The 72,089-nt window shown below is 28.6% G+C and overlaps 2 protein-coding genes across 3 annotated transcripts; both read left to right on the top strand.

Annotated features, from left to right (window-relative positions):
* The first annotated feature begins 4,641 nt into the window (after positions 1-4,641).
* On the top strand, positions 4,642-9,970 carry LOC136079011 (uncharacterized). Of its 2 annotated transcripts, XM_065794777.1 has the most exons (5): positions 4,642-4,859; positions 4,989-5,092; positions 8,984-9,179; positions 9,366-9,525; positions 9,776-9,970. In XM_065794777.1, exons 3-5 carry the CDS (start codon positions 9,045-9,047, stop codon positions 9,901-9,903), a joined length of 423 nt encoding a protein of 140 aa, XP_065650849.1. In that variant the 5' UTR covers positions 4,642-4,859; positions 4,989-5,092; positions 8,984-9,044; the 3' UTR covers positions 9,904-9,970. The 2 variants fall into 2 exon arrangements, with proteins under 2 accessions (XP_065650849.1, XP_065650850.1); XM_065794778.1 differs by lacking the exon at positions 8,984-9,179.
* Positions 9,971-40,095: 30,125 nt separating this feature from the next.
* LOC136079010 (uncharacterized) lies at positions 40,096-42,048 on the top strand. Its single transcript, XM_065794776.1, has 5 exons — positions 40,096-40,515; positions 40,990-41,199; positions 41,307-41,466; positions 41,552-41,675; positions 41,856-42,048. Exons 2-4 carry the CDS (start codon positions 41,155-41,157, stop codon positions 41,659-41,661), a joined length of 315 nt encoding a protein of 104 aa, XP_065650848.1. The 5' UTR covers positions 40,096-40,515; positions 40,990-41,154; the 3' UTR covers positions 41,662-41,675; positions 41,856-42,048.
* Positions 42,049-72,089: the final 30,041 nt, after the last annotated feature.

The following is a 72,089-nucleotide window of genomic DNA, read 5'->3' as shown; positions in this document are numbered from 1 at the left end:
TTAAAAGTGATGTATGTGTTGGATTAAGAATCATTTTTTTCCTTCCGCTCTTTCCAAATGCAACAAACTTTAGAATTATATATATATATTTGTATATACATATATATACCTATAATATAATATAATTCAGGTCTATGTTTTTATACGATTCTTAAGCATAAAATTATCATAAGCAATCATAAAAATAGGATGGGAAAAGTAGCGCAATATAAATTATAAATTAAATTGTGTAAGTCGAATCCCTTTTGTACGTTTTTCTGACTAAATTGCTTTCAGTCAATTGTATGCAAATTTAGACTTTCCTTTCATTTTAAATGTTCATTTAATAATTTCTAGTTTTGAATTCTAATTGATATTTAAGGTGATTCGATTGGTAATTTATGTCGGTATCCAAGACTATTAAACTACTGAGAAGTTTGATAGTCTTGGATACCAATTTCATCAAAAAGGGTTCTCCCCTCTTGAAGAATTTAATGCTTCGTTTAACTGTTTTGTATTGGATCACATGCATCTTATTTGTTTGGGAGTTGTCAAACGAATCCTTGTACTTCTTATATATGGCCCCAGAATTTGCAAGTTATCTAATCTTTTATTAGCAAAATGATAGTTTAATTAGATTGAAAAATTCAATTCCAAGTGACTTTGTGCGACAACCGCGTTCTTTATTATTTTTAGAAAGATGGAAAGCAACTGAATTTCGCAAGTTTTTAATGTATACTGGAGTGAATGTATTAAAAGGTGTTGTTAGCAAAGAGTTTTATATACATTTTATTTCTCTCCATGTTGCAACATTAGTTCTATTGAATTCCAATAGAAAAATAAGAGAGCACTATTTAGATTATATTAGACAATTGTTTGCCTATTTTGTAACAAATGCAGAAGATTTTTATGGCAACAGTTTTTCAGTATATAACGTTCACAGTCTACTGTATATTGCTGATGATGTGGAAAAATATAATGTTTCACTTAATGAAATTTCTGCTTTTCCATTTGAAAATTTTTTGCAGACCCTTAAAAAAGATGTTATAAACCATAAAAGTCCAGTTTCCCAATTTGCTAAAAGGTACATAGAATTTGAAAATCGTTATACAAAGTAACCTTTAAGAAAAACCTATCATTATTCTGACAAAGGATTGAAATATTCTTGCTTCGTCACAAAATATCTGTTATGTATTGTCACAAAACTAAATCTAGGTGCCGAAACCAGTTATTTTTGTCATGTGTATAAATTAAAATATTTCGAACCGTTTTATGAAGAACCATTAAATTCTAAAGACTTAAGTATATATTATATCCCCAATCTGCAAAAATATAAAAAGTGATATATTTAAGTTTTGTGTATTTTTTTATCCTAATTAATGATGTTTACTTGCTTAGTGTTAAAAGGTTATATAAACATTTATCTGTATATATCTCTCTCTTTTATCTGTATATCTCTCTTTCTCTCATTCTCTCTCTCTTTATATATATATACATTTATATATATATATATATATATATATATATATATATATATATATATATATATATATATATATATATATATATATATATATACATATATATATATATATATATATATATATATATATATATATATATATATATATATATATATATATATATATATATATATATATATATATATATATATATATATATATTATATATATATATATATATATAAATAATTTTGTTATTATTAGAAAATAATCCAACTGCGGCAGTAATTTTGCCGCAGTTGGATTATTTTCTAAAACATAATGATTTTTATTGAACATCTTAATGGTTTTAATTAAACAACATAAAAATTTAATTGAACAACATTTTTGGTCAATTGAATGTTTGTTTAATATTTGATTAATTAAAATTAGTTTTATTATTTAACATTTTTATTTTATTTATATCATAACTTTTATTTATTTAGCTTACCATCTTATTTTATATTATTTAACTTACCATCTTTAAGTAGTTTATTGTCATTTTTTTCAACTGCATTGTTAACTGCTGAATTTGAATTTGAACTTTCTGTAAAACTTGATAAAGTCTCTAAGAGTATATCAGTTGTATCATTATTTGGAAAGATGGATTTAACTGCTGGATCAAACAAACATGATAATTTGGCTGATTTTTACAGTTTCAAACGCTGTTCTAATTTTGAGCTACAAGCTAATTTAAGCTTTTTTATCACTGGTAAATCGTTAGAAGATACCTGGAGGAGTGATGCAACTTTATGCTTGACCAATGGCAAAATAGAGAGAGAGTTACCCCCACTCACAACTTCTTTCAAGTTTTGAAATGGTTTAAGGAACTTTACAAGTTCGCTTAATAATTCAAAATCAAATTCATCTTGACACAATTCTCTTTTTTCCAATTGTTTTTAAAAGTTTTTTTAAACCATTATATAACTGTTCAATAGATAAAAAGTGCACTGTTCCATCGATTATATACTTGAAGTTTTAAACTTTTATGTTGTTTAGACTTGTATTTTGAGTTCTCTTCAAATAGATTATCATTTTTTTCATATTCATCCTCACTATCTACAATAACCGGATTGTCATTTGGGTTCAATTGATTCTCATTCGATATTAGTTTAATTGGGAATTGTTCATCAAGATTAACAAGTTCTTTTACTTCAGCAATTTTTAGTAATTTACTATAAACATCCACATCATCATTTGTACACAAAAATTCGTTAATTAGAACAGTAGATTTAAAGCTCAAACATGTAACAACATTTCGACATTTCTTGAGCAATTTTAAGACTTCGGAACATTTGTTAAGACCATCAGAAACCAGAAGTAAATTCAGCACATGAGCTAAGCAATGTTGTGGCTCTTCACAACCCAGTAGACTAGAAGTCTTCATCATATTTGCAGCACCATCGTGAACATTATGCAAATGTAACTCTCCATACTGCTTGCTAAACATATCTTTAATAACATTCTTCATAAAATCTGCAATATTTTCTGCTGTGTGGTTTTCCAGTGGTGTACAAGCTAAAGTAAAAATTTTTCTATCCCATTCACTGGTTATTACTGAACACTTTACACCTATATATGACAGTTTTTTGTATTTATCTGCCCAGCCATCAAAGAGTAAAGAAGCAGCAATGGATTATTTTTAAACATCTTTGACACTGCTTTTGACAGCTTTGAACATATCAATTAAAGCTCCGCATGCCAAAGATGAGCGTGATGGAGTGACTATACCTAAATTTTTTTCTAAAAAATTATAAAACCAGTTCTTTCAACAAGATTAAAAGATAGCAAATTGGTACAAAACCAATTTGCTATCTTTTAAGCTTGTTAAAGATTAAAAGATAGCAAATGTCACGAGTAATATCAAATTTTGCTTTCGATAATGAACCGCTAACGCTGCACCAATTTTTCAAGATGTTTTAATTTATTTTTTCAGTAGATACTTTATCAGTAATAGTTTTGTGTACAAAAACAAATGATTTGTCATGTTTCCACTTGACGTAGAACGTTTTACTGAATAAATTTTCGACAAATGGGCAGGCTTTTTATTATCTAATTTGGCCTTTTCAATTTCCAAACATGGTTTGCAATAATAATTGCTTTCATCGAGATTTTGACCATCTTCAGCTACTAATTCTCCATAATAATTCCAAACAAGTGAAGCACATTTTTTTTTAAAGGTGCTGCACAATCTTATCTTCAAATATTTTATTGATGAATTTTCATTTTGTTCGCCACAACATAATGATGTATTATTTATTGATCTTTTCATATTAAATCTCTATTTACCAAAAAGTAAAAGTACCTGAAAGAAAAGGAAATTTCTTTTAAATGCAGTTTTCTCCTAATGCGACGGTAAATAATAAATATTTGTTATCAAATTATAAACCGAGTCAAACCATGGAAGTAAAAATTTTTATATTGTCATGGTCAAACGAAAAATAAGCGCAAAAATGAAGTAAGCACAACAAAATTCATAAAAATCAGAGAAAAACAAAAAAGGATTGAGCGTAACATTATAGTTTTAAAAAACAAAAACTAACCATTTTAGCTGTATTTCAGTAGTGGCTGCATTTTGAATAAAACAGCGGCTATTAGTGGCTATTAATAAAAAACTGGCGGTAGTTGGATATTAACTAAATTGGTGGCAGCATATGAATAGAGGCGGCGGCTACCAAGTCTATATATGTATATATATATATATATATATATATATATATATATATATATATATATATATATATATATATATATAGAGAGAGAGAGAGAGAGAGAGAGAGAGAGAGAGAGAGAGAGAGAGAGAGAGAGAGAGAGAGAGAGAGACGCACACAGAAACATATATGTTTGTATATATATATATATATATATATATATATAATATATATATATATATATATATATATATATATATATGCTTCTGTGTGCGTCTCTCTCTCTCTCTCTCTCTCTCTCTCTCTCTCTCTCTCTCTCTCTATATATATATATATATATATATATATATATATATATATATATATATATATATATATATATATATATATATATATATATATATATATATATATGTATATATATATATATATATATATAATATATATATATATATATATATATATATATATATATATATATATATATATATATATATATATATATTTACATATGTATATACATTTCCTTCCCTCCATACAGTCGAGAGCTGTATGGAGGGAAGGAAAAAAAGTTCATGAGGAAGTGATTCTATCTAAATGGATAAATGATTCACAACAAAAGATTTTTTGGCAGTTAAAATTAATGCTAGTCGTGCAGAAAAGGAAGAAATGGATCCTGGTCCTCACTGGAAAGTTTTTTAACTGATTAAAATAAAGGTTTGTCATGGTATGTTGTTCCTCTTTTTATTTTTAATACTTAATGTAAAAAAAATGATTTCAATTTTTAGCTTTTTCATTTATTACAGATTCTTTAATCTGAAAAACAATCAAATTAAAAGTTAGTTTAATCTTTTAGATAATGTTGAAGTTTGTAAAGGGTATGATCTGACGTCAGCTTCAGATCAAGATATGGAACACATTAAAAAAGAACAAACCATTTTATTTATAACAGAAAAAAAGGTATTTATGACATGCACACAAAGGTGGTTCAAAAAACAACTTTTTCGAAAGTAGTTAGCTGCTCTCAACTGAATGTGTTACATATAATGAAATAATACTGGATTTAAAATTCTTTTGAATTAACTATATTTTTATGTGTCTCAAAACTCCTAAAAATTTCAATTTCAAAAAGAGGAAAAATTATAAAACAATTTCAAATGTTAAAAATTCAAGAAGCAAAATACTTATAAACATTAACTTATGTTGCAATTTCATCTTTTTTTTAGTACCGAGTTGAAAAGCCGCTCAAATGCACTTTGATGTGCATTTTGGTGATTTTTTGAACCACCTGAATGCACACAAACATAAGTGGAAATTTTTTAATGGTAAAGTGTCATTGAATAGTAAAATGTAACGATAGAAATATTATATCATTACATTTTACCATTCAACAACAATTTACCATTAAAAAATTGTATATATTTTATATATTATTAATACATTAGGGTGACCTCAAAACAAAGTTTTTATATAACTATCTGTTGGGACCCCGAAAATGTGTTCTATATAATAGATTTTAAATTGTGTTATATAGAGTTTAGAAAATATTTTAATAAAAATTTATTAACATTTTTAAAAAGCTAGACCCTTGACTATTTAACAGGTCACTAATATATTAAAATATGAATATTAAAAAAAAATTGTTCTTTTAAAGTAAGTCAAGCTAGTACTTATAGTAGTAAAACTTTATAAATAATTCAAAAATAGTAATCTTATTGCATAAAATAAATTTAAAAAAATATTAATAAAAAAACTGTTTAAAAAACCAAACTTTATATTATGTATAAAAACAGATTTTATCCAATAAAATCTGAAAAAATAAGTTTTTTATAAATTCACTATTATTTATAAAATACGCTTTTTTTTAGTATTTATATATATATATATATATATATATATAAATATATATATACATATGTATATATATATATATATATATATATATATATATATATATATATATATATATATATATATACATATATATATATATATATATATATATATATATATATATATATATATATATATATATATATATATATATATATATATATATATACAGTATCGGACAAAACGAGTGCAACCAAATAATGCTAACTTAGTTTCTTTATATAAAAGTGCTGCATTTTTTCAATTTAGAGAAATAACTATGTAACTGTTTAGAGACAAAGTTCTTCAAGTTTTATTCATCACAAAATTCATAATTTGAACACGAAAATTAATAAACTAATCAAAAGTATTAAAAAAAGTTGATTTCCTTCTGGACAAAACAAGTGCAACTCGACAAAATGTTGACCAAGCTGTATTTCGCTATCAATATTTCGTAGCAAATCTTTTGTTGTCGATCACAACCTTCCGTCTTCGAGGCGTAGATTCAATCAGGTGATCAATGAAACTTTGTGGAATTGCTGCCCAGGCCTTTTGGATTTGTTCAAACAGTTGGTCCTTATTACGAACACCTTCACGATTAATTCTGCGGTTGACGATCTCCCACAGGTTCTTGATACGGTTGAGATCCGGAGATTGAGGCGGCCAATCCATCACCGATAGGTGGTTGTCTTGAAACTACTGCTTGACTACTTTTGCAGTGTGTTTCGGATCGTTGTCTTGCTGAAAAACCCATTTTATTGGCATATTCCATTCAGCATGAGGTAACATAACATTTTTCAGGATATTTTTATACATGAAACGGTCCTTTTTTCCGTCGTTTTGATGTATTGGACCTAGACCATTAGCAGAAAAACACCCCAAGACCATTACATTGCCTCTACCATGCTTCACGGCGTTTTCCGTCCGGTCGACGTACACGGCAAATGTCATTGCTCCCAATGATGTTGAACTTCGATTCATCACTGAACAGGACAGTTCGCCATTTCTGCGCATTCCAGTCAATATGAGATGTAGCAAACAGGAGTCTTTTCTTCTGGTTTTTTAGTGATATCAGCGGTTTCTTTGCAGGGCGTCGAGAAAACAATCCGTCTTCAACAGAACGTCGTCTGATAGTTCGGTTCGATACAGGCAGCTCTAATTGCTTTTGTATCTCGACTGATGATATCCAGGAATCCTTCTTGACGGATCTGACGATCATAGAATCCTCTCTAGAAGTGGTGGAACGTGGTCTTCCATCTTTGTTATCTGCTGCCAACTGTCCCGTAGAACGACATATGGAACATAGTCTTGATACGGTCCATTTTTTCACGCGATATTTATCACAAATACTTTTTTGTGACATTCCACTTACGTAATCGCCAATAATTTTCTTTCTTAGTTCCAATCCAAGACTATCGGGAGCCATTTTTGCACTTGAAGTCATAAAAATAATAAAAATAATTAATCATGCTTCTCAAGGCTTACCGTGTTACATTTACCTTGAGATGATACAATAATGGTCTGTGGAACACAACGTCTTGGTTGGATGTGGACTGTATTGATGCAATGAAACACTTGTTGTATTTCACTTCTTGTATTGATGTTCTTCGATAAAACACTTTAATAAAACTCACTTTGATAAACTGTCTTGATAATACTGACTGATTGACTTCCATATACTGACTGAATTACATGTTGATTTACATGTCTCTTATATAGTAAAATGAACCTGTGTGAACCTGTTCTGGAAGATGCATTTTTTCGATGCTTCTGTAAGTTTCTGGATGCGTCTGGATGCTTCTGAATGTTTCTGGATATTTCTGGATGCTACTAGATGCTTCCAGATGCTACTTCTGGAAACTTTTGGAAGCTTCTGCATGCTTCTGGAAACTTCTGGATACTTCCTTTAATTATTAAAAAACTTCCGTGACGTTGACACGGACCAGACTTAAGAAAATGAAGCAAACCAAAAAAGTTGCACTTGTTTTGTCCGCTGCAAAATGGCACTTCTCAACGAAATTCTGCCTGTGTGCTGTCACCTGTCAGCTGATTGCTAATGTCATGCTATGACTCCAGACTCCTGAACTGTTTGCTGTGGTAGTATAGTTCGTTTCGTTTTTAAGACATGTAAAATTAGGAACACTTTTTAGCATTGTATATATATATATATAGCATTGAATATATATATATATATATATATATATATATATATATATATATATATATATATATATATATATATATATATATATATATATATAAGTGAGCGCTCTACCACTACACCCCTACCGCGTAATATATATATATATATATATATATATATATATATATATATATATATATATATATATATATATATATATATATATATATATAAACTTGGGTTAAAGTTTGGACAACACAAAAATTGTACCAAATGTTTTTTTTACAAAAAAATAATTGTCTTCATAATAGTAATTAAAAAAAAAAAAACTTAATAGATTTAATATGCTTTAAATTTTTTTTTTTTTTTTTTTTTTTTTTATAATTAAAAAAAAAGAATACAATGCCGTTTTATATAAATAAAATTTACATGACCTGGGTTAAAAGAAGACAAAATTTGCCTTATCACTACGCCCCGAAATAATAAATTCAATTATTATTTAAAATGGCAACAACATTTTAAATAATAATTAAATTTTACTAAAGCAGCCACATATGTGTGATGCACACTCGAGCAGAAAATCCGAATTCACCTTGATTTTAAAAATAGTGGATGTTCTAAAAGTACTGTACTATTAGAACTTTCAGAAGTATTTAACATTTGATACAATAAATAGAACGTCTGGAGGAGGAAATAACTAAGACATCATAAATTTTAATTAAAAAAATATTAACTTTGTAGCTCATTCCAAACCTTTTAAGTTCAAGCAATAACAATTGTCATTTTTACTTAACCCAAGCTTTATGCATCTATGTATATATATTTTCTTTATTAAGAGTTCCAAAAAGGAGTGATGAAATTTATGGCAGAAGTGAAGCTTTTCATGAATGATATTTGATGAACATATTTATGGGAATAGAGATAAATATACGAGTTGAAAATAATCGAGAAGAATTAAAACAATTACTTGATATAGATGAATTTTTCCAGTTTGAAGAGAAGCTTGTTGATCCCGTATTCCAGGCCAAAATAGTATTGTTTAACATATTTTATCCCATAATTATTTTATTAAATAAGAAGATCACGTTTAAAGATAAAATACTAAATAATTTGGTGAAACCATTTTATCTATGTTTTCTATATAATCATTTTTTTTAATTATCTATTTTATTTCTTCGCAAAACTAAACTAATGATCATTTTTCTGGGTGTATTTTAGATTGAGCATCTTAAACAAGTTGGGGGCGTTGATGGTAAAGATGCAATTCGAAGAATAATAGATCGAGTTTTTTCTGTCCAACTTCAATCGAAACTTAACATGAAAGGGACAGGTCGTAAGATTGGTATTGAAGATAAGTTTATATGGAAAGTAATAAAAGGTAATTTAATTATCCAAGTAATGAAAATTTAATTGATAAAGAAAATAATAAGCTGATTAAATTGTTTTTTAATTATTTATGACTAAAGGTTATGTGTATTTTTATGATTTTTATGAAAAAATACTATTAACTTTTTTATTTATTTTCATTCTGTGTTTGGGTAATATTTTGACTTTAAAAAATTCAAATTTATGGTAAAAATGGATTTTTTTTTTTTAATATTTACCGTTTTAATAAATCTTGTTTTTAGAAAGCGTATTTGCCATCTTTCCACTAAATAAAGAAGCAGAAGTTCGTGAAAAAGCGAGTGTAAAATTAAAGAATGCTCCTGGCAGAAAAAGTGGTGATGGACGAAAGACTCAAAATACTGAAAAATAGTTAATAACTAAAAATTATATGCATTAAATCTACTTTTGGCCATTTGACTTCTTTTTGAAAAAATGTAACTGTGTTTAATTACGTATTTCTATTAAGAAATCAAACTTAATTATCGATTGATTTTTTACCTTGTTTCTAAGCAAATACTTTTAACTGTAAATATGTATGTTCACTTTTAATAAGATATTTTATTCAGTTATAAAGACTTAAGTCATCCTCTACTTAGTTGATACATCTACTAGTTGATAGATGCATCAACTTCATGATCTAGATATTATTGCATATGTTGTTTTAATATTTAAAAATACATCTGCAATAATACGTCTTTTATACCTTTTTTCCGACGTTTAAAAGACACGCTAATTTTAAAGTTTAATTTTAACTTTAAAATTTAAACTTTTTTAAACTTTAAAATTAGCGTGTCTGTAAAACGTCGGAAAAACGTATAAAAAACGTTTAAAAAGCGCATTTTTGAACAGTCTAAAAGGCGTATTTGGAGACGTCTAGATCATAAGGCTAAAAGACGTCTTTACAAAGACGTTTAAAAGATGTTTTTAAAACGATGTCTTAATGATGTCTTTACAAAGACGTATTCTAGCCTTATGATCTAGACGTCCACAAATGCGCCTTTTAGACCTCTTAAAAGACATCTTATAGAGGTCTTCTAGACGTCTATGTGTTTACTGGGTATGATACGCATTTTTTAATAGTATGATTTGCTGTTACGAAACAAACTACTGTAGTGCAAGCTATTTTTAATTTAATTTAATTTAAAAACTTTATTTTTTGTTGATGGTTACAATAGTTTTAACAAGAATAAACTAATTAAAATCAACACATTTAACAATTATAGACAATACACACTCACATGAAAATCGTTAAAAATAACATTAAAAATATTCAAATTCAAATTCAAATTACAACCGTTTCATTACAGAAAAATGAGTAAATATTGTATTACAATGTCAGGATAAATAAAAATAGTAATTAAAAATGACAGATTTTACAATAACAATTTTTTGCATACCAATTTTTAATATGTTTTTTGAACACCTCAGAACGTTTAGAGGACATGGTCTTGTTATCTAGAGTGTTCCATAACGAGATGGCTCTAAATATAGTACAACATGTATCTTTATATTTGGAGCCATTTGAAGGTAGAATCATATTTTTGCTACAACGAAGTTTAAAAGGAAGGTTTTTTGTATTGAATAAATCCTTTATAAATTGTGGATTTAGACAATTAATTGATTTAAAAAACTTCTATCATAAGAAAGCGGAAATTTCTTAAGTGGATCCTCGGACTGTTATCAAAACTTAACTATTCATCAAGAGATAAGTCAAACCTTTTATGGACAATACAAAGAGCTTTTTTATGAATTTTTTTTATAAGGTTGTCATAGTATTTAGAACAAAACATCCATATTAGGGGACAATAAGAAAAATTTGACATATATGTTTTATACTATAAATTTATAAACTGTACCATTAGCTATATTTTCAGACAATGGCTTCAGGAAAAAAATGCAACAATACAATACTAGAGCCAGCTGAAAATTTGAGACAGTCTGCAAGAAAGCGTAGACATTTTAAGATACTTTGAATGTAGCCTTCAACAAATTACAATGTGTTTTTCCATAGTCTATTCTTTCTAAAGAGTCCTATGGCAACTCAAGCTCCTTCAAATAACCTAAGAGCTTTTAAGCTTTTAATAAATCCTATGCAGAGATTGGAAAAGTTCTCAACAAAAGCCTTCTACGGTACACTTGGTATCTAGTTCCCCAGCTTGTAGTTTTGTCTCTTGCTCACTGGGATATAGATACCGACGTTAAGAACAACATCCTCAACAACTTGCTGTATTTTGCCGTTCCAGTAAAAGAATATATGGTACTTGAGAAACCTGAAATCCGGCCAGATATTGTTCCAATGTCATCTCTTGATGATTTTGTCACTGAGCAAAGTTATCTTCTCTTTTTTCTCCAAGAAATCACTAAGGAAGTGCTTTTGCAGTAGAGGGAGAAAAATATAGCTGCTTGCGAAAGTGAGAGTGCCCGTAAGTCATTTGTCAAGTTCTCTGCTTGTGCAAATCAGCTTGTAGTGGTAAATGATTGGGCAGAACGTCACATAAAGTTGATCCAAGACTTTTTTGAAAGGACACATAACGAGGAAAGACTTCATGATAATTCAGGTAATTACTAAACATTATAATATTATCATATTAGGTTGTCCATAAAAGCAGACAGCAAGTATCCAAGAAAGTTAAAGAGAACTACCAGCAGAACATCTAAAAAGTATCACAACTGCCATCATGTTTTTGTTGCTTTTCAACTCAATTTAGAACTATTATCCGGATAAAATTGTCACTCAAAATCTATATCTTCCTTATTCTATTAGATACATTTTAAATCAAAATCAGTGTTTTGTGAGTGTTTTAAATTTAAAACTATATATATTTGAAACTTTAAAGTATAATATTCAGGAAAAATTCTGTTATATAGAAATTGTCAAAAACCACCTTCTTTACCTTAGAGTTGATTTGGGAGGCTAAAGTTTTAACTATAAGCTACTAATACATAATGATAATACATAATTACAAGCTACTAATACATAATACTAATACATAATTACAAGCTGACAAAAATGACAAATTACAAGTAGGTAACTTACTTAGTGCTATTGAATCCGATGGAACTAGAGTTAGATCTATTCGCCGCCTTAAATCTAAAGGAATCATTGATCCTTTGCTTATCGAGCTTGAAGATGTAAATAGCAAAAATATGGTTCTTAAAGCATCAATTAAGTTAAGAAAAATCGAAAAATATGTAAATGTGTACATAGGTCGTGATCTAACAGCAAGTCAAAGATTCATTCTCAAAAAAAATTTGATAGAACGAAACGAAAAAAACGCGTCAAGAAGTGAAGAAGAAAAATTAAAGTTTCATTACGGTATTAGAAATGATAATCTTACTAGAATTTTCCACAAATAGCTACTAGCAACCACCAATTTAGAACCGTCATCAAAAATAACCTTAGAACAAATGATAAATAATGACTATACTCAAATAAAATCTAAACATATTCAAGATCAACCTTTCGTCAAAAACACTTCTTACTTTGACTCGAATAAAGCCACTACTTTTCTTAAAAGATTTAATCTTTTAAGAAAAGTAGTATTAGAAAAGATTTAATCTTTTCTAATCAATTCCCAGTGTTTCATCTAAATATTCGTAGCATTACCAAAAACTTTGAAGAACTCAAAATCCTACTACTTAATCTAAACTTTAACTTTAGCTTAATTTGTTTAACGGAAAGCTGGATTTTAGATTCATCATTTTATCAAAATTCTAATTTTATTTTGCCCAATTACAAAGCCATTAGCTTTGAACGTAAATCTTTGAAAAAAGGTGGAGGTATATGTGCTTAAAGAATTTACTTATAAGATTAGATATGACCTGTCGTTTTCTGAGCCAGATTTCGAATCTTTCACTTTAAAAATTTATAACAAACCATCAAAAAATATTATCGTAACAACTTCATACCGACCACCAAACGGAAGTTTAAACAACTTTAAAAATCAGTTAAATGACTATTTTGAAATCGCATGCAAAAAAAAGAAAGATTGCTCGTTTTTATTTGTTGAAGATTTTAAATGTAGTCAAAATAATAAAATACAACAATTTGACAATCGCTTTAATGAGTTTGGAATGATGCCTATAATAAAAAAACCAACAAGAATCACGCAAAACTGTTATTCTGCCATCGACAATATTTTCACAAACACCCTTTTCCATTCCATATTTAAATCAGGCATTATTCGAAGTGACATAAGTGACCATTTTCCAGTCTTTGCAATTTTCAAAAAACCAAAAAATATACTAAAGAAAAATTCATTCTTAAAAAAAAGAATCTTTACCACCCAAACAAAAAATATGTTTAAACTAGAGTTATCTTCTATAAATTGGAACTTTGTATATCTCGGTTGTAGCTTTTGTTACATGCGTAACAAAAGCTACAACCTATTTCTAAATAAATGTTTTAATTTGTACGACAAGCATTTTCCTAACAAAACTAACCAAATTAAAAGTAAAAGACTTCTCAACCCCTGGTTTTCAAAAAACCTTTTAAAGTGTTCGAAGCGAAAACAAAAGCTATATTTACCTTGCCAAGCGTGATTACCGTTGACGACACTCAGATCTCTGATGGTAAATCAGTAGCAACAAAATTTAATGAGTTTTTCGTAAACATAGGTCCAAACATAGACAGTAAAATTAAACACACTCCTGTTCATTTCTCGAACTATCTATCGAAGTCTGATAAAAACTTAGAATTTAAAAAACTCACTAGTAAAGAACTTGAGAATTCGATGAAAAAACTAAATACTAATAAAGCAACAGGTTATGATTTTACATCAGCAAGCATTATCAAAGATTGTTATGGATTTATTAAAGATGTTTTATTAGATGTTTTTAACAAATCGCTCAATACAGGTGTTTTTCCAGATAAACTTAAAATTGCAATTATTACACCCATTTTTAAAACAGGAGATGAAAGTCTGGTTTCAAATTATCGGCCTATTTCAGTGATACCAGTTTTTTCTAAAATCCTCGAGCGTATCATGTATAATAGGTTATTTTCCTTTTAGGACGAAAACTATCTTCTTTATTGTAACCAATATGGTTTTCGATCAAATTACTCTACGGAGCATGCACTTATGCAACTAGTTGAAGTTATCAGTGGAGCATCTTCTCATAACAATTTCACTTTAGGTATATTTCTAGATTTGTCAAAAGCTTTCGATACTGTTAACCATCAAACCTTACTAGATAAAATAAAATATTATGGAATATGCTATACATACCATAAATGGTTTTCCAGTTAATTAACTGATAGAAAACAGTTTATATCTCTAAATGACGGTTTTCAGACAAACAAACTTAAAATACTATGTGGGGTTCCACAGGGCTCCATCTTAGGTCCTATACTATTTTTAATATACGTCAACGATCTATATAAAGCATCAAATCTTATGTCTACCATTATGTTTGCAGATGACAACACTTTATTTCATTCTCACAACAACATTATTTCTCTATTTCAAGTTGCAAACAAAGAACTAGAACAGTATCAATCTGGCTTAACGCGAACAGTCTATCTTTAAACACTGTTAAAACTAAGTTTTCCTTATTTCATTTTAAACGAAATTTTCAATATATTCCTAAATCCTTACCAATGCTATATATAAATAACATGGAAATTGAGCGCTCTTTCACAAAAAAATTACTAAAAATCTTATCCTGGATAGATCATATTAAATATATTAGCAATAAAATCTCAAGAAATATTGGTATTTTATATAAAACCTGTCAAATCTTAGACAAATCTACCCTAACTCAGCTATATTTTGCATTCGTACATAGTTATTTATCGTATGGTAATATTGTTTGGGGTAGTGCAAGCAAATCTAAACTCAAATGTCTCCTTAAACACCAAAATCATGCAGCACGCATTATTTATTTTCAAAATCGCTTCACATACGCTCAACCTCTTCTAAGAAGTATGAGGGCACTTGATATTTATGAAATAAATGTGTTCAAAATCACACAATTTATGTTCCAACATCAGTTTAAAAAAACTCCGAAGGTTTTCGAAAATACTTTTCCTAAATTATCAAACCGATACAACACTCAATCAACCGGAAATTATAAAAAACCTTTCCCTATATCAAAACTTACGAGCTTTGCCATTTCCTATATATACATATATATATATAATCGTATACATATATATATATATATATATATATATATATATATATATATATATATATATATATATATATATATATATATATATATAAATATATATATATATATATAAATATATATATAAATATATATATACATTTATAAATATATATATTTATAAATATATATATATATATATGGTAGTATTTTTAAAGATAGTATTATAACTTTTTTTTATAAATTTAGTAAAATATAATTAATATATATATATATATATTTATATTATCAAAAACAAGCTATTTAAAAAAAAAAATCTATTCACAATTTATTTATTAATGTGTTAAAATTTTTATCGGTTTGAAAGTAAGTTATTTATTTTCTTTTTCTCTATAGTATTACCATTATTTTTACTTTTTTACTAATAATAATAATATTATTAAATGACAATAATTTTCACTATAACTAGTATTGTTATTTAATAACATTATATGTTAAGTAATAATAATTGTACTATAATATTGTTTATAAGAAAAAAGTAAATATTTTAATTTGTAACCTATAAAGAAAAAACTTTTTATATATTTTTATTTGTGTATCTTATACAATATGTTAATTGAATTTTAAAAATATTTATAATACGATATTATAATTATTTTTAAAATTAATAAGAAATAAAATTTAAAGTTTAAATAAATTTAACACATTTAAAATAAGATAAGTTTAAATCATTTATTTAACTTATTTAGTTGATTTCAAAAGGCTTAAAGTTTATTTTGTGTTGGATTTATTGTTTTGCATTTTAGATGTATAAAAATTGTTTTGCAATTGTTGCATTTGTTGACGAAAATGATGATGTTGCAATTGTACCAGGTCCATGGCTGATTGGTAAGGATATGTGTTATTGGCCTTCTTATACAAGCCAGCAAAGAAACAATAAAGCTGCTAAAGAGGTGAAAATGCCAACTGATAATTGGAGAAAGCATTCAGTCAGAGTTTTAGGGACAAAAGGTAATGCACTCATATTTTAATTCAAAAAACAATCAAATGCTTTAATTTTTTCATGATAGGATGTAAAGTTATTGTTTTAGATTTTCTCTAAAAATATATAATAAAATAGTATTCTACTTCTTAAATGGTGTCTAACTTTGTTTATAGTTTATCATTTCTCTAATTCATTGTGCTTCCATTAAACTTGTTCCACAAATTTAAATCCAGTTACTTTAATTTCCTGGTTTTATGTTGTGTTATTAATTTTTCAACAATTTTTAGAATCTTATGGGAAGGCTTAGTTTTGCCTTTCTAAGGCTACTGTCACATCAGATCTGCAGAGTGACGCCGAAAGTCAAAGATTGCGTCCCAAACGGTAAGCTATTATAATTTATAAGTAAATTTGGTACACACCATATTTATAATGTGAAATGTATTGGTTTGCATGTTGCACAATATAGTTGCCGTTGCTAAGTACTGAGCAATGTTACAACACATGTTGTAGCAGTAATTTAATTATGCAGGTTGGTTCATAATCCAATAAATATAAGAATTTAATCCACACATTAATTTGCAAGTTTGAATAAATTTACTTGTTTGTAGCAAACTATCGGGTTTATAAAACATAGCCAGAGCTGCATAAATATTGATGTGTCCTGAAATTTCTATGTTTTTTTATCAAAGTTCACATTATGTATGTATTTATTCCACCTTTATTTTATCTATATATTTATAAAACATATACATAAAATATATACAATAAATAATAATATAAATTTAAGTAAAACAAATGTTTTACTAAACTTATATTAATATTTGTTGGCTATGTATATACTTATTTACTAAGTCAATGTTTAACCTTGAAATTGTTTTCACTGCAGTGTTATAATATCCTAAGGTATTATATGGCATTTTATAATGTATACGTTAGGGTATTTATAAGATACATAAGATAGATTTCTTTTTAATCATGTTTTAATATATGACTTTTATGTTTAGAATACAAAAGTATCCTGCTGAAAATTATGATAGTGACTCTCAAGATTATTATGAACAACCACAATTTAAAAAAATCTTATCTGCTATCACCTGATCCTATAGTCAATAAAGAATGGAACATAATTGAAAAAAGTGATCGAACAGCAAAAAAAATTTATCTCCTCATGCACCAACACCTCCTCCATTTCCTAATGCAAATCAAACATTATTAAAAGCAGTTGTTTCAAAAGAAGAATTGTTAACTAGCCAGATTCAAAATAATTCCTCAAATGACAGTAATAATAATGTTAATAGAGAACAGCTTATTGAGCCTGAGCTTGTTAGCAATGCTGAAACTGTTTTACTAGTTTTATTAACTACTGCCTTTTTATCAACGAATGCCACTTTGAACAAGATTATTCTTCTTCAAGTGGAACTTAAAGCTGCTATGAATAATCTGCAGAAGCAAGTGAACAACAACACTGCCATGTTACAGTCTCTTACATAAGGTGGTAAAGATGATGATGATGATGTTATATTTGATTCTCTTGATTTACCGGTTTGTGACATCTAACAATTGCAGCAACTTGAGGATGCACTAAAGCAACTTGAGGATGCACTAAAGCTGGATAAAATTGTTTTTATTAAGCTTGTAAGTTTTAGAATTGTTTCAAACATGATTTTAATAATTATTTTTCCAAATGTAATAGTTTAAGATTTTTTAATTTATATAGTTAAAACTAAAGATTAATTTTTGTAAGTTTGAGAACTAACTGAAATGGTTATAAATATATGTAGTTACATGAAAATTATCTTTTTACCTAACCAACTGGTAATTGGTTAGGTATAGAACTTTTTTCTAAAGGATTTATTGGAAGAGCTAATAAAATATTTCCAAAGTCAAAACATTTTTATCAAATTTGTTATTAATTTGTAGTATATTGCAATTTTTTTAGGTGAAGGGAGTAGCAGCAAAAGGCGGGCAAAATCTCAAGGAAGCCACAAAGCGAATGATATCATCCGTAATAAATAACGAAGTGGCAAAAAAATTGAATTGGATGGGACAAGGTGAACTTAGTAAAAAGTCTTTCCGAGCTCTTATATTTTGTCAAGTTATTAAAAGTAAGTTTTTGTAAGTTATTAAATATAAATATTTAAAAGCAATTGTATGTAACTGTTTTATTTTACTTAAATGTCATTTATTTAATTCTAATCGTTGTCATATACTAAAATCTTTAAATAAGTTTGACGTTATTCAGAATATTTTGTGAATATTAATAGCGAAATTCAAAAGGCAATTGTGGCTTTCTTGTCTGGAGCTCTCGACAGAAATGGAGGCAGAAAAGAAAGAGCCAAAAGAAAGTCCATTCAGAAAGCCAGCTCAGCAGAAAGTCGTGGTAATTTTAACCGTACCGTCCAATCATTAACATCGAAACCTTTACCGCAATTATCATTACCACAATTTAAACGCTCTATTTCTAACGAATTTGACAAAGAATAATGTGCTTAGGGCGTCTTACATGATCTATTTTATATGTTTTGTATGTTAGTTGTATATTTGGCATTATTTTACAAGGGTTTCTATTATTAATGATATATGAGCATATAACTTTTGTTTCTTTTTTTTTTTTTTGAATTTCTTACTTTTAAATTAATATACCTAAAAAGTGCATAATTAGGAAAATATTCATACATAATAATTAGGTAATATTTTTATATAATTTATTTATAATTATATATATATATATATATATATATATATATATATATATATATATATATATATATATATATATATATATATATATATATATATATATATATAGGTATATATAATTTAAATAATTAAGTATATATATAATGATGATATAATTGAATAATTAGGTAAACGCATATTGTGGGCTTTTAATGGACCCACGTTGCAACGTGCGCTGGTTGCCAGCCTTGGCCCTGAATTGAACCAGCACTGGCTTACCGATACCGGCCCATTGCAAAACCAATGGGCAAACCGGCGCTGGTACAGCACTGGCGTGTCAGGCCTGGTACAGCGTGGCAGCCAAGCCTGGTTCGGTATTGGGCAAAATAGTGTCTGCTTATTGGGTACAGCCAACCGTTTTTGTAGATTTTGGGTTTTAATTCATTTCTAGCAGAAAAAAATATTAAAAATATACGTTTAGTTATTGAATTTATAGTTGGTGTGTAAGTTTCCTTGCTCGTTTCAAATAAAGGTAAAGCATTCCTTGTTAGATGGACCTTGGCATATTTTATTCCATCGAAATATAATCGAAACAACTAAAATATCATCAAAAAAAAAGAGGTTGTTGCAATAGGATGAATACTGTGAAGAGATCTGCATGCTTTGCATTTAGTGAATGCATTATTCAGACTCTTTTGTGTTCTAAAGATGAAAAGGAATGAAAGTTAGAAGTGCAAAAGGTGCTACCAGGACAGCAAGGATATACTGGTCCGATAATGGCTAGCCTATGCCAGCGAATTCATTACTGGCCTGATAAAGTTCCGTTCTTGGATTGCCAGTTCTGGGAAGCCATAACAGGGCCATTGCCGAGCCTTTATAAAATTGCCTGAGCTGGGTAGCCGCAAAAAAACCATTAACGGTCCAACAAAGATTTGCCAAAGCAGAATAACAGAGACTGGGCCGATACTGGCCCATTAATAATGATATAAACAAGAGCATTTTCGTTTACAGCGCAGATTTTTGCATTCATCTTGAAAGTCGTTTTTTCCACTTATCATACAAATATATCTAAGAACTTTATTCTTTAAAAAAATACTTTCAGGTGAGAATCTATTCTGTTTTTTTATATTCTACATTGCGTACACAATAATTTCTAGATAAATTTTAAAAATTAATATTTTATAAAAGGATATTTATGTTAAATAATTTCTAAATAAATTATTGCAAGTTAGTTCTTTTGTTGCTTTAATTTTCTGCTAGTTCATTATTTCTGCTAGCTAGTTCATTTTTTTTTCAGGACAATAAAATGGATTAAAAATAACTCGTGTCTTAACTCGCCTAATGTTTAAACTGTCATTTAATTAAATGTTTAAACTGTCATTTAACTAAAAGTTTTACAAAACTCGATTTAAAAGCAATGGAATGTATAAAAAATTTTTTTTTTCAAAAGATGGTTTTTAAAACATTCGGGGTTAGCTTTTGACCCGTCTTGAAAGTCGTTTTTTCCACTTTTCATACAAATATATCTAAGAACTTTTTTCTTTAAAAAAATACTTTTAGGTGAGAATCTATTCTCTTTTTTTATATTCTACATTGCGTACATAATAATTTCTAGATAAATTTTAAAAATTAATATTTTATAAAAGGTTTTTATGTTAAATAATTTCTAAATAAATTATTGCAAGTGAGTTCTTTTGTTAAATAAATACAGTTTCGTATAGGATCTATTGTTAGACTACAAATCACATAATGATCATGTTGTATCAACATTGTTTACAAGTTTATTTATCTCAAACGTAATTATTTACATCAAATATTAACCATTAAGTTGGTTTAATGTTTAATTTAAATTTTTTCGTCAAGCTAAACTTGTTAAAGAAACTTAAAACCTAATTTATTGAAACAACGGCAATTGAAGAATGTTAGATATTGATAGAAAAAAACTGATAGAAATGTTGTTCGATAGAAAAGGAAATATATTAAATATATGCATATTATTGTAGAGATTATTTGAATAATTTTGCTTTATTTTATTATCTTTTTGTTGTAATAATCTTAACTTTTCTTTAATATAATTTAGTGTTATTAACACATTTATCTTTTATATTCTTATAGTTTAATAGGAATATTATTAAGATAAAATCTTCTTTATAAATATAGCTTAAGAATATTATTGTGCTATGCAAAGTTGTTGAAATCAAAAAATGGATACCTAAGTATTATTAACATATGAGGAATTAGATAGAAAAAGTTATCTAGATTTGGGCATATAAGTGTTTTTAGCAAAATAATTTGAAAAATTCGTTGTGGACTTGTGAATTTTTATTTTTTTCTAGGAGTTTAATCAATATTTAATATTTTTATCTAAATAAGTTTGCTAATTTGTTTACTTAAAAATACAATAAATAAATATAAATAAACCAACAAAGTTGTGATACACATTATTAGTGAATAATCTGACAAAAGTAGATGACTTTACCAGCTTTTCACAGTTTAGTATTTATTTATCGTAGAGTGTTAAAAATATAATTAAGTTATTCGCCTTTTCAACTCCTAGTTATAAATGGTTTCATTTGTCGGCTATTCTGTTTATGAAAAAATTATGTTGGCTGTTTGATTTTTTGGATCACATCGCTTCTTGATCTTCTAATTTTTAATGTGGAGAGAAAGGTTTATCAGTGAGTTTTTACATAATAAATTTTTTAAACTATAGGTTGGAGTTGTTTAATCATAATAACATGTTTCTGTATAAGTAAACTCCTTAATGTGTTCAATATTCAAGGTGAGGTCTAAATAATGATGTAAGTAATAATGTTATATTTCTTTTATCTAATTATTTCAAGAAGTATTTAATTCGCCCTAATTTCAAACTTCCAAAGTCACTTTTTCTCTATAATTTCATTTTTAAAACACTTTCATTAATCGTTATAAAGAATTGTCATTAATGCTTTTTCTTATTTTGTTATTTTATATGAAAACACCTCAAAGAAAATATTTTCAATTATTAGATTTAATAGTATTGATGTTTTGTTTTTAGAGATGATTAATGTGCCACCTCATAAAAGTAGCAAATATTAATGAAGCTATGGCAATAAACATAATGTTGAAACAAAAAGCCAAATCTCAAATTAAATGATTCATCTAAATCTGGTAAGTTTACACTTAATCAAATAAGTTATTAATATTTCTGTTTTCAGTGTTGAAGTGAAGAAAAAGTTTTGTTCTCTTATTTTTACTATTACTAATGACTAGGTTTACTGTGTTTTATAAAATAGCTTCTGTATATAAAAATATTTTAGGAAGATTGAGAGGCAATTAATTTTTTCCTTTTTTTTTTATTTATTTAAAACAAATTTTACGATAAAAGAATGAATAAAGTACATAAAATACATACAATAAGAATTACAAACTTTGTTAACTTTACAATAAGTATGCAGATGCTCGCCGAAGATCATAAGATCTTGTCATCAAGAACCGCCTCAACAGTTTTTAAATAAAAAATAATTGTTTAATGATACATATGTAAATATTCACCCATAAATGCATATATAATTATTTACAGATACAAATTCAATCTTTTTCTGTTCCCTTGCTGACAAGTTTGTGTTACAGTTAGATAAACAGATTTCATCTGGATATTGTCAATAATGAAAAACATTATATTAGGATTTCAATTTAAACATTTTAAATATATGTTTTTTATGCTAAATATTATAGGTTCAATCTTAAAAATTTTAATGGTATAATGATTATGTGCAACTTTCTTAAAATGTTTAAGGTGCTTTAAATTGTAATCATATTGTAGCAAGATTTTTTAAGTCATCTATTTAATTTTTTCACAGCGTGTTATATACTTTATTTAGAATCTGCTGTAAAGTAAATTAAATATTCAATCATAAATTGTCAAATCTCAAGAAATGAAATTGTTAATGGAGTTTTGGTCCATAGTAATCCAAGTAACGCATGTTTTAATAAATATATTTGTAAGTATCCTGCATTTTTTTGTAACTGTAAATTTTCATTGCGATATTTATTACATTTTAGTTCACAAAGTTATAAAAAGATCCTTAACTCAAGTCTATGAAACTATGGTTTGATGTTAATGGATTAAACTTTTTTGTTGATAATATAAACAATTGTTATTGTAACATGATAACCATGTTGTTTATATGTTGTGACCATTTGGTATATATGTTGTTACTACGTTGTATAAGTATATATGTAATAAATTATTAGGTTGTGCTTATGTTTATTTTTATTTTATTAAAGTTAAAACGGATGCAAGCACTAAAGAAGAAAGTAACGTTACAAATTGAAGCAGAAATTTATAAAGAATCATGTTGATGATTGAATATGAATCGCAGAAAAGCACCATTGTCGAATGGTTGTGAATCAAATCTTTGATTCACAACAATTCGACAATGGTCGAATGGAAAATTTATATATATATATATATATATATATATATATATATATATATATATATATATATACATATATATATATATAAATATATATATATATATATATATATATATATATATATATATATATATATATATATATATATATATATATATATATATATATATATAATAGTAGAAAATCACTTAACAAAATTTATTTTTCAGTTTTCACTGAGTGTTATCAATAAAGACTCATCAGAAATGATGTGTTGTTATTGATGAAACACAGTGTAAAATGAAATAAATTTTTTGTCAAGTGATTTTTTACTAATACATAATTGCTCTGTTCTTTTAAGAACATTAAGCACTCTATTTTCTAGAACACATTTAAAAGTTGTTTATATATATATATATATATATATATATATATATATATATATATATACATTTTAACCTATAGATTTGATCAATGAACAACTGGAGGTCAGGTGCATTGACACTGCATCTAAATCTTTGATAACTGAACCTGTAAAATATAATTACTAATTTATGGTGTAAATTACAAAAACATTTTTATTTTTAGGTATAAAAATTGAAATTTATAAAATCCAAGCCCATAAAACTAATACCTACTTGGGAAATTCTCTTTGTTTATATTTTCTTTTTCGTAAATAGACATTCTCATTATAACATTTTTCTTTTGTAGTTGTAAATTCAAATTTTTCACAATCCTGTTTGTTTTCTGTGGAATTGAAATAGTTATATAAATAGTTATATGAATAGTCATATATTTTCTATCAACAAAATAACTCTTCCTAACAAAATTATTGCAAAAATAATAATTGTAATATATAGATGTAATACCTGAAGAGAATTTAGTTTTAATTTGTGGAAACTTAAGCCAATTCTTCTCAGCATTTTAGTGTAGTCAATGCTTTGGTACCTGGAGGCCAATAAACAATTTTATTACAAATCTAATTAGATGGAATTACACTTTCTTCTCCTTGTTAATCTTCATTCCAAACAGCTCCTTTCCATATATTTGATTTTGAAGATATTATATGAACTAATAAAAAAAAGAAGAAACCATAATACAAGTGTACTAACAGGCCTAGTTAAAGCAGCTAAATCTTGACATTTTATAACCATGATACTTGCTAAACAAAAATATTAGTAGACATTATAAGCAAAGATAAGATTTCCTTTATTTTATAAATTTATTATATTTTAAATTCATTTTTATGAATATATTTATTATTCTATTAATCTGCATAGTTCTGAATATATTATGTTTAAATAACTCAAGACATCAAAGGAAAATAATGAAAGAATCCCAGTTTGCTAAAACATAATTAACTACATAAGAGTAATACGGAATATTGAACAAAAATAGATAATATTCATTATTAATACAAAATATAATATAAAGTTTATTATAAAATATCACACAACAATAACTTAGTTTGATTGATTATATAAAAGCAACAAAAATTAAAAAAGAAAACATCTCAATAAATAATAAATTATTATTCAAACAATTTTAAAGATCAAATAATAACTTGTAACTTATTTTTTACACATCTTCATCTAATAAACATCAATATAATTGCCAATTTTTAATACCACATCAATAGTATTTTTGTTTTTATTAAAAATAAAAATATTATATCAGTTAAGCTTTTCTTATTTAACTTAAAACATCAACTCAATCCTACGTTTTTTCATAACTGAAATTTTTTTTTGGTAATGTTGAATTAACACTGAAAACAAAATATTAGTAGACAACAAGAAAATATTTCTTTATTGAAATATATGTAAATATTTATAACAATCAATTTAATTTCCTTTCTTTTCCACCACCTTTTCGAAATGGAGCGTATTTTAAGAAGTCAAATGCCATCAACTAAAGTTTCAGTCGCTTCATCGTATTCAATAGAAGCTGTAAATAAAAATAAAAAAGTTTTACATATCTTATAAAGGTATACCCTTCATAGTACTACATAGTCTGGTAAACTTCTGTTAGTATAACAAGAAAAAAATAATCAGTCCTGATCTGAATAACAAGTTAACACCAGGAATAGCATCTGGTTGTAAAAATTGCCAAACCTCGCTCATAATGTATTATAATCATATTGATGAAAATAAAACTGTAGACATTAATTGCCCTTAAACCATTGAAATTATACTACCAAATAAGAAGCCTTGAGTTTTGACATAAAGCTATTGAAATTAAAAAAAGTAAAAAAAGTTCTGAAACTTAATGATATAACTATTTAATAAAATATTTATTAAAACTCACTCCTGATGATTGTGTTTTTATCGTCATCTAATATCTTGTCCACTTCATCAAATTTAGCTACCGACAAAATAAAACTTTTTTTTTTTTTTTAACATCTTCGCCTTCAACAAGGCTGCAAGCAGCCACTAGTTAAAGTTAGAAGTTACTGAAAGAAAAAAGATGAAGATTGTAGAGCAAGATAACGATCGACGGACGACTTAAAAGATTGCAAATTATATGAATCAGGAAAGCAAGATGAAAGAAGCGAATTCCAAAGAACTGATGTTTGAGGAAAAAAACTAGACGAATAAGCGTTTTTGGAGCACTTAGGAACAGTCACAGAAAAAGGATGACACTTAATTGAATGACGAGTAACACGAGTATGAATTTTAGTAGAAGGCTTATAATTGCAAAAAACATTGAGATGCCGGCTGGGAAATATTATTAAAAAAACTTAATGAAAACGCCATATTTTGATCCTTATAAAATTAAGATTGAAAAAGATATTAATTCTTTTTCAATATTACGTTTAAACATAAGAAACTTGCGTCAAAACTTTGAAAAAGTTTTGACGCAATCTGAAAGAATCATAAAAAATCTGAAAAGAATCATAAAAAATCGTTAAAGCCTAAGAGTATACATATTTAAAAAATATATATTCAATAACAAAAAATTATGCTCAGTAAATAAAAACTCAAAGTTTTTATTTACTGAGCATAATTGTTTAATAAAAACTATTCATTAAAATAATTAATAACAAAAATAAAAATAATATAACTGGATGCGTTTACCGTCCACCATCAGAGAAATCAGATTGTTTCAAAAATATATTGAAAAGTGTGTTTTGAAAATAAACAAAGAGAAAAAACACAGTGACGGATCCAGGATTTTTTGGTGGGGGGGGGGGGGGGGGGTGATGTTGATACCAAAAGTGGTTAGCGTAATTTATATATATATATATATATATATATATATATATATATATATATATATATATATATATATATATATATATATATATATATATATGTATTATGTATATATATATATTATATATATATATGTATATATATGTATTATGTATATATATATATTATATATATATGTATATTATATATTATATGTATTATGTATTATATTTTTTTTTTTTTTTTTTTTTTTTTTATTCACCTCCTCAAGGCCGAGAAGGCCACTACAGAGGAGGAGGCTACTTATTAGTGGTTAATAACCCTCTCTCAACTCTATAGCTCCGAAACACGAACCTTGACGAACAAGGCCGCTGCGCGGAGAAACAAGTTGAGCGCGGTACTACCAGGGACGTGGTGGGGATCGAACTCGGAACCTCTCGCTTATGAAGCGAGCGCTTTACCACTACACCACTACCGCATATATATATATATATATATATATATATATATATATATATATATAATATATATATATATATATATATATATATATATATATATATATATATATATATATATATAATATTGTTTAAACTTACCTTAAAATTTAAATGTTTTCTAAAGTTTTTGAGTGCGAAAAAAAATAAAGTACCAGAAAGTAAAATTGTGCGGCGCAATGGTATCTTTTTTGTATGGTTAAATCAAAGTATAAAAAAATGAATGAAACATTAGGCATTTCTTATGGAAGAATTTAAGATCAAGAGCGCAGATTATTTCAATAGTTTCAATATTTTGATTATTTCAGGGTATGTATTTTCTGGTGGGGGAAGGAGATGCATACCCCGATCCCCCCCCCCCCCCTGGATCCGTCACTGAAAAAACAATTATGTTTAACCGGTAGTATAAATTTAAAGGAACTAAATTACCGAAACTTTCCAAAAAGTAAACCGATTTTTGATATGTTGTTTAAATAAAAAGTCTTGCCAGTAATCATAAATACTACTGAGTTTAGCCTCGCAAATTAGATTACACTGTAAAAAACCTTGTGTTGAAAAGCAACACTTCATCTTGTGTTGCTTTCATTTAACACAAGTTTGTGTTAAATTAAATAAAAATGATTTAAAAGCGCATGCGTTTCCTGGAAGGGAAAATATTTTGCTATTTTCTTGCTGACACAAGTCTTGTGTTAAAGAAGTCTCAAGATACGCTATTGCAGCTGGCTAACATAAAAACATTTCACTTCTGGACACCAGCGTGTAACTTTGCATAGTGATAGTGGACGGTATGAGCAACAAAAAAATAGCGAGACACAAACTTGTTATGCATCTGGAATCGTTTTACAGATGAATTATTCAAAATGGCCAATGGCGGCCATTTTGAATGTATTTAAATGGTCATAACTGTAGAACTAGTAGTGATATCCACTTCAAATAAACATCGATTTGTTCTAAGAGAAAAGTTACATAAAACTGACTGAAATCAATGTTTTGAAATTTCAAGATGGCTGCCATCGGCCATCTTGAAAGTTTTTAAATGGTCATAACTTTAGAACTAGTAGTGACATCCACTTAAAATAAACGCCGTCTTGTTCGATGATGTAACAAGAAACTCATATTTACATATTTACATACATTTACGTATTTACATAATTACAATACACTTTTGGATTACAATTCGTCATGGAAGGAGATCTGGAGAACATGGTCGAATTCCGGGTCTTCTTCAACTTCTAGTTCTTCATATGAATCACCATTTGTTTCTTTGTAACAATAGCCGTTACATGCACACAGCTTAGTGCATGGTAAACCATGTCGTTTACATGAACAGTTTTTACACTCAGTTTTGCACGAACAACGAATCAGTTCCTGGCAATGTCGAGAAATCTCCGGCAGAGTGCACCAAAGTGGTGTATAGCACTCATCAGCAGTATCTTTCCATCCCCATTCAGTGGGTAAATATCCTGGAGTAACAGCAGACAAGCATTGTTTCCATAAGTGTGCCTGCAGTGCTGCTCTCTTTGTGTGCTGCAGAAGAGCGTCTGCAGTCGGCGGAATGTTTTCAATTGCTCTATTCTTTATGGTGTAGAGTATACGGTGGCATTCGTTTACGCCAGCAGCGGTTGATGATCGATCGTACATCAATACTACAAATCGCTCAATGGCCTTCATTGCCGTATCAGTTAAGACATCATTTTTTAAGTCTGACGTGGAAAGATTGTGAAATGCAGCATCAACTACTCGGTAGTTCATCCACGCTTTCCATGACGTTCGTTTTCCAATCCCACAGAATGTTGATACTGTGTCACATCCGGTGAAGGCATGGAAGAATGGTAAATTTGACGATACACCATCTGGAATGTGTTGATGTAGATGGTGAACTCCTATCATTCGTCTTCCTTTTCCAACTCCAAAATCAATCCACAACTCTTTCACTCCAATCATCTGGCTAAACACAGAGAGAGCTATAACGACCACATCGGAGTCCACAGTGCGTATAGTTATAGTTAAGTTGCCATTTTTCAGTGCATGATTAGCATGGAGCAAAAGACGGCCATCTGCCTCTTCAGCACTACAAGGAGATATGGACGATACATCTAAATCTTGTTGACTGGCACATGCAGTTTCTTCAATGGTACAAACAATAACTTTTCCAACTACGGATTGCGTTAAAACGAATCTGGAAATAAGGCCGAACAGTTGCGTCTTATTGAAGTCCACAGATAGGAATTTGTCAAACTTTTTTGGAATAAGTGTACCCATTGTGACGTTTATGCGTTGCCCTGATCCACGATCTTCCCGTGTTTCGGACTTCAAGCTTTTTGGGACATACCGATCAAAAACAATGTCAAGGCGCTGCACGGATCTCAGAAGTCTGTCCACGAATGGTCCAATCACATTTTCGCAGTAGTCAGAGAATGTCTTTGACGATCTCGGGTGAAGCATGTGTACGAGTGCTGCACCATCAAAAATCAGAGCAGAAACCTTATAGTCAAGGTTGAAGTCTTGTTGTTTCTCGCTACCATACTGTTCCAAACAAATGAGGACATCTGATTTGCTGGTGGCCTTACGCTTCCTTCCGAATTCAGAAATGGACGGCGGATAACGGTTGTTTTCGTGTGAAAAGAAATCCTCTATATCACTAACACGATTTTGACTTGCTACATACATTTTACAAAAGTAGTTGGAGTCATGTTTAAGATCAGCGATTTTAGTTTTATGTTTGGAACCTGGAATTTTCAAACTGTGGAACAATTCAAATTTGTTTCTTTTCAAAGGCTCATGAATTGACTTTTGTCTGGACACAAGACGGTCAGCTACGTACTCGTTGTATTGCTGTTGCCCTGTGATCTTGGCTTCTTGAACAGTTTTTTCGGCTGAATTGGACATTATAATCTTATGGTTGTCTGCTGTCTGCAGTAACTGCTCCGCAAAAGGATTCCCATCATCGCGCATAGATTTCACCACTTCAGACACGTGATGAAGATAACGAGTCTGAAAACTATTTCTGTCTTCATGATGGCGACGGTGTTGATAACCCAAAGAAGTGGAACTGCGAACTTCATTCTCAAACTCATTAATCATTCGAGAAATTTCTGGACCAGCCACCATCCACTTAAGAAGAGCAGTTTCGTTATGAAGTACATTGATTGCTCCTCCGTCACTCTTGATCAATTTGTTGTTCTGTTCATGAAGCTGGTCATCAGACATGGCAGAGAAGTCCGCGTTAGTTTTCCTACTTGTGAAGTGGCCCTTTTTGAATTCCTCAAACACAAAAGGGTGTCGGACAGGTAGCTCTTCCAAGGTTTTGATGAAAACCGGCAACCAGCGAGAGTAATTAGTTAGATCAAGTGCGAAGAACCACGGAGCAATCTGCTTTAGCATTCGCACGTACTCCTCGAAGTTTGATTCGCGAATACTGCGCACAAAACTCAGTAGCAGGCTCTCCAACTCCATAACGGTTTGCCAATAAAGAAACTGATTAGATTTGTTGCTTTTCCTGGAAATCCACTCTTCCAATGACTCAACAAAGTCCTTACAATCTAGCTTATACCCCTCATCACGAAGAATGAAAAGAGATGCCAGGCTCACTTCGTGCGCATATCTTGTTCTCTTTATGTGCGACGATTTAAGCAGCGACTCACTCCTTCCAATGCTAGCAACCTCTGCTTTTATGAACATTTCAGTCCAACCACTGCCCTTCAACCACTTTCCAATCATGTTTTGAATGGCCATTTCAATATGGAGTCCACCCATCATAATGACTATTTTATCCTCTCCATAAACATCCGGAAACTTCCATTGTATATACTTTGCAACTGCGTACACGGGCTGATCACCAGTTATAACAGCACCTTGTTTGTTATTGACAGCACTCGTTATTTTTATTATTACATCCATCAAATGGCGTACTGTTGCTGGAGACTGAATGTGATCTGTTAGCAATGGCAATAGTATGTTATGACATGGAAAGGTTGCTGGATGCATATTTCTTTCCGCATGGAAAGCAGCGAATGAAGTTTTATTTGTTGATGTGTTATACACAGACTCCTGCACAGAATTTAGCCAAGGTGTCAACTGCTCAATGGTTATTGGATCACTAGCAATAGGTGATGCATTCACGGGGGTCATTAGTGGTTCGGAAACAACATTATTCGTTGCAGGGAGAGTGGTGTATGTATCCGGCAATTTGCTATTGATTTTCCTAGACCAAAGGAGTCCATCTGAAGTGGATTTTGAATTTGAATGGGGAGTATCCGGATGCTGAATAATTGTGACGCTAGAGCCGTGGAATGAATCGTTAGATGTAGTTGAAGATGGATTGTGATCAATATTGTCTATCGCAGCTGTTGTAAAAACACCTTCAGACAGGCAACTTGGTATCACATGACCTATTTGCTCATAAAATTTGCACTTTTCATTAGTCAAACTTGATTCAATTTCTTGAACTCGGTCATATGAAATACTTAAACCTAGAGAATTCAATTTGTCGACAACTGATCTTTTCCGAGTGCAGTTATGGATCATCAAACCAAGGTACACGGCCAATGGAGTTTCTTGGTTTGCTTGATGACGTATTTGTTGAGGTCTGTTGGCTCTGCTACGCTTTACACTATTAAATCGAATTAACTGTGCAATGGAATAAGCAGCTTCCTGCTCGGGTGCGGAAGCAGGTGAACCATTGTCGATATTGTAGCCTCCTAAAAGAGTATTAACAAAATTTACACGGGAAGGTGGCACACAATCACGAGATCCAAAGTCGCCTATAAGCGAGCCGCTGAATTTGGGAAACTCTCTAAACATATCTCTACGGAGAATACCAGCTGCCTGAGCAATGCAAATACCGTCCGACATATCGTTGAAGTTGCAAGCATCACGTATGGCATTACCCACATCTGGCTCAAAGCTTAAGATGACTTCTTTACCACACTTGTCTTCCCTCAAACCAGGAACTAAGGAAATTAAATCGTCCTTCAGTCTAGTTCGGTTGATAGACTCAGACTGAACTCCGAGACTCGACATACGATCTGCACAAAGTTTATTGATGTCAGACAGCTTAAAAACAGGGGATGATGTACCATATATAAACATCTCTTCCATGTAACTAACCAATTCCGCAATGACAGAGCCATAAGTCAATCGATAGAGATTGTGTTCATCATTGCTAAAGGAGCGCTCATGACTGCGGGCTCTGTTGAGAAATCCCCTGTAACAGTCTTTATGATATTTGACTTCGAGTGCTATGAAATCTTGGTTTGCTATTTTGTTAAGCAGATTTGTGTCCTGCATTTCAATGGCTAGAGCATACACTTTTGGGCCAATTTCTTTTGTGCTTGCCTGTACTAAGGGGTTGCCTGTCACAGATTCACTATCACAAAACAAACAACAACTTTTTATGTCAACTGCTTTACATGAGGATCGCATGCACCTAGCAGAGCTCTGGGCGTTTTCAGAATCATCTTGCACATTTTGGTTTCTCTCAATGATTCTCTGCAGTTTCTGAGAGTCGTACTTGTTTCGGCAAAGCTTGTGGTACTTTGCCTTATTAACAATTAATGCGTGCAATAACTCCTTTCCATCACTTATTTTATCCAAGCGAATAGTTGGTGGCAAAGCTTCATGATTATCGAACTCGATCAAGTTTTCACTTAGAGTTTTATAACCTGCCTCTTTGGGAATTATAAGAGGTTCCGGTGAAACACGCTGACACAAAATGCACAATTCCCAATTGATATCACGCACAGGAACAAGTACCTCAGGAAATTGTGTGACATCAACAAGCTCTATTTTTCTTCTTTTACTGGTAGACATGATTGTTATTAAAACTGAAAGAAATGAAAAGCGCATCACGAAATAAGCATACAGAGTAATACAACATACAGAGCATACAAGTAAATACCTTAAAAAAATAATTTACATATATACAAATAATCTTGGTAATATTAATAATTATATTATTAATAGTAATAATAATAATAATAATAGTAATACAGTAATTACAATAAATAAAATAAATCAATATTACGTTTTATACAATAATCATTTATACATACATAGCTACAGTTACAAACAGTAAAAAATTGACAAAACGTAACAATTAACGATGACATAAAAACGACTACTACTAAAAAAATTATATAGATTTAGTAAATATGTTAATCATAATTGTTAAAATATGAAAACCATAATATATTGTACAATAACACAATAACACAATAAACAAAAAAAACAAAAACAGAAAAACACTGTGAAAAACAAAAACCAAAAAAAGGGATAAACATTACAAACAAAGCTACCGCTAAAAAAGTACAAAGCATAATAATGTAATCAAGCAAACTAGTAACAATAAATAATTCATAAAACATAGAAAGAAAAAAAGAAACACTTTATAAAACTAACATGATGGAGTAAATAACTAGCAAATGATTTTAATGATTAGCAACAAATAATAAGTAAAGCTATATGCACTACATATACTAAAAACTAAAGAAAAGAAAATATCATTACATAACGGAAAACATCATTGCATAGCTAAATAAAACTACCTTAAAATAAATCATAATATGAAATGAATAACTAACGAAATATGAAAAAAGTAAAAACAATATAAAATCTTGTTATGCCGAGTTTTCCCAAATTTTCGAATGTTTTCTTTCCTTTTTCATTCATTTTTAAACTTTTTTTTGTTTATTATTATTTTCGTTACTTTTGTAGTTTATTTTATATCCTTTCAAATAGTTCGTTCTTTTTTCTTCTTTTTAGATATTTCGTTTTTTCTTTATAATTGATTATATTTTTGAAAAACTAAAGCAAAATATCTCCTGATTTATTGATTTTTCTTTTTCTTTTTTCACTCTTTAAAAAATTATTTATAGTTGTTAATAAAAAGTGTCCACCGTTTGCGATGTCATTGCAAAGTTCAATCATTAACAACGTGCCATGTTTTTATTTATTCGTCCGTTATTCGTCCGAATTTGGTTATTACTACGACCGTGACGTAATATAATGGCGTCAACAAGACACAAATCTTTCTTATCTTTAAAGACCAATTTAACCAATTTTATTCGCTTAACGGTTTGTGTCTCGATTGTTTTACATACAGGAATATATAAACTTAAGTTGTGCAAAAGGATTTGTTGGTGTCCGGCAGTGAAATATTGTTACGTAAAAAAGCATCAACCGACTGCACTACGCATGCGTAAAGCCTCATGGAATTTGTATTATTTTCATATAACAAATTTTTTAAATTTACATCACTGCTTTTTCGAAATAAGATTTATAATTTTTAGTTTGTATTTAATTACTTACAATATCTTCATTAATATTAACTATAAAAATGGGTTATTTTTGTGTATTTTTTGAGTCCATTTTAGTATCACTGGAGACTGTAAGTGATCTTTTGAAACATTTTCATTATCGCAACGGTATTTCTTCAACACAAATTTGTAAAATTCCTTGCAGACAAGGTGGTTGTTGCAGAACATATGACAGTGTCCATGCCCATAAAATTCATTTATATAGAAAGCATCTAAGTGATCTTTATCTGGAATATGAAAGTATAAATATTTCTCCTGTGGAAAGTAATGATGAGCTAATAGATCAGCAAGGTAATTATACATCAGCACATATTAATAAAGATAACATTCATAATATTTGTTCAAGTGCATTAAATGGGGAAAAGATAAAAGAAATGATTATAGATGTTTTAATGACTCTCAGATGCCGTAATACAAGTGAAGTTGTAGTTCAGTATGTATGTAAAAGTATTCAAAATATTTTATCCACTGTAATTGAAAGTGTACATAAAACAATGCACAATGAAGAAACAGTCGCTAGTAGAGTAAACGATGTCCTAAACGATATTGAATGTGAGTGTGTAAAATGTAGTTTAATTACATCTGCATACTTGCAAAGAAAACAATTACAACAAAAAGGGATGGTTGTACCTATTGAAATAACTGTTTTGTTCAGATCTGAAATGCGTCATAAAATTTCTAGAAGTAATGTGATAAGTTATGTACATGAAACTATGCAGTATATTCCTATACTAGAAACCATTTCTATGGTGATTTCTAAGCACACAGTTGATAAAATAGATAATAACATTTATACAAAATTAAATAAATTAACTTGTTATAGTGATGTCTGCATCAATATAAAAATCACTCATTATATCAAAAACATCCAGATGCTCTTCAGCTGCAACTATACTGTGATGATTTTGAAACAGTAAACCCTTTAGGTTCAAAAACTAAAGTTCACAAAGTTTGTGCTGTTTATTTTTCCATAAAAAATGTTAACACAAAGAGATGCTCTAAATTGGCCAACATATATACAGTAATTTATTGTTTTGCAGCTGATGTTGCAAAGTATGGATATGAAAAACTTTTAAAACCATTATTAAAGGACTTGGTAGCTCTAGAGAAAGTAATTAAATTGTATATAAACGGAACTTACGCTTGCATATATGGTGCAGTTGTTGTCTGGGGGACAATCTTGCATTTTGCACCAGATTTTTGGATTTAATTCAAACTTTAATGCTAATGAGAGCTGCCATTACTGCTATACAATAAAAGAACAAATGCAACACACTTTTTATGAAGAAGATCTAGACTTAAGAACTAAGGAACATCACATTGCAGATTGTCAAGCACTTTTTAGTGATGCTGATAGTAATAAACTGTCTGGTGTATATAAACAAAATCCCTTGTCAGAGCTTCAGTATTTTTCTGTTCCTGAGAACATTTGCCCAGATTCAATGCATGATATACTTGAGGGTTGTTTACAGTATCAATTAAAAATTGTTCTTCATCGCTTATTACTAATTGATTGCCTGTTGGCTATTGACGAATTCAATGGCCGACTACAAACTTTTAATTTTGGCATTGATAAAAAAAATAGGTCATTGCAAATAACACGTGAAAAACTTGTTTCTAAAGACAAAAGGTTAGGTATAAATGCAACACAAAGTTGGTGTTTAGGAAGGGTTTTTTGTTTGTTGCTTGGTGATGTTGTAGAAACTGATAACCAGTATTTTCATTAAATTCATTTACTAATGGAAATATGTGGAATAATCTTTGCTCCAAAATTGACTGTTTATTTAATAACTTATTTAACAGAGATGATTAGCGTTCTTCACAATTTGTTTACAGAAATATTTTCTGGTCATACTGTTATTCCAAAACAACATTTTCTTATTCATTATCCTACAAAAATGTTACAACTGGGACTTTCTCCAAGTTATTGGTGTATGCGATTTGAAGGAAAACATGCTCCTGCAAAGGAGCAATGTCACATTTTGCACAACTTTAAAAATGTTTGCAAAAGTATTGCATGGCATCAACAATTACAATTACATCTTCATTTGTCAAATTTTGCAAGTATACTCAGTAGGTCCTGGTCTTGAAAGTTGGTCCTGGTCTTGAAATTATGCCTTCTTTCTTACCATTGCCAATATCTATTTTTAGTGAAATTCCACTATATGAAGAATGTTTTTGGTGCAAATTATGTTATCGAAGATGGTGTAAAGTACATGCCAGACTTTATTGTAGTTTTAGGGCTAACCAAAATTTTTCTCCCACGTTTTGGAAAGATTCTGTATCTACTTGTCCGTGAAAATAAATGCACACTTATAGTTGAAATTTATTTTACCAAACACTATGATGCTCATATTGCTGGCTATAATGTATGTAAAACATCTAAATATAATGTTGTTAAAATAGACAATTTATTTGATTCTCATGTATTGTCATTGTCAACTGGCTTCAGAAAGTATTCTGAAGAAAGTTTTGTTATAACAAGACATGAATATATTAACCTGGATATATTACAATAATTTTCAATTTTTGTTATTGATTTGATTTTATTATTGATGAAACAAAATTATCATAATGAAATATTTACCTTCTTTTTTGTCTTAATTATGAATTTATTTTGAAATATTTTTGTGCTTATTCAGGGTTACCATTCAATCTGAAAAACATGGAATAGCTGGAAATTACTTTTGACAAAACCTGAAAAACCCAGGGATTTTTTTAGAAAACTCATGGAAAATATATATATATATATATATTTTAAATTATGAGCAATAGTTTTTTTTAAAATTTAAAAGGCTAAACTTTTAGTGGCATCTTGTTATTTAAGATAATTTTTGATAATGTTGTTCTAAATAAGCAATTTTTGTTCAAACATTGATGTTTATTAATTTTCTTACTTTTAATAAAGGTTTTTTATAATAATGGATGAAATTAACAACTTCTTAAGTAAAGTTCTTCCAGTGGAAGATATTGATCGTCTCTTACCACTTCTGGTAGAGCTAGGTGCTAGTTCAATAGAAGATTTGCAGTTTTTGAACATTGAAACAGATCTGTCTAATGTGCTACCTTCTTAAGAGACGGAAATTAGAAGCAGCTTTAGCAAGTTCAAAATCTAAGCCTGTTCAATCACAAAGTGGGAGCCTGATTGGTATGTTAATCCAGTTTATTTTTTTAAAAAAAAAATTATATTTTTTTGTAATTTTTTTATTGATGTGACATGCAAACAGTAACAGTTAGATATATGATTTACTCTATGATATACTATAGAAACATCTGTGGTAACTCCTGTTGTATGTAACAAATCAAGCGGTTCAAAAAAGGTGGTGCATACTTTTTTATTATTTTATTATATTTTAACTTTATTTATATTTTATCTATGTTTAACTTCATTTAAATATATTTAACTTCATTTAAATATTTTTTACATATTTTTTTAAATTTTCAGGTTTTATAAATATTTCATTTGAGTTTTTGAATAAAAATTAAGTATGGTTGCTAGAAGATTCTATGTAATTTAGTTTTTTATACAGCTTTATAAAACTAAAAAAATCATTTATTGTTTTCTTCTAATAGATTTTTTCAATAATGGCTGCAATAGAAAATCACCCTTTAAAAAGTAGTATCGTTATTGAGGCACAGAAGACTGTAATGGATTATCGCTTGCATCGTCTTCTTGTCAAAGTAGCTTGCTCATACTTAATTGATTGCTACGGAAAGTAAATTTTATAATAGTATTCATAAGTATATATCATTATAATACATGGTTATGTAATTATGTTAATAAATTATTTATGTACCATTAAGTATGTTAATTATATCATGTAGTTAATTTAATCTATTATTATTCACATAGTTACATAGTTAAATTAGTAACATAATAATATACGTAAATGTATATAATATAATTACATAATTGATAGCTAATAACATTTATGAATTAACTATATATTTGTATATATTTAAATTAAACTTTAATAACTTCTACAGCTATCCTCCAGCAGAGCATCAATTAGCCATGGCAAAAAGTATTGTTTCAACTTTTAAGTTTAGGGCATGTCGAAGCGGAAATGGACATGTAAGTTTTTTGTTTTTTTTCAATTAAGTAGTAGTCTATACTATTATTATGGAACCTAATATGTGAAACCTATATTTAAGGAAAAACACAATTACTGCGCCAGGTTTACATGACCTCATTCTAATTTTTATGTCTCAACAAATTACCCTTGCAGTATTTATTAAAATTCATTGTGGTGATAACTTGTACTTAAATTAAGCAAAACTTTAAAAAAGAAATCTTCCATTAACATTTGTTTGTTTACTACTTAGTTCACAAAACTTAATGTTATATGATTAATTTTGGTAAGTTTTTTTATTGTCTTCTAATTACAGATATGCATTTTACAAAATAGGAATTATACTACTGTCCAGGTACATCGAAGAGTTTTCTGACTAATCGTTTTAGAGAAATTTATCGTCGTTATCCAGCAGATATAAAAAAATACAGTTCTCGCAATAAAACGAGTATGTAAATTTTTTAATTTTTTTTTTGTTGAACAATTATATTGGAGAATTATAATTTTTCTGTTGAATAATTTTAATTTTCTATATATTTTATAAAAAACACTTTTTAACATTTGATAACATTATAAAGCATTTATTAACAATAAACTCATAACAAAATTGTATTGATACATATAATATTTTAAAATAAATTAAAAGTTTTAACACACGTTAACAGTTAAACACATAACATTTTAATGCTCATGTTAATGCCATTTTTTTCCATGCTTTATATAAGGTTACTTTCAATATATATATGTTTGTGTGCCACAAAATTTGAAATCAATTTTTGAAAGCTTTTTTCTCAACCAATTTTGCTCAAATTTTGCACACTTAATCATTTTCGATGACAATACAAGGAAATGGAAAAATTTGACCAAAAAAAGTTAATTAAGTTAACAAAAATTTAATTTGTATTTCCCCATACATTTTATTTATTTGATATGAATTGCGTATTACGTCACAAAAATCATTGATTTGCAAATTATTTGCAGTTTCGAAGACATTAAAGCGCAGCGATTCAAAACCTATTGTTTTTTCCATGCTTTATATAAGGTTACTTTCTATATATATATATTTTACTTTCTATATATATATTTATATAATTTATATTATATATTTATATAAATATATATATTTATATAAATATATATATATATATATATATATATATATATATATATATATATTATATATATATATATATATATATATATATATATATGTTTTTTACTTTATATATATATATATATATATGTTTTTTACTTTATATATATATTTACTTATATATTATTTACTTATATTTTATATATATATTTACTTTATATATATATTTTACTTTATATATATATTTATTTATAAACGAAAATGCCGGAACAATCGAGAGAAGAATGCTACCTATAGTGCTATCGTGGGCTTCAACTGTACACAAGATGCAAGGCAGTACAGTAGACTATGCAGTGATTGACCTAGGATCTGATTTGTTCGCAGAAGGTCAGGCATATGTTGCACTAAGTCGAGTGAGATCTCTGGATGGCCTACAGATACAGGTATTGGACTGTGCCAAGCTAACTGGAAAGAAACCTTGCAACAACGACGCTTTGGCTGAGATGGAAAGACTGAGATCGATTCCATGAATGAGTACATGAAGAAGTGCAACCGAATAAGACATATGCCAACAACAATATCAACATTCACCGACTTGACAAACTGACAAAGTGCTCTCGGATCGCACTATAAAATGTAAGGTCCAAAAGATAGATCGTTAGATAGATCTATCTTTTGCAAAAATTAATTGTAAAAACTTTTTGTATGAAATTTTCCCTTCTACAAAAGATTTAAATTATTACTGTTAATTTAATAAATTTTATAAAAATATAATAGTAATTTTTCCTTCTACAAAAATTTTAAAAGAACACTGAATTAATAAAAAAAAAATTTAAAAACGTAACAGTAATTTTTCCTTCTACAAAAGATAACAAAAAAAGAATTTCTAGGCCCAATAGAATTCTGCTTGCATAAAGCATGGATTTGAAAAAAGAATTTTTTTTTTGATTTACTTGTTAAATATGCAAAACTCCCCCTACGAATAGGGAAGGACGTAATACAGGTTTTATACAACTTTAATGTAATAAAGTATAAATATTATTTTTATAGTTTTATATTTTATGTGTTCTTTAAAAATATTATTTGTTTTGTAATATTTTTTTTTGTTAGGTAATGAGTTTTTTGCTGTTGGAGATGGCTCAATGCATATAAACAACGAAGAATATGAACTAATAAAGACAAAATTGATGCATCTTGTTTATACAGACCGAAATGAAAATGAGATAGTAGAACTTATGAACAAATCACGTTTATTCAGGCAAATATGGATCCGAAATGATTCGCCAACTATTTCCAAGATTTTTGGACACTCCATTGTTGGTAAAAATTACATTCTTTGCTAGAAATTTTTTTTTAGGTGTAGTTTTTAGGTTAAATTTTTGCATTATTTAAAAAAAAAATATGTATCATTTGTTTGTACTATTCAGTTAGACGATGAATTCAAATCCATTAATCAAAATTATGTAGAAAATGTTCCAGTTTTATTGGAAACAAAAATTTCTAAACAAATAGTTGCATACTGCAAGCTGACTGGCAAATGCATTGACATTATAGGCGATACAGATACAGAAGGGAATAGCAATACAGGTAAATAATTTTCAGAAAATCTTAAACGAAAAAGTTATATTTATAAAATCTTGTTTTTATCTATGTAATTTATAATTTTGTTTAGATGCATTAGTACTAAAATCGTTAAAGGCCCTTGTTTATCTCTTGCCAACTAATAGTTGGCAACTATGGGAAAATATCGTGTTTCAGCAAGTGCAGCAATGGTTTTCCTAATTGAAGAACTTAAGGTAAGATTTATTTTTAAATCTCAATAGTTTCTTATATAATAATTAATATAGCAATAGTATATAGTTTTTAATAAGTATAAAGTTCAATTATACTAACTACTGTTCAATCTGCTATTTCTTGTTATTTTAAATATTTGTTCGATTTATTTCAAACATAAAATTTTTATCAAACTTTTTTAGGATGGCGAGACTCTTGAAATGTTTTTTAATCGCTCGAATGCAAGACAGCAACCTTTCCTTTTGTCGTGTGGATTATCTTTTTTCGTTGTGTGTGATGGAAAAGCAATTATAGTAAAACCTTTGAAAGTTTCTGTTGCCTTTGACTATCTCTTCAAGTCTTTTTTCGTTTTTAATCTTGAATATCCAAAGCAAAAGTTTTATATAATTTCTTTCAAGATTTAGTTTTTAAATATACTTTTTGTATTCAATTTCTTAACAAAGTTTTCAATAAAATGAAATTACAATTTATAACTTGAATTACCAATCATCGCGGCTTTTTTTAGTAATTTAGTTCAAGATTGCGCAGTATGGAATATGTCTTAAAACGAGAATTATGATCTAGAAATTAACTTTGCGATTAAATGCAAGATTATGAATAAATTTCTACACAATGCCTTGTGTTGTTTTTTTAACACAAGGCATTATGTTGAAACATCATCTTGTGTTGTTCATATATGACAAAATTTTGTGTTGCGAAACACACAAGCTTGTGTTGTTTTAAAGCAATGTTTTTTAGAGTGTATGCCAACTTCTAAGTCATTTAAAATATATCTGTCATATATCATATATATGTTGATACAACCAAGTATGATAGTGAACTTTTTATTAATTTGACACATTTTTTATTCAAAAAAATAAATCTCCAGTGTTAGATGAAATTCCAAGTAATTTCCTTATATCTGAAAATGATGAACATAAATCAAATAAATCAGCAACACTAAAGCTCTATATTTAAATATACCAATAACCTAATTCCTGAAACCTTTATAATTAAATTTAATAAAAAACTAAATGAAAAGTATTTCTTTAAAATAAGTCAAAGTAACACATATAAATGACAATACGAGTTTATTTCAGTCACATGAAAACACTAAAATACTTTTTAATAATATGACTGGTAAATTTAAAAAAATTTCATATTGGTTAAAAAAAATAGATTTTCTTTAAATACCAATAAATCAAAATGGGTACTTTTTTATCCAACTTCTAAAAAAAAATAAATTCAAAATATCTTGCCTTATTTTTTGACAGCACAACCTCATAAAGGGAAAAAATTACAAAATTCATTGGAGTCATGACAGATGAAAACTTATCTAAGACAAATTGATATGGTGAAAGACTACTACATCTTTGCAACTGCATTTGTGGAGTAGTCCAAGATCATCTGTACAATTTTATCCAAGATCATCTTTAGGAAGATGTAACTGCATCTGGGAGTTTTTCTTTAAGTCCAATAACATATGGTAGAATTTCTTTCAGATGTACTTACATCTGAAAAAAATCTTATATGTAACTACATCTGGTTAAAATAATGCATTATTATTTAATTATTTTTGCCTGAAGTAATTACATTTGAAAAAAATCCAGTAGTTATTCTTAATATAGTTGAAAAGGTGTAAACACATCTGTAGAGTCCACAAATGTAGTAGTACAATTGTAGTTCTTCTTAACATAATTAATAAGATGTAACTACATCTGTAAAATCCCCAGAAGTAATTGTGCAGATGTTTTTATTGTGGTGTGGAGGAATAGTGTAGCAAAATTTTGATTGTCGCAAATTTATATTGTCGCAAATTTGATTGTCGAAAATGTGAAAAAAGAATAGTGTCGCATATTGTCGCAAGATTGATTGTCGAGTAATAGAATAAGGAATAATGTCGCAAATAAATTTAATGAAAAGTGTCAAATATAGAAAAAGGAATAATGTCGCAAAAGAGTTTAATGGATAGTGTCGAAAACAAAAAAACGAAATAGTGTCGCAAATGAATCAAAAGAATAGTGTCGAAAATATAAAAAAGGAATTGTGTCGGATATGAACCTAAGGAATTAGTGTCGAAAATGAAAAAAACGGAACAATGTCGCAAATGAATCTAAGGAATAGTAATTACTATTTGCGACACTGTTCTGTATTTACTATTTGCGACACTATTCTGTTTTTACTATTTGCGACACTATTCTGTTTTTACTATTTGCGACACTATTCTGTTTTTACTATTTGCGACACTATTCCGATTTTACTATTTGCGACATTATTCCGTTTTCACTATTTGCAACACCAGACGCGGACGTACCATTATGGCAAAGGTAAGCGGCTGCCTGGGGCACCCAAATAGCAAGGGCCCCGGGCCCCCGCTAGTTATCTACACCCCTAACATTTCCCTTGCATTTTTAATGTACGTTTGAAATCAAAATAATTATAGTTACGATGAAAACTATCACAGCAAGCGCAATATAATGTAAGATCGATTTAATCCCCCCTCCCTCCCAAATGGACTATTCCGTACGTGATATCACCCAAAGAAACAGGAAGTGCTGTGTGCTTGCTTGAGCGGGAAGCGGGAGACAAGAAAAAAGAAAGATGAAGCGAGCATACGAAAGCGGAGCAGAAAAACGGAAAAAAGCGTGAAAAAAACAAAATCTATGTTTTTACACTACCAAAATTGACAACATATTTTAATGTGTCAACAACGTCGTCGATGGCTGATAATGACGGGCGGCTCATTGAAAGTGTGGAGGATAGAGAACTGGACAGCATACAGGAAAAATAAGTGAATGCCGAGGCAGTGGCGCTTCAAGACGAAGAGAAAAATTCACAAGATGAGGTATGATGATAGAAGGTATGATGATAGAAATTTTTAAATACATCAACATTACAGTTTATGTTGATGTATTTAAAAATTTTAGGAATTATTTATTAGATTAAGCTTAGGTAAAAGAGACACTCACTGACAGTAAATAGCTGAGACAATCACTATTTTCATGTTTTGTGTAGTGTATCAAAATATTAAAACGATATTCGGTCAGTAACTCATCTGACTTAAACGAGGAGAGATAGAGAAGATTTTGATATTTTACCTACTTTAGCTCCCAACCCTGCTTGTTTATTACATTTTTTAAATATTTCAAGTTAAGATTTATGGACCATACATTGAACAGGTCTAAAATAGTCTACAATGTTGTTCATGAAAATTATTTTTCTTAATCATTTTACAAAAATATTTGACTTTTAAAACTTCAACTATCATTGTTTCATTATTTCCCCCATATTACCTCCATTAATTGCAATACAAATTACAACTTGTAGCTTTCAGTATAATGCAAAAAAAATTTTTATGCTAACTTGTTTGCTTTTGAAAGAAATGTCATTGTTAGTTTAAAAAAACAGAATTAGGCTAGAAGTAGTAAATTTAATTATTATCTAAAATGTTAGAATTGTTAAATAAAATGTGGCATTTTTTGAGTCATTTTGTGTAAGTCTTAAGGTTTAAACAGAAGTCAAAACCTTCAGTCTTGATTATGGAGACTTGGATGACAAAGAGCCTTCACAGGCATGTAATAAATGTTATGGAACACACATTGAACATATCTAAAATATTCTACAATGTTGTTCATGAAAAGTATCTTTCTTAACCATTTTACAAAAATATTTGACGGTTAAAACTTCAACAATGTCTTCTTTTTCCTTTTAGCCTGGTGACGCTGTAAAAAGTCCCTTCACTGTCTGGTGGTCGTGTTTTGGCAGATGATCCAACACTGTGGCCAAAAGACTTGAATGACAAAGAACGATGCTCTAAAAGGCCCTGTTCAGCTAGACATCAATTTCCCTAGAAATCCAGATGGCCGCAGATTTACATCACATTATTATCACATGGTAATGAAAAACGGAGAGAAAAATACACGATCCTGGCTAATCTACAGTAGAGCAAACAACTCAGCTGTATGTTTTTAATGTAGACTGTTTGGAAATGGAAAAACCCAATAGAGTTCCAGTGGTTTCAGCGACTGGAAAAATATCCACGCGCATCTTAAGCAGCGCCAAAAGTTTGATGAACACATCACCAACATGAAAAAACGGCACACACTGAGTGACAGACTTCAAACAGACACAACCATTGATCATACAAGCAAAGGTCTAATAAAAGCTGAAGTTACAAGATGGAAAGAAATTTTAAAAAGATTAGTTGCTATTGTAACTCACCTTGCAGAGCGAAGTATTGCTTTTAAAAGTCACAGAGAAAAGTAGTATGAACACGGCAATGGCAATTTTTTGGGCCTAGCAGAATTGCTGGCCAAGTTTGACCCATTGATGAAGGAGCATCTGAGGAGAATCCAGGAGAAAGAAATCTCTGATACATAGCTGAGCAAGACCATCCAAAATGAGTTAATAGGAGTTAGTGCACAGAGTGTCACTGATATCATTGTAGAGAAAGTCAAAAGGCAAAATACTATGCTGTTATCATGGATGGAACACCAGATATGAGCCATGTTGAACAGCTCTCAGTAGTGTTACGCATTGTAAACTGTGAGCTCACAAAGGGAACGACAATCTATGAACATTTTGTGGGTTTTTTTGTGGCCGAGGACACTACTGGGAAAGGTCTGCTAAACCTTTTTCTAGGACACCACAATAAGCTGCATTTGGGCATCACTGACCTTCGTGGACAATCCTATGATAATGGAAGTAATATGCAAAGGAAACACCAGGGTGTTCAGAAGGAGTCTTAGAAGTTAACAACAAAACCCTGTGTGTGCTATGTGGAAGTCACATCCTAAACTTAGTGGTTGGTAATGCAGCCAAGTCTTTCTTGATATCCATCAACTTCTTTGGGTTAATGCAAAGGCTGTACACTTTGTTCAGCGGGTCTGTTCATCGGTGAACGATTCTCCAGCAGCATGTACAAAGATTTTCTATCAAGACTTTTTCCACAACAAGATGGGAGTGTCGGGTAGAGGCTGTGAAAGCAGTATGTTATCAGCTCGCATACATTGTGAAAGCTCTAACTGCTTTGAAAGAGTATGCACAGGAGAAAAAAGATGCAGAGTGTGCATCAAGTGCTAACAGTCTCTGCAAGGACATGACAAAAATGGCTTTCTTGGTGAGTACCATTGTTTGGTATAATGTGTTGTATCACATAAACAGAGTCAGTAAGATCTTGCAGAGCCCCAATGTATCAATTGAAACAGTAAGAAGAGAGATACTGTCTGTATCAAAATATCTTGAAGATTTCAGAGAGAATTGATTTAATACTGCAAAAACTGATGCTAAGGAGATTGCAGAAACACCTGAGGTGGAGATGAGCTGGCCTGAGGAGCGACAGAAAAAGGCAAAGAGGCAGTTTGAGTATGAAGGGAGAGAGGAAACACTTTCAACTCCAGAGGAGCGCTTCACATTAAGGGAGAGATTTTCTCACCTACAGGGCTTCTTTGACTTGTATGGATTCCTTTACTCCACTAAGTCACTGAGAAACACAGTTCAGGATAGAAAACTGGGTGAATGCTGCCACATACTGGAGGAGGCTGTGGGAGATGTTGATGCAGAAGACCTGAAAATGGAAGTAATGGGGGCTGTCAGATCCTTTCTCTCACAGATCTTAACACCATTTGAGATTTTAGATTATATATATCAACAGAATGTGCTTGACTTGTGTCTAAATTTAAGTATAGCTCAAAGACTGCTACTCACCCTCCCTGTAACTGTAGCTTCAGGTGAAAGAAGTTTCTCAGTACTTAAACGACTAAAAACATAGCTGAGGTTCACCATGTTACAGGACAGGCTGTCTTCCCTTTCTGTCATTGCCATTGAACATGAGGTTAGGAAAACAATAGACCAAAGCCCGCATGGTTAAGTTCAGCAAGTGATGTCAACTGTGCCAGCTAGCTCAAAAGTGAGAATATTGTTAAAGTTGAATAACTAAATACAGTATTACTAAAAAGATACACTTGAAACAAACAAACAAAAAAGATCTTAAAGGGAATATAATGAAGAAACGAAGAGGAGTACAGTTACAAACGCATAGAGAATGAATTAAGGAAAGGACGAGAAAAAAAGGGATAAAGAGAAGAATACACCCACATCCCAAGGAAAGAGGAATAAAAGAGGAGACAGAAATAGGGAGCCTAGAAGAGAGAAAAAGAGTAAAGGTAGTACTTTGTAAATCAGTAAATTATATCAATGTACACCTTTTATATTTAACCTGTTGTGTCTCATGTGATTATTTTTCTTCAGTAAAACAAGACAGAAGACAACTTATAAGCAGAGATCCAGCTTAATAATCAAGGTAATTCATGATTACATAATGCTGTAAAAACACACTGCAGGTAAGTGAGTTTATTTCCTCCTACATTAACATATTTGTTGTGTTTTTTTTTAGATGAAGTCTTTAACCACACGTCACTAAAGACCAGTAACAAGACAGAAGATAACTTTCACAGAAGTCCCGCTAAATAATTAAGGTAATTCCTGATCACCTAATGCTGTAAAAGCACAGTACAGTACAGTACAGTAAGTTTATTTCCTCCAACATTTTTTTTTTCAGATGCAGTTTTTAACCACACATAACAGAAAACCAGTAAGCACAAATGGTTATCCATACAAACCTCACAATTAATCTCTGCCAACTCCCTGAACCAGGGGTATTTAACTGGCAGCCCGCATGCTTCACACAGTCCGCAAGGTCTGGCCCACCAGACCGGGTTGGATTAGGCCCGCAGGCTGCCAGATAAAAACCCCTAGTTTAGAGAGTTGACAGAGATTAATCATTCATCTCTTAAGCACAAACTACCAGTTTTATACTTTATTAATATAAGTTATTATAAAAAGTTAAAGTTCTAAAGTTAAAATCAGCCATAAATGGTTAATTTTGAATTGATTAAGCCTCCTATATGGGTAGTGAAACATCTTCTGCTTCAGTCCAGTTGTTTGTTTTTTTAATTACTATTTTTTTGTTTGTTTTGTTTTGTTTTTCCACATTTTGGGATTTAATATGACCTGGATGACTAAGAATCTTCAACAACCTCTAACTGTAATAATGAGCAGCAAATAAATAAAGCATCATAAGCAACTCCAACAACCGTAATTGGTTCTCCATAATCGAAAATAAAAATGACTGTACATTTATTCAATTTGACATTAATGATTTTTACCCCTCAATAACCGCAGATATTTTAGATAAGACTATTGAATTTGCAAAAAGCCACACAGTTATTCCTGATGACACAATCCGTATAATAAAACATTGTAGAAAAACCTTACTTTATTTTAATAAGGAAACTTGGAAAAAGAAAAACATACATGACTGCTTTGATGTAACAATGGGCAGTTATGACGGAGCAGAAATTTGTGAATTTGTTGGACTATATATTTTAGATTTGTTAAGTAAAATAATCAATATAAAAGAACTAGGCCTTTATCGCGACGATGGTTTAATAGTAATGCGTAGAAAATCTGGTCCACAGCTCGACAAAATTAGAAAAGACATTATAAAAATTTTAAAAAATATTGGCTTTCAAATCGAAATAAACATAAATTTAAAAATTGTGAATTTTCTTGATATCACATTTAACCTCTCTGAAAATTCATATAAGCCTTTCAAAAAACCAAACGATGAACTATTATATATTAACATTAACTCTAACCATCCACCCCAAGTTCTAAAACAAATCCCGATTTCAATTAATAACAGACTAAACCAAAACTCCTCAAATGAAAATGTATTCAATTCCTCTAAACGAACATTTGAAGATGCCCTAAAAAAAAGTGGTTTTGAAAATTTTGAACTAAATTGACCCTGAAAAAAAGAATACAAAAAAGCGAAATAGAACTAGAATTGTAATTTGGTTCAACCCCCCATATAGCAAAAATGTTTCTACTAACATAGGAAAAGTGTTTTTTAAATTAGTCGATAAGCATTTCCTGCGATCTAATAAATTACATAAAATTTTTAATCGAAATACAATTAAAGTTAGCTAGAATTGCACAAAAAATATGGAAAGAATTATGAAAGGTCACAATAAGGCTTTGTTAAACAAAAAAGAAATCCTAAATGAAAAAACTACAGAAAATTGTAATTGTAAACAAAAAATCAATTGTCCAATGAGTAGAAGTTGTTTATCAAATAATGTGGTATATAAATGTGTTGTTTCCTCTAAGAATGTACCTGATAAACAATATATTGGCATAACAGAGGGTTAATGGAAAAAACAAAAACAAAAATGTAAAAACCTACTTTTTTAATGATGTAGACGTTGGGTGCAATAGCCACTGGATGCAAAAGTATCTTTACTTTTTCGTCACACACACGGCCTTCTATAATAACAGGCCTTGACATCGCGCAAAATGCCGTAAAAACTGATGGCCGATTAAACTTTCACTTTTACTTATATTGATATATTTTTATATTAGGTAGGGTGTAATGGCAGTCTATGTTTTCTAATAATAATCTCTAGTAAAGACGGATATATAAAAAGAAAACCAAAAAATTGTTAAAAGATAATCATATTTTTCGTATTTCAAATTTCATTAAGAATATTTACGTAATATTAAATAGTATCAATAACAAGCATAACCATAACAAAGTATATATCTATATATTAGAAAGATAACTGTATTTTTAATTTTTTTTTGCTAAAAATGGTAACAATTAAAATCACCAACAACAAAAAACACCAACAAAAGTTGATTCAAGCAAAAAAAAAGTTTTATTAATATATCTCAACAGGGTAAATATTTACAAATCCAAACATAATGAGAGACATATAGGCTAATGAGGAAATAAAAAACATAACAAGTAAACAGCATAATAAATTACAAAACTAATTTTCACGTAAATTATGATAGCTTTAGTATTTTGGGAGGGGTAATTAGTGAGTAATTCTTTAGCAGAATATTAGAATATACTCTGCGTTGTTTTTTTGTGATTTTAAATTTATATTTAGCAGCAATGAACTGAAACTGAGTAACACAAAATGATATGCATATAGGGTCAGTAGCACCTTGAAACAAAAAAAGCAAAATATTGACCATTAGAAAAGAGCATCAGAAAGAATTTCAAGTCCGCCTCTGTTTAGGCTATACAGATAACTTCCATTTTTATAATAATAATCGGTAGAATCATCATAAATTTTTATTTTGCTTTTTTGCACATAGCCAGCTATGTAAACTACAGCCACTAATGTAGATTTATTAACTGAGTTTTCAAGATCATGTATATTATCCAGAAGTTCTTTTTATCAGTAGAAATATCTCTAAAACATATGTCACAAGTATGACCATCGATACCATCAACAGGAATGTCAAGTTGTAATATCAATTTGTATGTTGAATATTAATTTTTTCAATTACAGATTTAGCGTTTATAAAGTAAGTACCTCCAGATCCCTGTCGAAGCTTAGAAAAAGCTTTTTCAAGTGGATCTGTTGAAAACCAACCTAATAAGACATACTTTGCTCCATTACTCAACAAAGTTTCTACGAGATCAATAAAGCCATAACATGAATGCGCTATTGCATTGCTAGTATCTAGCGTAAGCTGTTTTACACGCTTACCTGTAGGTTTACAAATTTGACAGTTCAGTAATATCTCGTAACAATTGGAACTGTTGATCACCAACTGAGTGGATTTCTCCGCATAATTCATTTCTAAACCGAATGCCAGCACCAGGTGTTTTGACATTAACAACATTCGAAAAAAAATTATTTTTTCAATAAATACAGCAGTATTTTCAAAAATGTTCAAAAATTGAAGTTCGTCAGTCTTTTTTGTCAACCAATTGTTTCGTATAGATTTTAAGAGATGCACATAATCATACAATAAATATATACCTGATGTTGTTAACCATGGTTTACTATCAACTGTTTTAAACATTCCAAAAAATCTTTGATTTACACGGTTACCATCAGTAATTATTACCAATGTCTTACTAGTTTCAATACTATTTATCGTATCAACAATTTGTTGACATTGAGCAAACTGAAATTCAGAGGAAAGATTTGCAACAGGTTGAGCTCTACATATAATTTCTGGACCTCCAAAAAGACATTTAATCATAAATGATAAAATTGTTTTAGCTAACTTTTCAGGGTAGTTTACTGCTTGACCAAACAAAGCACCTCTTTGGTAAAGTAATGAAGCTTTGACATAGACCTCATCAATTAGTAGTATGGAAGTTCTTTTCAATAGATTTAAATTCATAAAAATACTATTTATGAAACTTAGGTCCTCCATTGAGCTTATTTTTGAAGTCAATCGTGTTAAAGTCCTTATACTTATATGCTCTACATATAATATCTGAAGTATAAAAAACTTCACTAACATTAACTTTTCTCATAGCATTAAGGTGTTCGAATAGAATATTTGACTGAAGCGAACTTTCTTTATTTTTTAAAAATCTAACTGCTTCAAATAAAGCTGATTTTGTTTTTATTAACTTTAATTTGTTTACAGCTAAAGATGAAATACTACAAGTCGTGCTATTATAGTTAGCCACAAATGAATAATCATTGAAAATTACTAAAATAAATAATGGAACACCAAGTTTGTACATTTTTGATTGCATGTGTAAACTTTTTTTATTAAGCTGGAAAACAATAACATCGTTATTATCACTTAACAAAGATTGAATATCGTCAAATATAATTTCATCCTACTTTAGAAAATCATTTAACTCATCTGGTAAAATGCTTCGAAAACCGCTTGAAGTTACAGTTTTTCTAACTTTACTTGCTGGTGTGGCTAAACAACTAGGCGGAATATTTTTAAAAACAGATGGTGGGTTTAAAGGTCGTTGCTTCCCATATTTGCTTTCAAAAGGTGCTTCATTTGGCCAATGCAGTTGACATACTGCTGTATAGTCTGTAACAATAAAACCAGTTCTTGGAATAGCTTCACTACATCTTTTTCTCTCCTCTAGATTCTTTGGGAATTTATAAATTGATATTTTTGTTGTAGTTGAGTATTAATATTTTTGCTGTAGTTGTAATTGATATTGTAGTTGTATAAATTGATATTTTTGTTGTAGTTGAGATAGTTTGACTTGCTAAGACACTGCATTTTAAAGGCATTTTAATTATTAAAAAAACTTATCGTTAGTTTAACAATATTATTACCTTACAATGTTAACGCCTTGAACCTTACAACGTTATCGTTTTGAAGTTGCGCTATCTAATTTATAAACCAATCAAATTTTAAAGATTTATTAAAAAAGCGCGAACACAAACTTTCGTCTAATGTTAAAAGATGAAAATTGTAAACACAGTATTAGGAATTGGCCTTCAGTTTAACAAATTTGTTGCGCGATGTCAAGGCCTGTTATTATAGAAGGCCGCGGTCACACATAATATAATATTCTGAAACTAATAAACAAACATCTAAATTTCTATAAGTAAATTTATTCTTTGATCATTGCCTTTATATCCTATCTTATTTTCATATCATAATCTATTATGGTATTATTTATATAACATGTCATAACAATATTATTAAATTTGTGATGTTCAAATATCATATGAACATTCTCTAACATGTTCATATGATATTTGAATATAGTTCTTGAGTATATTATCTGCAAACAATTGACTGATGCAAGTTCAAATGTTGTCAAAAACCAAGCATGCATGCATGGGACACTGCAGTGTCCCACAAAGAAATGCAGGTTTGAAAGTCAAATTTTCTTTATTAAAAAAAAATATTAAAATAGGGGGGAGATAGGGAGGTTTCTGTAACTTTTATGCTCCAAAACTTTTAACTTTAGATATAATAAGGTTCATAAAACTTAAGGTACTTACGAAGTACATTGAAGAACAAAAACAGGATATTTACAGAATCTTTTCAATTTTTAATCTGGAGTACCACAGTTTAATTGGGAATAAAGTCTCTGGGTCCAGTATTCAAAGTAATATGATCTAAAGTAGTATATAAATTAAATAAAATGCTTTAAAATGCATGCAATTATACATATAACTCCTGATAGTTAACTATATGTAAAACTAGTTATACATAAAGTTTATTATATAAACTTATTTTTTAAGGTTATGCTTGAACAAATTAGTACCAAATAATTCAAATTCAAGATTTAGTTCAAGTTCAAGTTCTTATTTGTTCATTGTTTTTTCACTATTTTATATTTATTTGTTCAAATTTGTTAACTAGTATTAATTCTTACTACAGTAAGAATATTTATCATTGTTGAACGTGATTTTATTAGTAACTTAATTTTACTTTTAACATATTTTGACAACACCCTTTACATTTTAAATGACGACAGCTTTACTTTTCTATTAATGTTAAATTTATTACGTTTCAATAACTCAGATTGAATTTTAACTGAATTATTGTAAGCTTTGTAAGGGTTTATTGTATATCAAATAGTGTTGTAAATAAAATAAAAATAATATATATATATATATATATATATATATATATATATATATATATATATACATATATATATATATATATATATATATATATATATGTATATATATATATATCGTATTTAGGCTATGGGATCATCCATAAATGATAGAGGGGCTGTGTGAGTTTTACAATAATTGACAATGGGGAGGGGATGTTGAGACCAAAATAATGTCAATTAAAAAATTGAATTAAAAAAAAAAGTAAAACATTTTATTTAAAAAACAATTTATGCTAGCTATGAGCAGGTTTTAGAGGTATTTCCACCAACAATGTGGTCAAAAAACTTCTTGCTTTTGTTGCTTAAAACTGTAGAGGATCATAGGAAAAACAATTTAAATTCAGAAATGAGCTTGCTTATCCAAAAGAACAACTTATGTTTATTTTTTTTACTTTTAGTACTGTTGAGAATAAATGTATAATTTAACCAGAAAAAAAATAACGGTATATGCATTTTTTATATTATATTAACAATTCATATATACCATCATAATATGATAACAAAAACTGACATCATTTTCAATTTGAGATGGCAAAAAATTGACTGAGTTTAATAAAGAGTGAAGGTGTTCAATAAACCGAGTCATCATCTGACATTATTATGCATAGATGACCCTATGATTTAGGTAAAATAAGTAATCAATTTGCCATATTTCTCTTTAGAAAGTGTAAGAAAAAAGCATTGTTATGCTGAGAACCTACCTATTGAGCAAGCTTTGACCACCTATTTTATAAATTTGAGATTTATATATATATATATATATATATATATATATATATATATATATATATATATATATATATATATATATATATATATATACTATATATATATATATATATATATATATATATATATATATATATATATATATATATTATTTTTACTTTATTTACAATACCATTTGATATACAACAAACTCCTACAAAGCTTACAATAATTCAGTTAAGATTCAATCTGAGTTATTAAAACGTAATAAATATAACATCAATAGAAAAGTAAAGCTGTCATCATTTAAAATATAAAGGGTGTTGTCAAAATATGTTGAAAATAAAATTAAGTTACTAATAAAATCACGGTTCAACAATGATAAACATTCTTACTGTAGTAAAAAATAGTACTAACTGATAAATTTGAACAAATAAATATAAAATTAACAAAAACAATGAATAAATAAGAACTTTAACTTGAACTTTAACTTAATCTTCATTTTGAATTATTTGGTACTAATTTGTTCAGGCATAACCTTAAAAAATATGTTTTTATAACAAATTATATGTATATACATATAACTTGTTACATATAGTTAACTATCAGGAGTTATATGTATAACTATATGCATTTTAAAGCATATTATTTTATTTAAACATTACTTTAGATCATATTACTTTGAAAACTGGACCCAGAGGCTTTATTCTCAATAACACTGTGGTACTCCAGATTAAAAATTGAAAAGTTTCTGTAAATATCCTGTTTATGTTCCTCAATGTAGTTCGTAAGTCCCTTAAATCTTAAGGACCTTACATACTTGCTTGCCATTCTCTATATTAATATAAAATATTTTCACACAATATAAATGTAACGCAATGCAATGTCGATTTAAAGTTTTTTTTTTAATTTTTTTAAAAAGTTTTTTTTTTAGTTTCCAGCTTTCGAATTAAATCCCATGCAAATTCCACAGGAAACCCACGTGGGATTTCCATGTGTGTAAATACCATATGGTTCCCACATGTAACCCATGTGGGATTACCCACATGGGTGTAAGGTGACAAATTTCCATACGGATACCACATGGGAAAATCCGTCCCACGTAAATCCCATCAATCCCACACGGAACCCACGCGGAACCCATGTGGGACGCGGTTTTATTTTTCACTGGGTAATAATGTAATTTATATTATTACATATTTTACTAATGTGATTTATATTATACTGCGATTAATAAAGTCAAATAGATAATCAAATATATTATTAACATTGGTTATATAAAAACCTTACATGACAGTAATTATCAGCGCCGTACTATCGCAAGTGCAACAAGTGCAATCGCACTGGGCCCCCTATTAAATAAATTAGAAAAACTTCTCCAATACCATAAATTACTACGAATTAAAAAAAAAAAATTTTTTTTTTAGTTTCTGCACCAGGCCCCCAAAAGTTACAGCACGGCGCTGGTAATTATGAAAGTATCTGAATATAAAATTATGTTCATTTACACATATATAGACACATACATAAAATTATGTTACATACGCACATATACAGACACATATATAAACACACACACATATATATATATATATTTATATACTTACATACACACGCACTCATATATATATATACACATATAAAATACACTAACATAATTTACATATACACATATAAATATATACAACATACACATACACACATACACACCCATGTATACATATACACAAACATACATATACACTCACACTTATTCCCATGCGCTTATCACAAACACTTATACATAGATACACATATCTTTGTATTTATAAACTGTATTTGATTAGGAAGGAATGGAATAGGTTACTCTTAAAAACATAGATTGAATGGAGAGTTTAAGGTCATAGGAACGGTTGTTCCAAGATTTTATACTTTGGTTTTTTATGGACTTATATCCATAAGTAACAGAACGATGAATTAAGACTGCAAGATTCAGATTATCAGTCGATTTAAGATAGTATCGGTTATTTGCATTTTTTGGGAAGAAATTGTTGAAGGTAAGAGGTAGGTTTTTGTGTTGGTGGTTCCAGACAAACTGGCAATTCAAGAATTGAACAAGGTCACATAATTTAAGGATCTTAGAAGTAAGATAAAGCACATTAGGATTTGATTTGTAATTCTGAAAATGTATTATTTTTAAAGCTTTGTTTTGAAGATGAGATATCCTTAAAACTTCTTGCTGTTGAGATTGTCCTCATATTTGTCAAGCATATCGTATATACGAGCCAAAAATGGCATGATATATTTTTAATTACGTTTTCAGATTGACATAATGGCAAACTTTAGCCAGCATTCCATTTGATCTGCTCAATTTTATGGCTAAGTCTTTGAGGTGGGATACAAGCGATAGGTTAGAATCAATTATAATTCCAAGATATTTGATTGAGTTTACAGGAATAATTTTCTGGCCACTTAATCCAAAGTTTAAATTTTTATTGATTTTTGTTTTTTTAGATTTAAATATGACCAGTTAAGTTTTGTTACAGTTGAGGGAAAGCTTATTTGAGCGAAGCCACTGAATTAAATTGGCAAGATCATGATTAATGCATTTGTTAATTTTTTTTAAAGATTTGTTGATAATGAGCAAGTTAGTATCATTAGCAAAGTGGTAAGAAGTTGATTAATTAATTGAGTTATTAAGGTCATTAATATAGAGAAGAAAAAGTAGTGGTCCTAATACTGAGTCTTGAGGAACACAGTTGGATCATTTTATTTGAGTAGATTTTGAGATCTGTTGTGAAGGTAGGAGGTAAACCATTTAAGAGGTATTCCTCTGATTCTATAATATTCTAATTTCTTGAGTAGGATAGAATGATCGACTGTATCAAAAGCTTTTTGTAGATCTACAAAGACAGCGCATGCAAAGTTTTTATTATCAAGAGCTTTTCTAGTTGACTCACTAATTTTGATAAGTGAGTGAGTCGTGGAATGATTAGCATGGAATCCATACTGGTGTTTGTAAAGGCATTTAAATTTATTCAAAAATGCATAGAGCCTCTTATACATAGCTTTTTCGAAGAGTTTGTTTAGGTTTGAAAGAAGAAAGATTGGTCGGTAGTTAGACATATCCATTATAGAACCTTTCTTAAATATATTGAATGACTTTAGCAACTTTGAAAGCATCTGGGAATAAACTGTTTTGAAATGAGTTATTTATAATAATACTGAGAGGTTTAGAAATTATGTCTGGAATAAGTTTAAGAAGGAATGTAGGAAGGCTTTTCCAAGGACCAAAGGCTTTTCCAGTTTTAAGAGTTGTGTTAATAAGATTAGAGATTTCATTCTCTGTGACAGGATCAATAAAGAACGTATTAGAATTTAGAGAGTTGAAATAGTCAGTAAATATGGATGTTGAAGGTGCGTTTTTGTTTTGAAGTTTGTTTTGGATAGTAGCAAAAAAGTTGTTTAATATATTCGATGCATTAGTTGGATCTGTGATAATACTTTCTTTCAATTTAAGTTTGAGAGTTGAACTATAGTAGGAAGGTTTTATATTAATGATTTCTTTTATCCCTTTCCAAGTATTCTTAATATTGTTTAAGTTTTTACTAAAATAGGTTGTGTAATAAGATTTTTTACTACTTTTTAGAAAATTAGTGATTCTGTTTCTATAAAACTTAAATTTAGAAAACAGTTCATTTTTAGTACTAATATCTTTACATTTTGTGTGTTTTTTTATATAGTTTGTTTTTAATAGAAATAGATTTAAGTATGCCATTGGTGATCCATGGTTTTGATTTAAGTTTAATTTGCTGCTTAGTTAGTTTTTTGTATGGAGCATGTTGGTCTAATATTTTTCAAATGTCTTTAAAAGAAAACTGATAGATTGATTTACATCATCATCTTTTTTAATATATAGGGCCCACTCAATGTTGGAAACATCTTCAATAAATATATTTTTGTTAAAGTTCTTAAAGCATCGCCTGTAGGATATTTTTTTTTTAGAGTGATTAGTTTTTCTAGTAATGCAGATAAATTGAGCCATATGATAAGATATTGAAATAGTAAGATTGCCAGAGATTTGGTCAGGTGAATTAAAGTTTATAAAGATGTTATCAATAAGTGTTTGTGATTTAGCTGTTATGCGTTTCGGTAGAATAATAACAGGATGTAATGAAAAAGAAATAAGCGAGTCAAGGTAGCTAGTTATAGGATTTAATTCATTATATTTTAGTATATCCATATATACTATTGACTCAGTAATACCTCCTGCCAAAGGTAATGTATTAAGAGTGCTAATAAAGCTGCAGAGATCATCAATGTGATATGGTAAAGAAGCAATGTTGAGATGAAAATAAAGATCTGAATTAGGATTACCTTTTTTATTGAAATCTATGGTGTCATAGTATTTACAATTAATTGAATCTTGAGGATTATTTAGATCTGAAGTTGAATTTCGTGGACTTGATGTAGTGTCAAGAGAGTATTGTAAATTAGTATTCTAGTGTGATCATGTTTGGTCAAGCTTAAGGTCAGAATGAGAGCCAAATTGAATAGTCTTAGATGACATAGTGAGGCATTATTATTTTAAAACAATTTGGTTATATTTAGTAATTTATGATCTTAGAAAAAAAAATGGAGTTTGTTAGATGAAATATAGCTTGTTAACAGTAATGAATAATAATAAACTCAAGGAGATGAGAGATAATAATACAGTAGCTATAATACATAACATAAAACATTAGCAACTACATACAAATACAGCAAAATAGTAATACAACAATACAAGTAATACAACAAATACAACAAAAAGTACTAAATACAACAACAATTATAATAAAAAGTACCAAATAGTATATAGCAATAACTATAATATAAAGTAGCAATAAACAGTACTTTAAAAAAGAAAAACAAAAATTTTAGCACATAAGCAACAATATCATGCCAATATACATACTAAGATATCATGGAAGTAGTATGATAAATGAACATAAAGGTAGTACACTAAATATAAAAACACTTATAATAATTCAGAGCAATAAGTACTTAAGTAGCTAAAAAATTAAAAATAAATAAAAATTGAAATAAAATAAAAAATCAGTAAACAAGCTAACACTTCCAAAAAACAAGTGGTCTCAAATAACAAATACTCAGAGATAAAAAAAAATAATAAAAAAAATAAATCTTCTTGATATTTTCTTGATACTTTAGTTTCTCTACTAGTTCATGCTTCTTTTCTGCTTATCTGATTAGATCTTTTCATTCAATAAATTGAATTTATCACCCAAGTAATCTTCTCTAGTTTCCAACTTTTTAATTATTGAATTCCAAGCTTTTAAGTTCAGAATTTTAAGTTTTGAAGTTATGAATATCAAGTTTTATCCTATAGATGGGAGCTAATGGTTATTTACCTGTGCTATTCAATTAATGGAATTATCTACTAGATTTCTTGCAATATACAGTGTAACCCAACCTAAAGCACTGCAACTGACAGCTTTAATATTAAAACTTTCAAAAACTGAAATAAAATAGGATACTCCACAGAAGCCTCTAAATATAGCCATCACCATAGATGATCTAAAAGATGAATCTAAAGGCGAGGTATAAGCACATATAGAAGATGAAGTATTCTACCTATTTAGTGATAGTGATAACAATAATGACAAACATAATTTTGAAGGTTTCCTAAGTAAAGAAGGTTAAGTAAGTAAAGAAGAATCGGAAGACTACAATAATCAACTATTAGTACATGCAGAAAATATAGCGTCTCTAATGGTAGGCATAACTAGGGCTGCTAGTTCGAACATGTTCAATTTCGAACGTTCGAACCTTACACAAAAATTTCAATGTTCAAGTTTGAACTTTTTTCTCCTAATAGTTGGACCTTTTAAATGATTTGTCTCTTCATTAATTTTTATAAAACAAGCTGAAAAATAAGTAAAAATTAATAAATAAATAAATAAATAACATCAATAAATATTAAATTAATAAAATAATAATTTCGTATATAAAAATGGTATATTTGTTAAACCCAGTTGTTTTAAGTCAAGGTAATCAGTTTGAGAACAAAATAAAAAGAAGTAATATAGATAACTTTGCAAATTAATCTTATTCAAAGATTATTCCAGCTTAGAGAGATAGACTTGATAATAATAAAAAAGCCAAAAATGTTAACGATGTTAGAAATTATAACAATAAAAGAGATGATGCTAAAGAACTAAAATTAACGCTAAAGAACTGAAAATGTTTTATTAAAGTATATGATTTTCAAATGGTATGATCTAGTGAAAGGGTATGGATTCTCTAGTCTTGGATTATTTTTGCATAGAAAAAGAAACTGGTTGCAGAATGATACCTTGCATTCACTTTTTATAAACAAATAAAAAGTCTTTATAAATAAATTAACAGTTTTGTGTTTTACTTGTAACCTTTTGTTTTCAATTTTAAATAAGTAAAAACTATTAAAAAAAGTTCGAAAAACTTTTTTCCTAAATAATTCGAAAGTGTTCCAGTACGAACTATTTTAAATGAGTTTAAATTGGCAGCCCTAGTCATAACTGCGATCGGCGCAAATATTCTAACTGGACAGTGACATAGCATTCAAAACAACTTAAAAATAAGAGCAACAATTTTCTCACTTACACACATTGTTTGTCGGATCGATAGCAGCTGGAACTAAAAGATGCAGCCAGCACATCAAAGGAACTCTAAATTCTGCAACTCTTTTGCAAGCAACGCTTTGTCTTTCATAGATATTTTACTGCTATATCTGCAATTTATCATAATGTATGCAAAGTTTATGATGTAAAAGTTATTATAAGAATTAAGTATTGTTATGTATTTATCATATATTTATAAATACATTTTTACTTATTACTTTTTGTGTAGTATTAATTTATTAATAGTTTTTAAGGCAAGGGCAGTGTCATACAAGTTAATTCGTTAGAGAATCTTCTTAATGATCTCAAAGCGCATATTCATAGTTATAACACCTGCTCAGAAGGAGACTATAGCGTAGCACAGAAATCAAATGCTAAGTTCTTTGCAAAAAAAATTACTTGTTTTACACTTTTTGTCTACTGCAATCTATATTGTTGATGTGTGTAGAGCAATGACAATTTATAAATAAATAAATATATATATATATATAAATATATATATATATATATATATATATATATATATATATATATATATATATATATATATATATATATATATATATATATATATATATATATATATATATATATATATATATATATATATATATATATATATATATATATATATATATATATATATATATATATATATATATATATATATATATATATATATATATATATATATATATATATATATATATATATGGGTGATGCAAAAAACATGACCATCGCAGATTTTTTGAGAGACCCCCTCATTTGTTTTAATTTGTTATAAAAACACTCTAAATGGGAGTGTGTCAGCCAATTGAGAATTTATACATTTTAAAAATTTAGGTAAAATCTTTTTTTTTTTTACAAAATTAATAATAGGCTAACAGGTTTGTAGACTAACCCTTGCTGTTTGTTTTATATTGCTTAGTATGAGCCATAGGGATGACGAGATCCAATTATGGTCAACTCCTTAAACTCTTAAATTAAAAATAAATTAGAGTAAAATCATATTTTATGAGCCTGCAATTTTATGCTTGTATTTTTATTTATTGCTTGATGTTTAATTATTGTGATTAAAAGAAACAAGAAGTACAACAGGTATTTGGGTGAAAGGTATTATTATTATTATTATTATTATTATTTTTATTATTATGTATTTCGCCGATAAGAAAAGTTTACAAGTTTATGCAATACAAATAAATAAATACATGGCTGGGGCAAGAAGAAGACAAGTTCAGTCTTATCACCAAGCCCCTTTAAATAAAAATGTCAATAATAAAAATACAAAACAAAGTAATTCGTAAAATAAACGTTAAACAAAACGTTGCGTTAAAATAAAATAACGATAAATAAAACCTAAAAAACATTTTACGCTATATTACAGTGTAATATATCCAAAAGTATACGAAGATTTTTTAATTAATTATTTTAATTAAATTATTTTTTTCCTAACTGGTTTTAGATTTATAAACCTTTTGAATTTAAATCATAAAATAACAGATAATACACGAACAACAAACAAACAAAAAAAAAAAAAAAAAAAAAAAAAACATTTTTTAAAAACATTTTTAGTATCATAATGTGTCTTTTATATATGTAAAGTTTATTATATCATATAAAAAACAACGTCATAATGTACAAATTGAACTGTATATAGAATATATATTTAAACCATATTTATAAAGAAATGGACAAACGTGATTACTCCTAATCAAAGGCTTCAGAAAAATTTTAATTCGTTGTCATTTATTAAAAGCTTTTGCTTAAGTTTGTTTTTAAATTGTTTAATAGAAGAAATAGTTTTTAACTCATTATTTAATAGCATGTTCGATAGTTTAGGACCTCTATTAGCAAATGAGAACTTAGTAACAGAGTAATAGGTTTTAGGTTAAACATAATTGTTTTCTGAAAATCGTGTTGGGTATAGATGATATATTTTTTCCAAAAAAGAGTTAAATAAAATAGGTGCTATTTTTTTATTAACTTTGAACATAAAAATAAGAATTTGATAAAGATTTAGTTGAAATACGTTGAGAATATTAAATTTAATGAATAGAGGTTTAGTGTGTGAGAAACGATCTACATTTCCAAAAATTCTTAAAGCATGCTTTTGTTTAATTAATAGTTTATTTATTTTAGTTACGTTAGTGCTACACAAGGCAACGTTTGCATAACTTAGGTAGCTATGAATAAATGAAAAATTAATGTATTTTAAACAGGTTTGATTTAATAACTGCTTAGCTTTGTAAAGTAGACCAATATTTTTCTAAATTTTATTTTGAATTATATTTATGTGCTCCTTCCAACTCACATTTTCATCAATAACAACACCAAGAAATAACAATGAACGCTCCCTTATTATACAAGAGTTATTTACAACTAAAATTGGAAGATTTAATGGGATGAGTCTCTTTTCATGAAGACGATGGAAGAAAGTATATTTTGTTTTTTTTATGTTTATGGATAATTTATTTGCTATAAACCATTCATTTAGTTTAGCAAGCTCTTTGTTTACTGTTTCAAATAAAGAATTAATATCCTTATCAGAATAAAATAAGTTGGTGTCGTCTGCAAATAGGATTGAATTTAAGATACTTGAAAATTTATTTAAGTCATTTATATAAATGAGGAATAAAAGGGGCCCTAAAATTGATCCTTGTGGGATGCCGCAGGAAATCGTCGCTAAATCTGTTTTACTATCATTAAACGAGATGTACTGTTTCCTGTTTGCTAGATAACTTTTAAACCATGCTAAGTTAAAACTTATGATACCATAATTTTTAAGTTTGTGCAGGAGAATATTATGATCCACCGTATCAAAAGCCTTACTTAGATCAATAAAGACGCCTAAAGTAAATTTGTTTTCATCAAAAGCTTAAAATATTTCGTGTACTAGATGAATGATTGCATGATCGGTTGAATGGCCAGATTTGAACCCAAATTGTTTATCGTAAAGAATTTTATTATTAGTTAAAAAAGAAAACAGTCTGTTATACATAACACGTTCTAAAATCTTGGAAAAGCAGGTAAGAATTGAGATTGGTCTGTAGTTAGAGACATCAGAAGGATCACCTGTTTTATAGATTGGTGTAACCTTTGCACATTTTAAGTTTTCAGGAAAAACTCCGTGTTTTAAAGATAAATTAAAAATATGTAAAAGTGGTATTTTTATAAAACTTATTGATTTAATAATGACAATACTACTGACATCATCAGCACCCGAACTTTTATTAGGTTTTAGTAAAGAAACTGAGTTTAATAATTCACCTTCTGTAAGTTCATGATTAGACATGACAGATTTATTTGGTGTTAGGTATGAACGAAAGTTTGTCTGAGATGGTCCTATTTTAGAGGCTAAATTCGAACCTACATTAACAAAAAAGTTATTAAGTGTTTCTGCAACTAATGATTTATTTACAATTAAGTTATTACTAATTTTAAGATTATTTGGAAGTGTATTTCGGTCCAGATTTTTCTTGCCAATTACCTCTTTAATAATGTTCCATGTTTTTTGTGAACTGTTGTTTTTCTTCAATTTTTCAGAATAATAGTTTTTTTTTGAGGGTTTTAGAACAGATTCAAATAAACGTTCATAACTTTTATAAGTAGTTTCATTTACCAAAGTTCTTTTTTTAAGAAACTTTTTTTTTATAAGCATCAGGCTGAATGCATTTATTTGATATTATAAAAATCGGAAAGTGATCCGAAATGTCCGTTTTAAATATTCCAGTTTTAATTTTTGTATTGATAAATTCATTAGTTATAATTTGGTCTATTGACGTTGCACTACCGCTAGTCACACGCGTAGGTTTATTTATTATTGGAATGTAACCACTTTGAAAAATGACGTTAAAGAATTTATTCGTTTGTTTATATACGTCATAATCCAAAATATTAAGGTTAATGTCACCCACGAAATAAACACTTTTATTCAAATTCAATTTATTTTCAATTAAATTTTTAATGTGATCTTCAAACGCATTAATATTTCCTGATGGTGGTCTGTATAATGCATGCACGACAATGTTTTTTGAGGATTTATTAATGATTTCCACACATAATGACTCATAATCATTTGTGATTGAACTTAAATTTGAATTAAATTTGAATAATAATGAATTCTTAATAAGCATACATAAACCCCCGCCTTCCTTGCCCAGGTCTCTAATTTGGTGGACTACATTGTAATTGGGTATTTGGAAATATGAATCGTTCTCAACATTTTTGTCTTGACACCATGTTTCACTAAGACAAATAATTTGAAAATTAATTTTAATTTTATATAGAAACTGTTTTAATGATTCAAAATTGTTTTTAAACTCCTAATATTAATATGCAGAATTGAAAATGAGTTATCATCCATTCCTTTGGTAATGTCTTTTGAGTATGGATTATAATATAATTGACAAATCAGTTTCTTCAGTCATTTTAAATAAGAGTAATTTTAAGAACCAAAAAATATAAAAATTTAAAGAATTTAACTGATGGCACTCGTTTTCCTAAATTCCTTTATAATTAATTTATCATATACAACAATACAATATTTACCGTTTGTCCTGTGCAACTTTCTCTCTTCAAAAAGCATTTTCCGTATCAACGCTGTTTCAATTGAATAATCTTCGTTAATAAATATTCCGGAGCCTTTAAGTTTGTTCGCATTATTTAGTATTTGTATCTTATCTTTATAGTCAAGTAGTTTAATCACAATTGTTCTTGGCTTATTTAAATCAGGTTTACCTGTCCGATGGGCTCTTTCTATATTTACTCCAGTTACATTAAGTTTGTTTTCTAGTAAGTTTAGTATTTTAGTTTCAGAATCATCCCAACTTTCTGAATCGTTTTCCGAAAATCCTTCGAAACGTAAATTGTTTCTTCTTTGGCGATCTTCAAGCTGTCGAATTTTAGTTTTATATTCATTTCCTAAATTAGAATTCAAAGAAATCTTTTTCTCTAGGTCGATAACCATTTTATCATGGCAATCTTATGTAAACGATAAACTCTCTTCAATGTCTTTTTGAACTTTTCATAATTCATCAAGTGCTTCTTTGTCAAATATAAGTTCCACTTTCCTGTTTTCATTTTCTTTTGTTAAAGATTCGCAAGTGTTTTTTAGTAAAGTAATATCTTTTTGTAATACGTCGACTCTATCGTTTGTAATTTTTAAATTACCGCTTATCAGTATAAAAATTTCTTTTTGCTGTTTCTTAAACATCTCTTGAAAAATTTCTCGTACTAACTTTATTGAGATTTCGGAGTCTTTAATTGCATCCATGTTATTAATAAAGAAGTATATTATATTTACTTATTAATTATATAAATACTTATTACACAGGGACTAAAAAGTTTCAGTATGTGTTTTTTTCCGTCAACAAGGTCAACAAATAAATAAATTGAATCCAACTTTTCTACCATTAAAAAGGGAAGTAGTCTCTTTATTGATGCATTATAAAAATGTCTACAATTAAACTGACAAAGAAGCATTAACTTCTACTGTTAATGATGTATTAGAGGCGTGGAAGAGGTCAGAAATACCAACCTCCCTGAAATGCGATGATGTGAAGAAATTAAATAAACAAAAAATGTATATGAAATGATCACATGAATCCTATTCATTAGATGCAGCAGCATCTCCTGCAGTAATTCACCTGCATCTACAGAAGAAGAAGAAAATCTTGATCAGGAATCAACATCAAAAAGAGGTTCTCTTCATTGGATGCTGTTAAGATCAGTGACCGATCAGCCTCCTTAATATTTATTACAACAATTGCAAATCTGGGAGAAGATCCAGATAACTACAGTGTGAGCTATTCATTAATATGAAGGGCAAGACAAAAATCAAGAAAGAGTTTCAGTGAAAATTTCATAGAGACTTTTAGAACTGACAAGCCATTGTTTGTTCATTAGGATGGCAAAATACTTGAAGACGTTGTTGGGAATGAGGTTGTAGATTGGTTGCTGGTCCTAATATCTGTCAGTGGAGATGATCAATTGCTTGGAGTGTCAAAGTTATATTATGGTACAGGAAAGGAGACTGCAAATGCAGTACGTCAGTTGATCTTTGAATGGAATCTGACAGATAATGTAAAAGGTGTGTGCTTTGACACAACTTTATCAAATACCGGTCATAAAAATGGAGCTTTTGTCTTATTTGAACAAAATATGGAAAAAGATTTGTTATAGTGTCCTTGTCGACATTATATCCTTGAAATCATGGTGGAAGCAGTGGTATTCGCAGCATTGTCATCTTCGTCAAGCCCTGACATTCACTTATTTTAATAACTTAAAAAAAACTGGAGTAATATTGATCAAACTTTATTCGATAAATTAAACAGTTATCCACAAAAAGAAAAAAAAGAAATCATAAAGTTTGCAGTAAAAAAACTCAAAGAAGATCTCCCTGCAACGATTACAAAGAATTATTGAAACTTTCACTTTTATTGCTTGGCAGTACTCCAAAGACAGGAATAAAATTCAGAAAGCCTGTGCCTTATCATAGAGCATGTTCGATAGCGAAAGGCATTCATTCCATGAAAATCTGGATATTCAAAAGTCAGTTTAAAATAACAGCAGGGCTTGTGATGAAGAAAATCGTCAAGCGTGTTAAATCGCGCTCGTAAAATTAGAATGTGTTATCATCGAGCGTGATTACGTGCGCTCGAAATAACGTCGGCGAGCGTGATCATGAAAATTGCTGAAGGCGATGCTCATAAAAAGCTTTTTATTTTTTTATATCTTTTTTTATTTGTTACCTAATTCTTTCGTCAAAAAATGTTTGAATTAGTATCACACTCATGAAACTACTTCAACGAAGTAGATTTTTATACTTCCAAACTTCTTGTATATTGTCAGATCGCAATTTTATTTTAAACTATTTATGTTATAAAAAAATAATATCAAACAAAAACGCAACTTCTTATTGATTTAGTATTGAAGTATAATTTAGTGACTTAGTTTTAATCCATTGTTTTGATATATGTATTTTAAAATGTTACGCTGTAAACTTAATTAACGGTTAATGGTTTTCATATTTCTTGATATTTTTTATTCAAATTAATTATTTAATTTCTTTCTAAAATTTCTTTTTTAAATTACGTCTTTTTTATCTAAAAAAAAATAACACAAGAATAATTTGAAATAATAATAAATAAGAATAATAACTTTCCATTTAATTAATGTTGACATCGTTACTTTGTTTCTATTTCGAATGCGATTGCGAACATTCTAAACAATAGAATCGTTTTAAATTTGAGTTAAAATAAATAATAGTTAATAAAAAAACCTATACTATAAACAAAAACTAATTTTAAAAATTACTCTATTATTAAAATTTATTTTTATTATAAACGATGTATGGAATATTACAAACAATAAATCGAATAAATCTTACTTGATATTTTCACAAGATTAAAAATACTATGTAGTTTCAATTTTCTTATAGTGGTTTTTTAATTTTCTATTCTTATTTTATTTGCGCATTTTTGTATTCACATTGTGTTTCCACGTGCACATTCCGTAATTGAAATTAGTGACTATTAACGACTTCAAACTGCATATTCGTTACGTTAGTGCAAAAGAGAACGACGTAGTGCTTTTGATATTTTATATTAGTGCTTTGATAATAGAATATCTTTAATAAAAAATCTTTTTTAAATATTTTATGAAAATAAAAAAATAATCCCAAACTTTTGGACATTATTTTATACGCTCGTTATAAGCTGAACGAGAACAAATTCTGAACGAACACAAATTCTTTTTTTAGTATACTTGGATTGTCATAAGCATTCTTAAGTAGAGACTGACCTATTAAAGAAAGTTATTTGAAAGCATATAATGTAGTGAAACATTTAAAAAATGTCAATGTTATTGCTGAAAGACGACTGAAGTTGATTGAAGATTACTACAAATTAATCTACAATGATGAGCAACAGAAGCAATATTTATTACAAATTGTATCAAATTATAAAAAATAGCTTTAGAACAAATCTAAGACAAGTATTTTATCTTTAGCACAAAGACCCAAAGTATAAGCTTTATAATACATTATATTATAAGATATCTTTTAAAAGTTTGTTTTTCAGTAAATAGAAAAGCAGGAAAATGGTTTTTATAATCTTACTTAGGATCTTCCACTATTAAAAAGTGAATGACGCTGCTGCACCTCCTGCGTGTCAAAGAAATCAGCAAATTTTTAAAATATGATTTTACTCAAATTTTTGAAGTTCTACAATTTTCTATTAGCTGGTACACCCCCTAAATATTATTATTTCATTTCACACAGAGTGTTTTTATAACAAATTAAAACAAATGAGGGGGTCTAACAAAACGCTTTAGTAATATAAAAGTTTAACAGTTGAAGTAAAATACTTACAATAAACAAAAACTTCGTTAAAAATGATTTTGTTGTGCTCTTACTTTGAACTATTTGATTAGAAGTTGTTTGTTAAAATTGACTTTAGAAAGAACAAATCAATTCAAACTTTATTATCTTACTTTGTTGATCTCTAACTTAAGTTTTTTTAGTATTATTTTTTTTTAAACTACATTAAGCCATTTTAAAGCTAGTTTAGAAATAATTAGATATTGAATTAATTAATAATTTCAAATTAAACACAAAATGTAACTATATAGTAATTAATAAGAATACACAATTATGTTTTAAATTAAAACGTTAATGCAATAAGTAATAAATTGTTTATTAATAAATTTAAGAAACAGTTAAATTAATAAAATACACCAATAGTAATATTGTTTATGTTTTTATTTTTCAGTTAACACAAAAAAAAATATGACTCAGGTTTTTATTGGAAGAAGCGCTTGATAAGGGGCAGTGGTGTACACTGGATTTTTAGATGTTTGAGTTTTGGTACTTACAGGCATTGTGCAAACTCCAAACTTTTGTATGTTCATGCTTATACCAAAAAAGAATGTTTTGCAAAGAATTGGGGTGATTGGAGCTTGGGAACAAAAAAACCCTAATTTTTTGGCCCACCCAGCCCTTAACCTGGGAGCAATGAGTTTATAAAATATTTTCTTTGCTATTTTTATCTAAATTCATATTCATCAAAAAATTTCAAGTTTCATGCAAGAATCTCTTAGTGTTCAGTTTTTATGACTATGCAATGTTTACAGCCCCCTCAAATTGAGGGGGTTAAAACTTTATATGGCCATAGTTTTTGAAAAATAAGAGATTATTGCATGAAATTTGAAATTTGTTGATGAATATAAATTTAGATAAAAATAGTAAAAAAAAATATTTTAAAAACTCGTTGCTCCCACGTTAAGGGCTGGGTGGGCCCAAAAATTAGGGTTTTTTTGTTCCCAAATTCCAATCACCCCAATTCTTTGCAAAACATTATTTTTTGATATAAACATAAACATACAAAAGTTTGGAGTTTGCACAATGCCTGTAAGTGTCACAACTTAAACATCTAAAAATCCAGTGTACACCACTGTAGGGGATTGTAAATTTGCATGAAGTGATAAAATACGAAGCTCTAGTTTGTATTGTGACATCCATAAAGAAATGTATTTTGAAGCGATGCTCAAATTTACCAGATGTGTTTGCGAAAGCAGGCAAGTTGCTTAACACAGCTGAATGGATGGAGAGCAACATTTTCACGGTTGAAAACAGCAAAAAGTTACATAAAAACCTGCTAGACAATAACATAAAAACCCTTATTGGTGACAAAAATGTGAACAGCTTGAATATCAGCTAGTAGCAGGGCGCGACAAATTGTTTTTTTAAATAAATGTTGACGTTCATATCTTTATTTATTGATGAACGTCTAATTTAAGAGGTATATGTCAAATTAAGGTGTTTTATTTTAAATCAGTAATGTCATAGAGGCGGCACCGTCCGGAACGCCATCCCGGTATATATATATATATATATATATATATATATATATATATATATATATATATATATATATATATATATATATATATATATATATATATATATATATATATATATATACATATATAAATATATATATACATCTATATATTAAGGTGACCATACGTACGCGTTTGGCGTGTACAGTAAGTGTTAAACGGTAGTTTCGCGCATTTAGGGTTTGTACGCGTTTGCTTACGCGTTAACATATTTTAAAAAAGCAAATAAAATTTTTTAAAAAAAAATTATTTGAAAGACTTTAAATAAATGAGTTTTCCAAAATATAGTTAAAAAACAAAATGAATAAAATTCCAATAAATTAAACTATAAAACACAAAACTAAACCCAGTGGGCACGGGGCTTAAAAAAAACGTCTTCTGGGCGTTTAATTACCGTCCGTCCTATTTAAATTTTAAAAGTCTTTTGAACGTCTTCATTTTTTTCCGATAAATTTTTTGTCCTAAAAAGATCCAGAATGCTTGATTAAATCAAAATTAAATAAGTTAAATCATGCGATCATTAAAACATTTATTTTTTAAATTAAAATCACATTTTTAACACAAATGTAAAAGCAACTTTCAAATGTAAAAAACTTATAAAAGGATATTTTTATGGCATCTTGAGTTAATAAATGAAAAGCGACTAATAGACAGGTTCTTGCTAATTTATATATACATATATTTTTTATATATTCAATTACTTAAAAATTGTGTTAATATTGATACAGATATTGAAAGAAATAGTTTAAAACTGATTATAT

The sequence above is a fragment of the Hydra vulgaris genome, chromosome 04 (assembly GCF_038396675.1).
Source record: "Hydra vulgaris chromosome 04, alternate assembly HydraT2T_AEP".
Taxonomy (NCBI): Eukaryota; Metazoa; Cnidaria; class Hydrozoa; order Anthoathecata; family Hydridae; genus Hydra; species Hydra vulgaris.
The sequence above is the reverse complement of the archived record's forward strand: the minus strand, read 5'-3'. Positions and strand labels throughout refer to the sequence as shown.

Coding starts and splice junctions, on each gene's coding strand:
- LOC136079010 (XM_065794776.1), top strand. CDS start 41,155: ATGATTCGCCAACTATTTCCAAGATTTTTGGACACTCCATTGTTG. Junction 41,200..41,306: donor TTTTGGACACTCCATTGTTG/GTAAAAATTACA, acceptor TGTACTATTCAG/TTAGACGATGAATTCAAATC. Junction 41,467..41,551: donor AGAAGGGAATAGCAATACAG/GTAAATAATTTT, acceptor AATTTTGTTTAG/ATGCATTAGTACTAAAATCG.
- LOC136079011 (XM_065794777.1), top strand. CDS start 9,045: ATGAACATATTTATGGGAATAGAGATAAATATACGAGTTGAAAATAAT. Junction 9,180..9,365: donor CCGTATTCCAGGCCAAAATA/GTATTGTTTAAC, acceptor GGTGTATTTTAG/ATTGAGCATCTTAAACAAGT. Junction 9,526..9,775: donor TATATGGAAAGTAATAAAAG/GTAATTTAATTA, acceptor TCTTGTTTTTAG/AAAGCGTATTTGCCATCTTT.